The sequence below is a fragment of the Quercus robur genome, chromosome 9, assembly GCF_932294415.1.
Source record: "Quercus robur chromosome 9, dhQueRobu3.1, whole genome shotgun sequence".
NCBI classification, from domain to species: domain Eukaryota; kingdom Viridiplantae; phylum Streptophyta; class Magnoliopsida; order Fagales; family Fagaceae; genus Quercus; species Quercus robur.
The window spans coordinates 56,251,719-56,323,807 of record NC_065542.1 but is presented as its reverse complement, the minus strand read 5'-3'; the positions used below and the strand labels follow the sequence as shown (position 1 = coordinate 56,323,807).

Below are 72,089 nucleotides of genomic sequence, written 5' to 3'. Positions count from 1 at the left end.
AACCTTACCGTCCTTCGAAAGTACCTAAAAATTACTTATCATTTAAGTCCTACCACTTACTCCAATTATTCTCTCCCTATGATATACGGTATACTACATATATAAATATATATATATATATATATATATATATATACTTTGTAGCTAAAGGTTGCATGGGAATCCACTTATTGGATGAGTTAATCGAATATTCATTCTTCTGCAGTTCATGACATTCATGTACAAATTGGAACCAATTCTTTTATGGGTTTTATTTTATTTTATTTTATTAATTAATGAATAAAGAAAATAAGTGCATAGGACTTACAAGAAGATTAGTACGATCAATTACTTATCTTATTAACTATGAATTGGAGCTTAGATTGATTTGGTCCATATTAAAAATCAGGAGAATAAAAAATGGTCAAAAAGGTTCGGTTAAAACTAGTCAAATTGGAAATTCTTAGCTTTGACAAGCTTGATCTGTTTTGATTTCTTTTGTAATTATTAAGGATTTTTTACTTAAAAATATAAGTAAAGTCATTTGTTAAATCCTCTATCTCACACATTCATCTTCGAAATTCTAGATGAAGAATGATTCCTACCATATCATTCTCTTTTATTTCTTTAAAGTTGGACTTGCAATAACATCTGGATGGATTTATAATTTGTTTTATTTATTTATTTAGTTCTTAATTGAAGTCACACATTAAAATTTATTTAGATCTCTTATTCAATCATCAGATACTTTACCGGTTGAACTAATTAAAATCCACATTAATTAAGGCAACTAAGAGTTGCTAATTCACAAATAGATGTTCTCTACCAACAAAAGAAGAAATTATCAGAATTTCTCTATATTTTTAGAAAATACCATGATATATAATTCGTGATCAAAAGATTAGCCCAACAAATGAAACGTGTTGATATCTTCTCTTCTTTTTCTTCTTTGTCTTTTTGTGAATTTTACCTTATGCTGTACGTGTGATTTTTTTTTTTTTTTTTTTGGGATGTTGATGTTGATGTTATTGATATTATGATATATTTCTTCTGGCCAAAATTGATAGGTCCATTAAAAGAAAGAGACAGGTGAGCAAACGAGGCATTTAATCAAAGTGGGAATAATGTGGTTGTATGAATCAGAATGTCGGGGCTCTCTCCTTCGTTAATTCCTTTTATTGTTTTAGGTTCTTATCTTTTTAATTTTTTCTTCTTCTTATTGGCGGCGGGTCAAATGATGGTTGGCAAATTCAAAGAATAAATGTGTGTAAATTGAGTTTGGTTTTAATTATACCCATGTATATGTTATAAAGTAGTAGTAGTTATTACAATTTAAGGAGTAAAAAGTAAGCTTTTATAACCCTCTTTTTTAGATCAGAATCAATAAACTCTCTTCAAAATATCTGAAAACATCTCAAAATAAGATAGAATTGCTATATAAATTTATTCTAATTATATTTACATTAAATAATCGATTATTAATTAAATCATTTATAGTATTATTGTTTCTCCAACCTTGTTTAGACTAGGAACAATAAATTTAGAGCCACAATAATTTTCAAACAATATTGCACAATTGTTGAAATGACAAGTTATTAGTGATTGATGATAAAGTGGTGTAAGTTGTAAGCTCATATTAAAATCAATAGATAAAAAATCTATCAATTCAAAATTTCAAACTATTATAGAAAATGTTGTGTGAAAATAATGTGTTTGTGGCATTACTCAAAAAAATGAATGATGATAGTCACAAAACATTACTGCCTTTTTTTTTTATATGGGAATATTTCAAAATTCACTCATAAATCAAATGTGTTCTACTTCTACATCAAAAATAATTCAGAAGAAATAATATTAGAAGATTCCTCTACATAGGTAATGTAATCCGGGATATTTCTAGCAAATTGAGCCAACTTATAGTCTGGCTTATTTCACTCTCTCCTATCATGGTACTCGGTGTTTTAAAAACTCAACTTTTTCAAGAAAAATATTTAATTTACTGCCTTTTACTTTAAGAAGTATAAGTTTTCAAATACATCATTATGAATTTAAGCTTTAGTAGTAAAAAATAGTATTGAATTTTTTAAATAAAGTAAATGGTAAGTTAGAAAATTTATTTAATTACTTTTTTTTTTATTTTAAAGAATGGGTATATTTTAAAACATTCTAAAATAAAGTAAAGAAGCAACAATTAGAGAGACCGGATTGGGAATAACATGGGCTTGGTTTCGAGTTGAAAATGAGAGATGTCCCTCGTGAGAAGTGGAAACTGTGGGAAGTGACAGCACGTGTATATATACAAATTCCCATTTCAACTTCTCTGATGAAGAAACTAGAAAGCCGTGAAGTACCTGTATGTATGTATGTGTATTACTATGATTTATGAATATTGTGTTGTGTTGTGTTGTGTTGAGTTGTCCTTACTCTTTTCTTTTTGCTGTAAAATAATAATAATAACAGTACGCCACGCCCACGCGAGGAAGAAGGAAGTCGGTAGCTATAAGCCTATAATCAATCTTATCTCATCTCAAGATCCTTTCTTTATGGGGTTTCAACTTCACTTCTAGTTCCAGGTTTTTCACTTCTTCTTCTCTTTTTTACTTCCTTTCCTTATTAACTAAGCTAACCTCTTCAACCATGTTCTCTAATTTGTCATTTCTGATAAATACATATTATTATATTGCATTTTGCTTACAGGGTCTTTGTTGTTTCCTGCTTAATTTGCTTGTTGGTGGGTATTGAGGTTCTACTTCTCCAAATGTGTTGTTATGATCAATTACTTCTTGTTTTTATTCTCTGGAAATCCTTGGGGTTTTGAGATTTTCAACAAACAATGGATTTTCGAATCCAACCAGTTCATTCATGGACTTTTGGTGGCCTTATAGCAGCCTTTCTTCACCTTTCTCTGGCTTATTTCCTGCTGTGTGTATCAGTTTATGTGTTTTTCACCTCCAAATTTTTGAGCCTTTTTGGACTGTATTTGCCATGTCCTTGTAATGGGGTTTTTGGTTATAAAAATAGCAATTTGTGCTGGCACACTTTGCTCTTTCATTGGCCAACAGCGATTATCTGTTCTGTTTTGAACTCTACATTGAGCAAGTTACCTTTCGATTTTAAGAATCAAGGATGCAGTTTAGATAGGAAGTTGGTCATAAAGGGAAGTTGTGAAAATGGGGTTCTTGAATTAGAGGGTGAAGCGTCTTGCAGTTCGTCATTTCATAGTCCACTATTGCAAAACTGTGTCGCCAAGGGGAAGAGGGTTTTGGATCTGAAGAAAATGCATGGAACTCGGCGACGAAGGAAAGCCGCTCTTGGCAACAGAAAATTCTCTTCTATTTTGCCTAATGATGATTCGCGGTCAGTTATTGCTGCAAACTTTCCATATGATGGCAGTGAAATGAGAGGCAAAGACAGTGAAAGCTTAGGTTGTGAACCTGTGAGAGAAGATGATTTTCCAGGTGAGTGAAATGATTTAAACTTGTCACTTGTCAGTCTTTAATGTGATATGACTATTTAATGCAATACTAAACAAGGATATTGACTACTATAAGAGTTTCGGACTTCAATTTAAATCTATTTGGACAAGAAACAATATTTTAAGTTCTGTTCATCTATCGATCTTTTTGTACAAAAGGTCAAAAAACTTCAAAATGTTGAAAATTGAATTTTGATTACATTTGAAGCTCTAACTTTAATTAGGCTAGACATATTAAATATTGTAGCATGCTTGCTGATGTTTTATGCCACTTAGGTGAAATAATTGGACCTATTAGCATGGAAGTGGGGGAAAGAAACCAGCATAGTTTTGAATTGAGTGGATCATGTGATGAGGGCACATCATCTTCAGTTGCAACATACATAACTAATGCTCCAGACAATATGGAAATTGTTAGAAATGAAGCGTATAATATCAGAATGTTGGAACTAGCTCTTGAAGAAGAGAAAGCTACTCATGCTGCTCTTATCCTAGAACTGGAAAAAGAAAGAGCAGCTGCTGCAAGTGCTGCCGATGAAGCGATGTCCATGATATCACGTTTGCACCAGGATAAGGCATCAGTAGAAATGGAATTGAGGCAGTACCAAAGGATGATAGAAGAAAAGTGTGATTATGACGAAGAAGAGATGAATATTTTGAAAGAGATCCTTGTTAGGAGGGAGATAGAGAATTATTTTTTGGAGAAGAAAATTGAAGAGTACAGGCATATGAGTCTTTTAGAAAATGAGATGCCAACAGGTGATATAAATGATGAGATGGATAATTGGGGACAAAGACCTTCATCGTCCCTTGATTTTACTGACAATAAACAACCAATGCTGCAGACTGAGAATAATATGTTGATTGGTAAGAAAGTGGGAAACAGAGCAAATTGGTCTTCAAATTATGAGGCTCCTTTAGTTGAGAAACAAAGTCAAATTCAAGGATATAGCCTTCTTGAGAAAAATGTCTTTTTCGCAGGTAAAGAAAACGAAAATATGGATAATAGCATAGAATGCCAAGAAATGACAAGTGAGGTAACCCAAATTTGCAATGGCATTGACACAAATTTTTCTTTTGATGGTGAGGAGCTCAGGAAATATCAGAATGATAAGGATCAAGCAGGCAGCAATCACCATTGTTCTATGCCCAATACAGAACCGGTTGTTTATGATGTTCATGTCGTTGATGATAAAAATGAAACTTTGAAAGATCAAAGTGGGTCATCAATTAGAAATGTTGTTGATGAACCCAAAGATTGTGCTGTGCCACTGGGACCATCTGGGGACTGGACGAGGGAGACATTAAGTGATCATCCAATCATAAGCAGGACAGTAACTGAGCCTAACATTCATAAAGGTAGTTTTGATATGAGTGATAAGTTTTCAGTGTTGAGTCACTCGCAATGCAAAAGCTTGCTTTCTGACGAGAAGTCGAAACTTGACATTGGGATTGAACGGCTCACAGAAAGGCTACGAGTACTCCAAGAGGAAAAAGAGGAGTTGACTTTCTATTTAGAGAATGGGGATGGGGAAAAGGACAATTGAAACTTCTGAAGGAGATATCAAGCCTGCTTTGAGAAATTCAAACGGTTTAGAGATCCCATGCAGCAGGCTTCCTTTTCCCATTCATCCTCTAAGGTGGGTTGTTTACCATTAATTGCATTTTTATGACATGTAGGATAAATGTTTATATTCTAGTGTGTGTTAGATTTCTCTGGTCCTTGTCATCTGCTCTTACAGTTATTGTCCTCTGATTTTGTCTCTTTTTAACACTGAAAATGATTGGGTTGGTTGTATCTTATATAGGAATAATGCAGACATGAGTATTGTTGTTTGATACAGCATTATAAAGTTTAGAAGAATATTCACATGGAGTTTGAACAAAATCATATGAGTAGGTGCACATAAGAATTATGAAGTTTCCCCAACATAGAATTGTCCAGGTTATATAGTTCATAATCACAGTTCCAGAATAGCTATTACAATACATTGCAATTAACACTTACTCGTCTGTGGGTGCTACTTACCATGATAGTAATTGTCTTCCTTTTAGTTTCCAAACAGTAAGCCGAACCCAAAATTTTGGGATTTGATTTAGGGCTTAGCTTTTATACTTTCACTATTTGTGCCACAATGATTACCTGATTACCACTTGGTCCAAGCCACCAAATGGCATAAAAATGTCAAATGTATTTGAAATTTCTGTTCTTTCTGTTGTTGATGAGTTGATTTAGGGCCTAATGCTCATTCACTGAGAAGTTTGGCCTTTCTGCATGTTAGCATTTGTTAACTGGTGTCTGTTCTTGCCATTGTAAGTAGATTTCTTCAGGGCTTAGTTCTCGGCATTGAGGCATCTAGCCTTCTCCTGTATTCTTCATCTATCCTTTTTTGTTGGTCTTCTATTCCATTTTGGGATGACCCTAAATATGTTTGTTTTTTAAAAGTCAATGCATACAATAATTGAACGTTCCTAATTTTATGTATGTAAAAATAGTTTTTCGTATTTTCCTATATTTGGTGATATTAGGAAAAGATGGGTCCAAGGAAAACTATATCTTGACTTCCTTTATTTAGTTTGACGTGAGATAGAGTTGTTTTTTACAAAAATTTTCTAGAAAAATCTCTCATCTAGCTATATAAAGGAAGTTAAAAGATAGTTTTCCAACTCATTTTAAGGTTGCTACCAAACATAGGAAAATGATATAGTTTTCTAAAAAATACTTTATAGAAAATTATTTATTTTCTAGAAAATGTTAATGTCCAAGAACACACTTCATTAATTAACTTTACTAGCAGATATCCCATGCAACGCGCGTGTTCATTATTAGTTATTTTATAATACTTATATGTATCATAATGTTTGGGAAATTAATTTCGATTATGTATTATATGTCACTAAAATAATGAAGCAAAAATTTGTAATCCAGTATGTTCATAAGTAATCATAATTAATTAGGCCCTAAAAATGTCACCACATGCCTATTGATTTTTACTTTATTTTATCTGGCATACATGTATATTTCGTTCTTACGTTTGACCTTTTCAATATGAAACCTCTTATTATTTCTTTATATTTTTCTTAGGAGTATTTCAAAATAAAAGTGAAGTTTTAAAGGCTGAAAATCAAAGATTTAAGGTTTATAATCTTTCATTTGTAAAATTAAATATACTTTGTCAAGAGACTTAAAAATATAACAACAATTGAATAGAGAAAAAAATAAAAATATGCTATTTCATATCTTAAGTTTAATTTCACATACATTTGAGTACCTCATTCAGTTACAAAGATTAAACACTTCCCAAAAATATACTAAATAAACACAAATAACACAGATAAAGACTCTATGTCTTTTCCAAACATACCTTTTAGAAACCCTAAATGTTGCTAAAGCATTGTATCAAGCTTTGACAATGTTGTTGAAAAGTTTAGATCATATGCACCTAAAACCAAAGCTAATCTCATACTCTTCTTAACACTGATTTCTTATTCTACGTATTTGGCTCTCTCTCCCTCTCTCTCTCTCCCTACTTTTCTTTTGGCCCTTTGATATTTTGTGAAATTGGAATATATAAAATAACATGAAAAACTAACATTGAATGGTTAAAACTTTACATTTCTGAAATTTATAAAATTAAAAGTGAGAGTTCAAGAAATTGGAAAAGGGAGTGGAACCAGAATTGTTTAATCTTCTGCATTTATAGCTTAAATTGATCATTGATAAAAATATGGAGATGAAAGGATAAATGAAAAACTACTCATCCAAACACATGGCAGAACTCTCCAACATGAGGTCTTTGCTTATATATACATACATATATATATATATATAGTAGCCTCTTTTTTTGGTCTAGTGTCATAGTTTCCCTTTTTTTTAAAAAAAAATGGATAAGTTTGTTTCAAAGACATGGCTTAGTAGAAAAGTATCCTATTTTATAGGCATTTTAAGTGGAGTTGGAGATATATTTTTACCGGGTTGTCCTCAAGTTTTCTCCCTGTTAAACTAAGGTTTAGCGGTATTTTTTAACCACATAAAAGTCCAGTCCAAATGGGGAATCCTTTATAAATAGTATAGATTTATTAATTTGAGTTTAAAATTTGAAACTAAAGAGGGTAAATTTGGAAACATAATACTTTTTTATTTGAAAGATATGCATTATATGATGTTTTAAATTCTCTAAACATGACCAACAAAGAGTGACAGTAAATAATTGTAAGGTGATTTACTAAGCATTTCTTGGCCTTCATGCTTGTCCCATATAATTTGTTTTAACAACTCTGGTAAACTATCAGGCTTAACTTATCACATGATTTTGACGTTAAACTTAGTCTACTGCAGGATTATTTAATTGATGTGGTTGGTTAGTATCTGGAAAAACTACTAACGATCATAAGACTTGTATTATCAATATAGGTTGAGTATCTAAGCAGTTCAGTTTAACATCAGCATTCTCAAAACAAGTTTTTGTAATTGTATACCATGTGCTTGTAGTCAAAATGATATTTTACTTGTTGCGTAAATAAACTTATATATGTATCATGCATGACAAAGTTTTAAAACAGTTTTCTTCTAATAATTATGTAGCTGATATTGTGTCCTTGAGCATAATATAAGTACTGGTGGCATGGGTTGTGAATCTTTTTGTGATAAATACAAGTTGGTGGGTGAAGGACGCAACGTCATTTTTATTCTCTTGGAAATATGTTAAAATGTGAAGGATATTATATATTTTAGTGAAGTAGTCCTTGTTGAAAGATGGTAAAAATTAAAGTCTTATTTATTGCATTGTATTGTAATATCCCCTGAATATGTCAATATGTCATTATTCTTGAGGGGAAATTACTCAAATTAGTAGTGTAGTCAAAAGGATAATATGGTAAGCAGGGAAGGGTGAAGTATATATATGTAAGAATTAATTCTGGAATGAACCTGCTGCTGCTGCTTATATTAAGTAAAGCATTACATATGCAGCCTTTCTTTACAAATACAGTACCTCTCTTCTTCACATTACATTTAATTAGTCCTAAATGTTCTTGTTGGGTGTTACCATATTAATTATTGTTTATTTTCAGGTGATTTTCAAGAAAAGATGCTCCCCAAGTTTGTCCTGGGAAGCTCATGTACAATACTTACCTTACCAGCAGAGACGTATCTATTTTCAGGTGATTTTTTTTTTTTTAATTTTTTTGGTTGGCCCCCCTCGTTTGAAGTCCTATCTCCATCCCTGGTTACCAGCTATGAGCTATGTACAGAATCTCCTTGTGCTTTAGGGCAGGCGTATCCTCAGAAAATTTTAGATGGAACTGTAGAGTCTTTTGGAATGCAATGGTCTTTTGCGTGTTGTAAGTGTAAATAAACTTTTGAGTCTATAATAATAATATAAGCAAAATAAGTTTGAAGCTGTATTTTATTTTAAAGTGCTACATCCATCCCACCTTTTCTTGCCTTGCCTTTGGCAAAGAAGGGGAGAAAAATGATTAATAATTTGGTATCAATCATTTTTATGGCCAAAAGGCAAGGCAGGCAGGCACTGGGTGTAATTATAATGTTCAGAATTTTTCATGTAAAGAAAGATATTTAAAAAGAAAATTGTGACTTTTTTAAGTTTATGTGGACTTGGCTGCTCCCCAATGAAATAGCTTATATATGGCTTCTGTTTATACCATTTCTACATAATAGAAAGACAGAAGAAAGAAAAGAATTGGATAAAAAGCAAATGAATGACCAAAAGGCAAAGTTAGAGATTAGGAATGACCACTCTACTCTAGTCTATCACTACTTTTGGTTTTAGGCCGGGAAGGAAAGAGAGAAAGGAAATGGCTAAAAGATAGTATTTTCCTTTGAGAAATTCTTTTAACACAATATATATTGTTAAATCCACACCAAAAAAAAAAAAAAAAAAAAAAAAATGTAAACTATACTTATAAATGAAATGAAGAGCACCTGAGTAAAATCCTCAATATATAAGGATCTTTTAATAAACAAAAATAATGATGTTATAAACAAAAATTTCATAACATTGGATGACCCTAATCTAATCTAATCTAATAATGCCAACAACAACCTAATCAAAGGACAAACCAGTCTCGTCTTTAATTAAAGTCCCTACCATGTGATGTTAATCATACCCTTTTCTCAACTAACTACTCTTCATTGATCCAAAAACTAACTACTCTTCATACCAACCATAAAAACTCTTCAACATTTTTAATTTTCCATGTAATGTTCTTCCACCTACATATTTACATCATTTTCTCACAATACATAGTAGCATGAGGTCCACTCTGACTCCACACCCTTTTCTCTTTTTCTTTTTTCTTTTTTGAGAAGAAAGGTCCACATATTTGAGAGAGAAATGATAAATATATGAATTTTTTTTTTTTTGAGTAAACATATGAAATTATTATTCGATTTACAAAGACTCAAAATATTTAAAATTAAATTAAACCTACGATTTCCATCCCAATAAAATCAATAATATATATTTGGGATATTGTTTTTTAGACTCAAAAAAATTATGGGCCTTGTCCTTGTCTTTCAATAAGATTATGGACTTCCCATCAAAAAAAAAAAGATTGTGGACCTTCACTCATATTTTGACTCTGACATACTCTTTTTTTTCTTTTAGAATTACTTGTGAACTTTTTCTCTTTTTCTTCTCTTGGGTCCGTTTGGTTGTGAATTTTTTTTTTTTTTTTTTTTTTTTTTTCAATTGCTTGTGCAACTTTTGGTTTTTGTTGAAAATCTCTTACTTTTCACATACTTCATTAGGGGTGGCTTCATTAAGGGACTTGTCCCCTTTGTGCTAAAGTCCCTCTCGTCTCGTCTTAATAAAAATTATCCCCCCCCAAAAAAAAAAAAAAAAGACTCTCATTGTAAAACACTAAGAAGAAAGACAGATAAACTCATATTATTGATATATGGTATAATATTATTCAGCATCAGAGATAATATATGTGATAGTGAATGACCACTAGAATGAAAGAAATTCATATATAATATTATTCTCGTAAATGTTTTGTCATAAATCAAAAATATTATTCTCAACTCCATTTGATCCTTTCGATCAACGTCAGATTCAAATGCATTGTTTCTCTGCAACCTATTTGGTATACGTATAACACCTTGTAAATTAGACAGATGCTTAAGAAACTGAAAAGGCGTTTTGCTTGGCAAATCCATATTACTCCCGAACTCTAAATTCCTTTGAGTCTGATGTTTGGCAATTTAGATGCGTGAGAATGTAACTATATTCCCATGTTTGGTTTGTTTAAAATTTAATAAAATTCTTGGAAATATGAAATGCTTATATTTGGTTTTTTCCTAAGCATCTTATAAGAAAATTTTATTTTTCCCAAAATATCCTCTGGTTTGTAAACATAGAATCCTTTTTTTTTTTTTTAATCTTCCTTGAAATAAATGATGAGAAACAAAATATAAACTACTAGTATAAATCATGGAAAATTCAATAAAAATATAGTATAACATTTTCGAATGTATAATACAAAAATAATTCTTTAAATTGTCAATTTATAATTATCATTTTTTAAGTTTTATTTCTATTGGTTAAAAGGTGAGTAGGAATGGGTAAAATTGTCAATTTATAAAAAAATGTATATTTTTTTTCTAGACATGAGAATGCAAATATCCATTTGTTTTGAAAGAAATCCACATTCTTACAAGAAGAGGATTGAGCGATAATCCAGATATTCAGAAGTATCTAATTCTCTTGTGTGATTTGTAACCAAATATAAGAATGTTAGGGAATCTTTCAACAAAGATCCTAAATTTTTTTCGAAAATTACAAAACATTACTCCATGCTAAATGCCTTTGAGTTGTTGAAATTTTTGTTCAAGTTCTTTCTTCGGTTTTTGCCTCCAATCTAGCCTCTAGTTGATTCACTCTTTCGTCAAATCTCACTCCTAATTTGGCCTCTAGTTGCTAAAACTTTGTCTCCATGGGTAATTTATGATTACAACTATTTATGTGGGAGCAAATGATCCAAGCACACCTTTGGGTCTTGGGCCTTGTCTGAGGATGATAAGAGATCCATAGACACATAGGTAAGAAGTCCGAGGATAAAAGGGGAACTAGTCCATGGACCAAGGATCCTGAGGAGCAAAGGTACCTCGAGAATACTTTAAGTAATCGACTGTACCGTAAAATAGAGCTTCAAGGGAGGCAACAAAGCTATGTAGGCAACAGAAAGAAGAAATATCTGAGAAGGAGATTGCCACCTCTACATTTAATGCACTATACCAACTAAACTGACTGCATTTATGAAGAAATGACATCTGAATAGTGTTTTCACAGCTCATAGCCCCTCCTACCACCTCCAGAAGGGTCTTGATGGGACAAGCATCCAAAGGGTGTCCTAGAAACTGTACAAATGAAAGGATGAGATGTAATGAAAGGAACTATATAAGGAAATGATCCCCATAGGAAAGAGGGATGAAAATCTGAAAGAAAAAAGGGAGAGAGAAAAGCAATACATGAATTCATTGTAAAGGGAATATTCCTAATCAATATATGAACAACTTGTCCTCGGACTTGCCCGAGGAAGGATTTTACATTGAATTTATGTCTCTTGCTCTAGTAACCAAAGTCCAGTCATTCTTAAGTCTTAATTTATTTAGCTTTGTAGTTTGCTCACAAGATCCATTCTCTTACAAATCTATTGTTTTGGGCTTATTGGGCTGATCACACTGTTCTAAATAGGCTAAGCTTCTCACTTTTAATTAAGTTCTTACAATTAATTTATTACCAATTGATATGAGACCGTAGTCTTTCTTTTTTATTTTTTTATTAGAAGACTGAAGAGTGATACCGTTGTGACTAATCTAAGCAAATGATATTCAAAAATAAATTTTGAGATTAAAGATTAAAGGTGACAACTTCAAAGGAGTTAATCTGATATAAACAATATAGTTATTAAATCCTGATGAGAGTTTAATTTGATGTAGACGTTAGGTCATTATATTACTGGTTCAACTAGAAAATCATTGGTTGAATGATATAGTCAATTAAAATAAATATTAAAAACATATTAAAACTTGATAAATTAATTTTAAAAATGCAAAATAATTTTATACAACATATTCACCATAAAATATTTCAACATATAATAATAACATACCTAATACAATATAATAACATACTCTTTTGTTGAGAATCATATAATAACATACTTAAACAATCTTAATTGTTAATTAAGCTCTCTTTATGCAAGATAAACTTTTAAAAAAATTGTGAATGTTATTTCTTTTGTCAAAAGCCTTATAAATCAATTGGAATTTCTCAAAATTTATAATAAAAACATCCAAGATTCAAATCTTCATTTTCTCTCAACTATCGAATTATTAAAAAGATATGTTATTTCTTTCTACAACATTTTTAGTTATCAAAATTTTAAATTACAATACAAGAATGTATGGAGTCAATTTTCAAATAAAAACATACATCATAACTATGTTATAAAGAAGATTGGGTTTGGTGTAAAAAGAAAATAATCAAAAGATATAATCATAAAAGAAATATACAAGAAATACAATACAAATATAAATAGAAATAATTCATTTAATGAGAAATTATATCATGAAAAAAGATGGAAAAAATAATAAGAAAATAATTTTAAAATGTTAAGTTGTGTTTTTCTGTAGTGTTTTAATTGACTTTATTCCATGTCAATTTTGTTGTAATTCATGCTTCTATTTTCTTGTATTTTGTGGGGTTTAATGTATATGGATTAGGTCTAGAGTTAGTGAAGAATTGCACATCTAGTGGAAGTTAGGAGTTAAGACTGACTCTTGAGTAGCTCGGGATTGCAATACTGGCGAGATGACATGTGAGGAGCATGTGAAAAAGTTAAAAAGTCAATCACAATTGGGTTGTCTCGCAAGTAGGCCTAACTATGAGTTACACTGACGGCTCATTTTTTAGATACAGCATCCTCGTTTTTTACTACACTATATATAATCCCATTTCCCACGAAATTGTAAGGTGGGTTTCTAAAAGAAAACCCTAGAAACACCATTAGAGAGCTAGTGAATTTGAGCCTACAAATTACTACTCAATTCCCTTAGATTTTCTCTACTCTCTTCCCTCTCCCATTGTCTTACCTTGAAAGGAAATTAACCCAAACACAACAATATAATAACATACTCTTTTGTTGAGAATCATATAATAACATACTTAATACAATCTTCAGCCATCAAACCGTCGACACCAATCTTCAATGCGGCATCTCCGACCATCGAACCGCTGGCACCAATCGTTGGTGAGGTTGCTACTTGCTACCATCAATTGACGGAGAGGAGTCACCGATAACCAAACCGCCTGCACCAGTAGTTGGAGCAAACTCTCCGAACACTGGACTGCCAGCACTGGTCGTTGGAGCAAAGTTTCCAACCACCAAACTGCGGACACCAGTCATCAAAGCGGTGTCTTCAACCACTAGATTGGTGACCTTGCGATTAGATGGGAGAGGGGAAGTCACTATATGTTTTTGGAAAATATTTTACCAAATTTTCAAAGATAAAACATTTTACAATTTTTTTATAAAGGATTTTATTGTAAACGGAAAATATTTTACAAATTTGACTATATTTTACCTGCAAACAAACACCTGAAAATGGAAAAACCATTTTTCCAAAAAAAAAAAAAATTCAAAACAAACGGGACGTTAGTTTCAATAACTATGGTAATAAGCCTCTAAGCCTATATTAGTCGGGATTGGTTGGCCAATTCGACCGCTGAACCAAGGACCCAATTCTTCTATCAATCTAGATATATAATTAAATTTTTTATATAACTCCTTCAAATCTGATGAAACTCCACATATTCTTGTAGCCCGTTTAACTTGTCTAGTTTTATATAGAATTGTTTGGATTTTCCATGTACTGCAAATCATTTTTTTTATGGCTTAAGGTCTAATATCGTAGCTTTTATATATATATATATATATATATAAAAGCTACATTAGATATATTCAAAATAATACAGTTGAATTACATATTTTTATAATTCTTAACACACATGCCAAATTTTATGTTAATTGAATATTATTTACCATTTAATTAATAAAATATTGTTAAAAGTATGTGGTTTAATGATTAGATTTACCATATATCAATAGTTTAAACTTTTTGGACAATCGCTAATTTAACATGCCAAATTTCGTGTTAATTGGATATTATTTACCATTTAATCAATAAAATATTGTTAGAAGTATGTGGTTATAAAGGATTAGATTTACCATATATCAATAGTTTAAACTTTTTAGACAATCGCTAATTTAACATAGTATCAAAATAAGAGATCCTAAGTTCGTTCGTTGTTTTCTCCACTTTACCTCTAATTTGAAATCTCATGTGTCGGGTCTTACCTGTTAAAATTTCAATAGGTAAGACCCAACACATGAGATTTTGAGAAGAAATGTGAGAAGTATATGGTTAAATGATTAAAATTTATAATATTCCAATAACTTGGATTTTGAGATTTGGATTGTGGAGTGTAGACATGCGTGGAGGAAAAGTTGTTAACAATTAAGAGACTTAACAAGGAAGTTTTCAAGACCGACTTGAAGAGCATATGGAGGTGTGGTGGCAAGAGAATCCCTTTCTTTTTAAGTTCAAAGACTAGCTTAATTAAGAAAAGGTTTTGCTTAACAGACCATAGACTTTTGACAGAAACCTGATTTTATTGAAGGATTTAGATGGAGATCCATGAACACAGCTCGGTTCTAAATTTAAATGTATGACTTAAAGTTGAATTGCATGAATGTTTCCATTGGAGCCAATATGAGTAAGCAAATGTCTTTAAAGGAGAAGTGGGGTGGGGAAGATTTTTACTTGTAAGAATTGAACCAAGATTATTTTACGTTATCCAATTGTCTGAGTGTATTTTAATTTTAACTTATTCGATGTAATTACAAATAGATCGATGCCTTATGTCAAATTTCGATTTGATTGATTATGAACTTGAACAGATTATTTAACTTTGTATTTAAGTGAATATGATTTAGTATTGGTTTAAGAGGACTTCAAAATCCAATGGAGAAGATGCTAGTAACAAAGAACTATAAAAAGCAAGTAAATTAGAACTCTTTATATGTATATTTGTTTGATGAATGAAGATCTGTGTGTGTATATATATATATATATATATATATATATAGACACATGATAGAATAATATATGGCGTCCATCAGGGACAGAGTCAGGACTTGGAGTTAGTGGGACGGTTTTGTGCAACAACTTCGACTTTTGACTCTATTACTTTATCACTAAGGATTTTTGTTTAAAACTTTTTAAATGGCAAAGTTGTTTATTTTGAGTAAAATAGATTGATTGAGCTTTAATTTTTTTAGCTTTATTATTTGTAATTTTTGTTGTTGGGCTAATTTTTATGGACTTGTATATTTTGTTTTAGATTTAATCTATTAATTTTTATGGCCTTTAAAAGGTGGAAAATGCTAAAACTACAAAAAATTTACAAATTGCTAATATGGTGAGTGATTATTGATAAGTAAAAAGTGATACAAGTGTGCGAATTAATAAGAATTTACTACCTCAATAATTTGTAAAAATGTTGTAAAAAAGTGTGTGACTATAACATTACTCTTAAAAAAATTGATGGCATTGTTAAAGGGGGCAAAATGTAATTTTATTGAATAAAATATGCTAAAATTAATACCTATTAATATATTAATATTAAAAAAAAAAAAAAAAAAACAAACAAACAAACAAATTTAAGGGGCATTGCCCACCTTAGTGAATATAGAGATCCGTCCCTGACGTCCATTCTACATAGGCCGGCTCCTTATTATTGAAGTTAGGATGGTCACTCTACCCTGACCTGAAAAGAAATATTATAATTAAATTTTAGAAATTTATGACTTTTTTACCTTAAAAAAAAAAAAATTGTGACCACTCTAAAATTTTTTAGGCCCAACATAATTAAACTTTAGACAAAGTTTGGTAACAACTTTGTTGTAAACTAATGTTACAACTTCACTTAATATTTTTTTTATTAGATGTAAATTTTAACAAATCTACCCTTAGATTACATTTTCTTTTTGTGTCCTCCATACTTATAAAATTTCAATAAGATAAAAAAAAAAAAAATCAATAATTTATGTCATCAATCAAATATTTAAATTTGAGTTTTTAATTGTAGTCTAAAATTATACATAAAAAATAATTTTATGAATCGAATACTAAATAACATTTGATTGACATATAATTTGACATGTGTTTTTAAAAACAAAAAGAACATGTAATTCAACAGTTAAATTTTAAAAATATATAAACATTTTAGTTTTTTTAGTAAGAGTTTACATCTAAATTTGTAGTCAAACAATTTTAAAATAAGATCGTAAAAGAAAATTGTAAAACTTTATATATTTGTGTGTATGTTTTTTGTTTTTTTTTTTTATCAAAAATATAAAGTTATTTTTTTATTATATTTTGTATAATTTAAGTTTCATAACAAGCACACAGAAAAAAATTTCTAAATCATGTAAAGATATTAATTTGCTTTATGGTGACGTGTGAATGATTGGATCATTTTTTATATAAAAATGTAGGATGGAAAGGACTAAAATGTGGAATCGCAATAGGGCATTATCGATCCCGTTCCCACCAGCATGTGACATGGGAGTGAGACAGTGGTGCGACCTGATCACGTGCGTGCATGAGATGACAAACGCTGTCTGTCCCATCACCGGACCAGACCGGACCCCACAGGTGAGGTTAGGTCCCACTGTAAAATGTCAACGCCTTCTAGATCGTATAGTTAATTGTTATACTCACTTATTAAATCACAATAATACATTACTACTTTAATTTCGCAACTTATTAATTTCTTCAATGAATACCGTATTGGCTACCTCGTTAAACTTAATCGTTTATATGCCATAACTTAATTGGGATGGGATACTTCAATTGTTCTGCTTACTAAACTCTTCAATCTCATAAATCCTTGCTTGCAACGTTTCATTGGATCAAGACATTAAAATAGTAGTGGATTCAAGATGACCCAATAATCAATTTTTATTATTTTCTTGCCTACAGACTAGAGAGAGATTAACATTTAAATATCATATTTGACTAAGTTATCATAATGAATTTAGACTATTTTAAATTTCATTCAACTCATTTAATTTTTTTTATATTAAATATACAAACTTATATATTTTATACTCCCTCCGTCCCACTTTGTTTGTCATGTTTGAAAAGTCAAACATTTTAAGGGAACATCATTTATTGTCTTGTCTACTTTATAAAAATGTATAAGTTTACAAAACTACCCTTAAATAAATTTATCAGCTTTTTTTAAAAGGAATTATTCTTAATGAGGCTTGGGGGTATAATATGAACATTAGTAAACTAATAACTTTTATTTTTAGAAACAGGACAATATTTTGGGACATCCCAAAATGGAATAGAGGACAAACAAAGTGGGACGGAGGGAGTACAAGTTTTGTTTTTTGAAATATTTTTTAAATCTTTTAATTGAAATATGAATCGTTGAAGAATATGTGTCATTTATAATTGAGCATAAGACTTTGAGATTATTTTCAACACCAAATTCATCTTCTCTAATATTCATTGTCGACAACAACCTAACTAAAAAACAAAATTGAAATTTTCTTCTTTACGTGTTACTTTTTTTTTCTTTGTCCTTATCTAATCCAAGATAACACCAAATTTATCTGTAGATGCCATTGTATATAGACTTAATTTGCAACCAACATATATAAACCTCCATATCAAAAACAAAAAACATATATAAACCTCTATAATAAATGAAAAAAAAATAGAATAAAGTGGCATGGTTTTTAGGAAATCCATGAGCTCTTGTTATGTTAAAAAGATTTATCATTTATCTCATTTCTTTATATAGGGTGCTACACAATATGAGATAGATGCATTGATTATCAATTAAATCCAACAAAATTTCATAAAAGATCTCATAATTAAGTCATGACATATGTTTTAACAAATCCTATCCTATTTTTTAAAAGGAAAATTTTTTTTTTGATCTTTCTAGTTTTTTAGAGTAACTGTAGAGCACCCTCTAAAACTTGGATCCAGATTTGGTACAATAGGCATCAAACAATAGTGAATCTATAGGTGATATTAAAAATTAAAAGTTCAATTTTAGTCCAAGCCTTTAGATCAACTTTTCAATTTTTTACATTTTTTTTAAACTTTTACCAAACTTTTATATCTCACAACTACAATGTGATTGCACTATGCAATTGCAAGAGATCTAAATCCTTTGAACTTTTTATATTATATACAAAGCTTAAAAAACTAGTAATCAACGTCTCAAATGTGACAAATAAGTAATAACACCTTGTTTTAGGGGTACCATATAAAAATTATATAAAATTTTATTCAAATAAATTTGAGAAAATTTTTTTTTCCTCTCTAACATTTTTATAATGATTTAATTCACATATTTTTTGTTAACATGATTCTACACACACACAAAAGAAGTGAATTTCAATGGGTTTCACACAAAACATTTAGTTTAATTTTAGTCTCAGTTTCTTTTTAAAAAGTTTAGCAAATTAAGTTTTTTTTTTAAATTTAAATTTTAGTTTTTTTTGTCACATTTATCATAAAAATTACCCAAAAATTATTATATATTTTTTGATAAATACTATGCAAATATTAAAAAAAGATTAGATTCTTACGATTTCACATTCATGATAAACTCTATTATTAATTTAATTAATAAAACTCATCATAAATAATTAATAAGACATACCATGAATATGAGAGGAGATAACTTGTATTGTGTAAAAGTATATTTAATAATAAGTACTCAAACAATTGGTGGCCTAATGGAAAATGACTCGAGTTTCTATGTACATCACATGAAAAATGCCGATCAGCACTTTGTGAGTGTCCTATCTATTTGTGCCCTGAGACAAGTTTAGTATTGTTATGATAACGTCCAGACAATGTAGCCACATAAGTCCCCAACTACCAAAAGAAAAAATTATAATAATAAGTGACATGAAGGGCATGATAGCCAAAACCGAGACGAAGACAACAGATAAAAGTCTCCTCTTCTGTTCGTAAGGGAGCCAAAATTCAATACGCGACTAAGGAGTGGAGGTGACCAATTTCCCAAAATGTAGTAACATCACCTACCTCCACGTGGCAAACAACTAGTGGACCGTGAAGTGCTCGCGTACGTGTACTCCTCCATCCATCTCCATTCATTTCCCAGCTTTCTTCCCGTTCCGTCAACTAACGCCAACCCAACAAAAAATACAGAAAATCATTTGAAAAATTAAATAATAATAATAAAAAGGTAATTATACTTTTTCCAACACCACAGGTTCTATTCGGACAAAAAAGTGCTTTTTTTTAAGATCAAATTGAAGCCTATTTTGTCACTTTTAGTTAATTTTTTTAGGTAAGATGTTTACATATGTGGAATAGGATTTAAACATTATTCAATATCATTTTTATTTTTTTTGAGAAACCAATATCATTAATATTACTATATGTTTCAAAAATCTAATCGTTAGATTGCATATTTTTTTACACTCTTTATACACATATCAAATTTTGTACTAATTGGATATTATTTATTAAATAATCTATAAGATTATATTTTATGTATAATTTTAAACTACAAAAACTTACAATTTAAACAATTTATTAATAACATAGTTATTGATATTTAATTTTCTAGAAAATTTATAAACATGAAGGATATAAAGAAGAAAATGTAATCTAATTATGAATTTGTCAAAACTCGCCTTCAATAAAAAGATATTGAATAAAGTTGTAACCTTAGGCTACAACCAATTTTGTAGCTAAACTTTGTTCTACAATTTATTCTTTAAAAAAATTTAAAAATATATTAAATTTTAAATTTAAAAAAGAAGAAGAAAATGAAAAACAACTTAAATGTTAAAATGTAAGAAACTCAGAGGAAGGCATGGTGACAACTTATACATATGTGTGTGTTTCTTTGGCTAAACTTTCACAGGTGAAATATTGGATAATGCTATTCAGTCACAAGATTGACAACACGTGATGAGAGAGTCAAAAAGGGTAATAATAATCATAAAGTTGATAATTCTCACTAAGAATTTAATCGTTGGGTCATGATAATTTTATGCAAAAGAAATGTTATGTTTACAACATTTTCACAATAAATCATAGGTGGCAGGTTGTTATTGTTGGGAAAAAAAAGTAATCTCAGTGGTAAGTTCAAATTTGAATCAATAACAACTAACCATCTATGATTTGTTGTAAAAATATTGTGAATGTAACACTTCTTTTTTATACAAACCATCAACCATGTTGAGAAACATACGTGCAATGACACAAAAGATGAAATATTATCCCAATATCCTTCGTTGTTAGTGAAGAATGACAGTCATACTAAAAATTTTCATAAAATTGAGATTATTTTATTATAATCACCAGATTTGCTGAGATCTCATTACATCTAGCAGAGATCTCGTCGAATCTGGGATTTAGTTGACAATCTTACTAACTAGTTGACAATCTTACAATCTTCGTTGGTTGACAATGGGTGAAAGGGTTCTCTGTACAAAGAAATCTGGTTGAGTGATGAGTTTGCACTAAACCCAACTTCACCATGGGCACCATTAACCTCCAATTTATGGGCATCCCTCCCCCAATGATTTTTTTCTCACACCATCGCTGGTCATAAGTTGCTGACAAAATTTGCCAAATAGTAGTTTTTTAGAAAAAATTTTGGTATATAGCATGCAGATGAAACATTTTAGTAAGTTGAACTGTTTTTGGAACTCGAATTTAACAAACTCGATTTCCAATCTATTTCCTCTTAAATGAATTCTGACATGGACAAAAAAAAAAAAAAAAAAACGTGGAACTCGAGTCTAGGAAACTCGAGTTCCATTTGTACAGAAATCGAGTTTTCTAAACTCGAGTTCCTTGTGAAAAATCTTGAAACTCGAGTTTCAGAAACTCGACTTCCACTTTTTTTTTTTTTAAAAAAAGTCTAACTTACTAAAATGTTTCATCCACATACTTTTTTACTAATATTTTTCCAAAAAGATGCTGTTCTACAAATTTTGCCTAAGTTGCCCAAAAAAAAAAAATCTTACTTTGTTAATTCACGATAAATAGAAGAAATACAATGTAATTTTTTTTTCTTTTTAGTTAATTCACGATAGAACCCTTTTATTTTTAGTTTAGTTCTACTTTATTTTAACATTTTAATTGGCTAGAAAGTTAGGAGGTGGAATAATATTGTAGGTTGTACTTGTAGGTCATTATAAAATAAGTTTAAAACGATAAGGTTAAAACTAGAATGTTGTCACTTTACAAAATAAAATCAACAAAATCCCAACTTAGCAATAGTTTAGAGAATTATATTGTTTGAATTTCAAAAAATTTATCCCCTTTTTCGGTTTCTATGAGTAAAGTAGAGTAACTAGAGTTGCAGTTGAACTAAGAATGAAATTTGAAAAGTTTGGATTGGGAACGTACATGAATTTGTAAGCATATGTTGGAATGTGAGTTTAGCTTATAAACTATGAACTTTATTATCTTCTCCTAAGATTAAAAAAAAAAAAAAAATATATATATATATATATAAAAATAAACTGCACCATTCTTCTTTAAAATTTCAAGAAATGACATTCTCTTAAATTATAAACGATATAAAACTCATTCCTTGAAGTTTGTATCTATGCCTATGTCTAAGTCAGTGAGTCTAACTTTTTTAACAAAATGTTTCCTTAAAAAAAAAGGTTTACTCAAACTATGAATAAAAAGATAGTTTTTTTGGTGGAGATTTGTACAAATGCATTATGCATAGGATATATATATATACATATATATTAATTATAGAATATTTTGTTAAAAAAGAACAATGCGACAGAGTATCAACTTACTCTATTACATTTATGAAACCGAAGTCAGAGTATCATTCATTTTAATAATTAGTTTAATTTAAATATAGAAAGAAAGAAAAAAAAAAAAACTTATGACTTATGATTTTTAATTAAGTATTATATGAATTTTTCTAATATATACCCTTAATAAACCAGTTTTAAAAATAGTTTATCAAGAACTGAAAAAATTTTAATAATTTTTTCAATTTTTAAGATCACATATTAACCAGACTCATGTTATAAAATATGGACATTATCGATTGAGCAAGACGTACAGTGTTGTGAATGTGACGGTGACGATGACCACGACCACCAGACCCATTATCACGTGCATGAGAAACACCTCCTGTCCTCTGATCTGACCTGACTTGACAGTTATACCTTATACTCTCACTTCCTTATTACGTGCTCTCTCTCTCTCTCTCTCTCTGTATTTTCCATTTTATATATATATATATATATATATTTTTTTTTTTTATGATGAAGACCGACAACCTCGTTATAACTTATTAAACGTCAGCGGCCTCTTCTAACAAATCCATATTATATTAGACTAAGTTCAATGATTCAAATATCTGTTTCTCAAAAAAAAAAAAAAAAATCAAATCAAATCAAATCAAATATATTAAAATGACTATGACCCAATTTGTATATATTTTATCTCTGTATATTAATTTTTATATATCTTTCATACTATACTGGTTCAAAGTCAATAGCTTTGTAACTAAATTGACATCTTTTCATTCTCAAAACAAAAATTGACATTTCTTCATGTACAAAGTACGTAAAGGTTTAAGGCAGAAAGAGTTCAAGCTACAAAATGAGAATATTAATTATATTCTTTAAAAAAAATATTCAATGATTCCAAAATTATGTCTGTTTCGGCCGCCAAAAAAAAAATTTTATATGTCTGCTCTTTTTCCAAGGAAAAAATGAAGAAACAATATGAAATTAGACTATGTCAAATTTGGCTCAAATAATTTATAAATTATAAATTTTGATCTCAGTCCAGGCAGGACATGGTCTGAGAGAAATTCTACAAGCACTGTGACTGTGTGTTTAATAAATAACATATTTGTGATTAATGGCTTAAGCATCATAGTAACTTTGATCGGTACCACGTTGATGCCAACGATCTCAGTTCCTTGTGATCTTTTTGCAAGATCTTTTGTTGGTCTTCTAAAACTTGAGAAGAGCGTGTAACCACTAATTTTGAGCATCATCAATATTATAAAAGTTTTTATTGATAATCTAATTTTTAACCCCAAAAAAAAGATGTTGATGTTTATTTTTAATTATTTTTTTCTCCTGAAATTTGTTTTTGTTATTTTTTAACAAGGACAAAGTTTAGCTACAAAATTGGTTGTAACTTAAGACTACAAACTCACTCAATAAAATAAATACTACAACATATTTTGAAAATCTAACCGTTGAATTGCATGTTCTTTACACCCTTAATACACATGTTAAATTTTGTGTCAATCGGATATCATTTACTATATGATCTATAAGCTTATATTTTGTACATAATTTTAAATTACAAAAACTTGCAATTTAAAAAATTTATTGATGACATAACTATTGATCTTTAATTTTCTTGAAATTTTGCAAGTATGGAGAATATAAGAAGAAAATGTAATCCAATGGTGGATTTGTTAAAATTCACATCCAATAAAAAGATATTAAGTAAGTTTGTAGCCTAAGGCTACAACTAATTTTGTAACTAAACTTTGTCCTTTTAACAATAGCCAACTACAATTCTACAAACAAGACTACAATGCTCTTCTTCTCTTTGCGTTGACTTTTTTTAATGAATACAAATTTTTTGTATTACATTTTGTGTTCTATTTTATATTCCACCAATCATAACTTGTCATAAGTTTTTTTTTTTTTTTTTCATTTTAAACTTTGGCTATTTTATAAGGAAAGTTAAACAAATACATGGCAAGTTGTGACTGATAGAACATAAAGTGGGACAAAAAAATAATAATACAAAGGATTTGTATTCTATTCAAATAACACCAGATTTGCAACCAAGTAATATAGACATGTATAATAAATCAAAAAATGCTAAAGGTGGCGTCGTCTTTTAGGAAATCCATGAGCTCACTTTTATGTCCTAAAGATTTACCATCTAGTCATTTCTTTTTATGGATTTTGTTAACGGATGCTCTAAAGGAATTTATTTAAAAAATACTTTTAAAAAATTTTTATAGGAAAGGAAAAAAACAATTAATTTTTTTACAGTTTTTTTAAAAATTTTATATTTCTCATAAAAGTAGTGTCAAATTTTTTTTTTTTTAAATAGTTCATTAACAAATGACTTAAGGGCACTCTTAACTAGGCCCTTTCTTTATATAAGGTGCCACACAATCTAATAGATATATTAATTATTAATAATTTCCAAAAAAGTTTCGTAAAAGATCTCATGAGTCAAATATTAAAAAAAAAAAATTAAACTTATCTTGCATTTGTTGATGATTTTTTTTCCCCAAAATCTAATCTTTCTAACTTTTTAGAATCATTATTTATTGCAAACTGATGGGACTGACAAAATTGACTACAGACGAGCTCAGCAAGACAGATGAGACCATTCCCTAAGTCGAGCCTAACAAAAGCCCACGTCACTAATGAAGGCAGCCGGATCATTCAATGCCGCCAATAATGCCCCGGACGGTTACAAAACCAACTGTACAAACCGTTGAGAGCATATTAAAGCCCTATTACTAGGCAGGAGGCGTTACCAAAGAAGGCATTAATATCACAATATCAATCACAACGGCTAGAATCTAATGCAACATATATAAAGCCCTCACATTGCCAACACAAGGTACAAAAAAAAACACTCTGAAAGACACTAATTGTTATACTGCTATTCTGTTTCATTTTAGAAAGCACTTTCCTGTTTTGACTTTGACATCGAAGACGTTGTGGCAGGCACCACACTAGTGACCACATTGGAAGGAGCAGTCTTTTCATTCACGCAGGTATCCAGACAAGAGCTTGGATCCATCTGGACGTATTCAACTTGACTGATGAAGTCACGCTTCATCAATTTAGCGCCGTCTGTGGGGAAACAACATTTTCGTACTCAAGGTCGAGAGCGTAGTTTCATATCAACTTTCACATTCAGATGGAATCCAACCAAGACTCTACAGCTCTAGCTCAGCAAGTTCAGGCTCTTGCGGCCACTATTGAGGAACTCACCAGACAAAATCAAGAGAAGAAGCTACGATTTCAGCAAGAGGAAAACCGGTCTACAGCCAATCAAGAGGACAAACGAGATAGCTTCAGAAAGAGTGACCATCGAGGGCTGACTACCCCGGATGAACCCCACTCAGACCTTCTCCAGGAAATGAGAAGAGAGATGGAAGAGCTGAGGAAGGCCATTAAAGGGCAGACAAATCGAAGTGTGGATAGGATGGTCAGGACAACAGATTCGTCGTTCACCACGGCAGTCTTGGAGTGCCCTGTGCTGTCTAAATTCTGATTACCTCAACTTGAGCCGTTTGACGGGCTAAAGGACCCTCTGGACCACCTCAACACTTTCAAGATGACTTTGGGCCTCCAATAGCCTCCTGATGAGATACTATGTCGTTCCTTCCCCACAACTCTCAAGGGAGCTACAAGGGAATGGTTCACAAAGTTACCAAAATCGTCTGTTGAAAGTTTTGAGCAATTAAGCGATGCTTTTTTGTGCCACTTCATCAGAGAACAACTACCAAAGAGACCACCTGACCATTTACTCACTATTAGACAAGGGGAAAAAGAAACCCCGAGGTCGTACGTGAAACAATTTACCCGAGAGACTCTAGAGGTAGATGAAGCTGGTGACATGGTGCAGCTAACGAGCTTTAAAGCGGGGTTGAAGTCTAGAGATTTTGTGGTTTCACTCGCAAAGAATCCACCTAAGACAATGGCGAAGATGCTCTTGAAGACAAAAAAGTATATGAGCGTTGAAGATGCTTTAGCCGCCATAAAGGATGTAGAAAAGTCGAGAGATAAGGGAAGAAAGGAGGATGATCACAAAGGACAGAAAAGTGAGCGACCAAACCGATGAATCAACAACGAGGGTAAAAGGAAAGACGAGAAAACCCCCAAAACGGTAAAATTCACTCTTCTAGTTATGCCTATTGATAAAATTTTGGCACAGATTAAGGATGATCACTACCTCAAGTGGCCAAGGCCGTTGCATTCATCCCCCAACGTCCGTGACAAAAACAAGTATTGCCAGTTCAACAAAGATCATGGCCATTACACAGAAGATTGCCAGGACCTAAAAGAATAGATAGAGGAGTTGATACGGAAAGGAAAATTGTAGAAGTATGTGAAGAAGGGGGAGCCAAGCAGGTTCAGAGACAGCAATAAAAGCCAGCATGAGTCCTCGTCCAGGGACGAAGATCACCCATTCCAGCCCCCACATAATGTGATTGGGGAAATAACGACGATCGCAGGATGGCCATTCACGAGGGGGTCATTTAGATCCCTTAAGAAAGCATGCTAGAGACAAGTGAACAACGTCCACATGGTACCCCCGTTCAAGCAGAGACAAACGAACTAAGATATGTCCTTCAACGAGGAAGACGCAAGGGGGGTGAAGCAGTCTCATAAAGACCCCTTGGTCATAACACTCATGATTGAAGGGTTCAATACCAAGAGGATCCTCGTGGACAATGACAGCTCCACAGACATTATCTACGTACCTGCTTTTCAGCAGCTGAAGCTAGATCCTGGAAGAATGCACCCATTTGACTCCCCCCTCGTCGGTTTCAGTGGAGACAGGGTATACCCCAAAGGCATAGTGACATTGATGGTGACAGCGAGGGCCTACCTGAAGCAGTTGACCTGTCAATTAGACTTCTTGGTGATGGATTGACCCTCATCATACAATGTAATCATTGGGAGGCCCACACTCAACAAATGGAAATCAACCACGTCCACCTATTGCCTGAAGGTGAAGTTTCCAACAAAGAACAGTGTAGGCGAGGTAAGAGGAGATCAAGTTCTGGCAAGAGAATGCTACCAGGCCGTATTGGTTGCTAAGGAGAACCATACGTGGACGATCGAGGAAAATGAAGAAGATAAAGTAGAAGCCCTGGAAGAAGTGGAATTGGTAGAAGGAACGACAACCAAGACAATAAGGATAGGAACGACAATGAGTCCTGAGATGAGGTCAATGCTTATTCAGTTCCTTAAGGAAAACCTTGACGTCTTTGCATGGAGCCATGAGGAAATGCCTGGCATATTGCCAAAGGTCATCAAGCACAAGTTAAATGTGAATCCCGAAAAGAAGCCCGTCCAGTAGAAATAACGGGTCTTTGCCTTAGAATGGAACCAGGCCATTACAGACGAGGTTAACAAATTACTAGCAGCAGGCTTCATACGCGAAATGTATTATCCGGAATGGCTCGCGAATGTTGTCTTAGTGAAGAAGGCAAACGGGAAATGAAGAATGTTCTTGGACTTCACGGACTTGAATAAAGCCTGCTCAAAGGACAGTTTCCCCTTACTGAGAATAGACTAGTTAGTAGACTCTACGGCCGGGCATAAACTACTGACGTTCATGGACGCTTTCTCGGGGTACAACTAAATAAAGATGGCTGAAGAAGACCAGGAGAAAACTGCTTTCATCACAAGTCAAGGGCTCTACTGTTATAAGGTAATGCCCTTCGGATTAAAAAATGCAGGGGCAACTTACCAGAGGCTGGTGAATAAAATGTTCAGTGAACAAATTGGAAGAAACATAGAAGTATATGTGGATGACATGCTCGTCAAGAGCAGGGAAGAACTAACACATCTAGATGATCTAAAAGAGACATTCGCCACACTAAGACAATACCAGATGAAGCTGAACCCTAGTACGTGTGCTTTTAGTGTAGCCTCGGGAAAGTTTTTGGGATTCATAGTGTCCCAGAGAGGAATAGAGCGAACCTGGAGAAGGTACAAGCCATCCTCAACATAACGTCACCCAAGACCGTCAAAGAAGTCCAGAAGCTCACAGGAAGGATCGCAGCACTCAATAGGTTCATCTCTAAAGCGACAGACAAATGCCTGTCCTTTAAAACGTTGAAACAGGCTTTTTCCTGGACTGACAAATGCGAGGTAGCGTTTTAGGAACTCAAACGTTATCTGAGCAATCCAGCCCTCTTGAGTCCGTCCAAGCAAAGAGAAGACTTATATTTGTATCTGGCAGTATCAGCTACGGCCGTGAGTGCAGCCCTAATCTGAGAAGAAGACAAGAAGCAGCTCCCCGTTTACTACGTTAGTTAAGCTTTCCAAGGGGCTGAGGCAAGTACCTAAGGATTGAAAAGATCGCGTTCGCATTAATAGTAGCCTTGCGCAAATTGCGACTGTACTTCCAGGCGAACCCCATCCTAGAAATGACGGATCAACCTATCAAAAAATCCATGAACAAACCCAAGGCGGCAAGGAGAACGGTTCAATGGGCGATTAAACTCAGCCAGTTCGACATCGAGTACCACCCCAGAACAGCCATCAAAGCACAAGCCCTGGTGGACTTCATTGCCAAGTTCACCCTCCTAGAGGATGACAACCCCAACAATGAGACAGAATGGAGGACGATCCAGACTGATAGTTCGTCAACTTAAAAGAGAGGGGGAGTAGGGATCATCATAGTCACCCCCGATGGAGAAATGCTCAGGTATGAAGTCCGACTGAAGTTCCCAGCCACCAATAACGAGGCCGAATATGAAGGAATACTGATGGGCCTAAGACTCGAGAAGGCATTCGAGGCTAAGAACCTGCTCGTCCAGAGCGATTCGAAATTAGTAATAGGGCAGATCAAAGAAGAGTATGAAGCAAAGGAAAAAAGAATGCAGAAATACCTCAAGCTGACAAAACATCTAGCCCAGGAGTTTGATAAATTGGAATTCGTGTAGGTCCCAAGAGACCAAAACATGGCAGCAGATGAGATTGCAAAGATGGCCTCGTTAGAAGAAGGCTCAACGAGCATGGAGTTAGACATAGAGTTCCAAAAGCGCCCCAGCATCGAAGAAGTCCCAACATTTGCAATCCAGAGCACAAACAGCTGGATGACACCAATCGTGTCTTTCCTCCAAGAGGGTTGCCTCCCTCATGACGTCGAGGAGGCCAAGAAGATCAAGAAGAGGACAGCCAGATTTACAATCCTAAATGACGTCTTATACAAGAGAGGCTTCTCCATGCCTTACTTGAAGTGTGTCGACGATGAGGAAGCCAAGTACATCTTAGAAGAGATCCACGAAGGAGTTTGCGGGGACCATGCTGGCCCTATATCCCTAGTAAGCAAGGTCATTCGAACAGGTTATTACTAGCCTACTATGCAAGTGGATGCAGTATAGTTCATCAAGAAGTGTGATAAATGCCAAAGGTTCGGGAATGTCCAGCGACTTCCAGCAGAGAAACTAACGACGATAGCATCTCTGTGGCCATTTGCACAATGGGGAATCGACATCGTCGGTCCGCTGCCCCAAGGTAAAGGTCAGGTAAAATTCCTATTAGTTGCTATTGATTACTTCACAAAGTGGGTTGAAGTAGAGGCATTAGCAACCATCATTGAAGCAAGAATTTGGAGCTTCGTGTGAAAGAGTATCATCTGCAGGTTTGGGATTCCAAAGACGATCATATCAGACAACGGGCGGCAGTTCGACAACTAAGGCTTTAAAGACTTTTGTTCAAGTCTAGGCATCAAGAACCAGTTCTCATCCCCAGGGCATCCATAAGCGAATGGACAGACGAAGGTGACGAATCGGACACTGCTCAAGATTATCAAAACTAAGCTGGACAACACAAAGGGTGCCTAGCCAAAAGAATTGCCCAACATCTTGTGGGCCTACAGAACCACGGTAAGAACCCTAACTAGAGAAACCCCCTTCAGACTCACCTATGGCACTGAAGCAGTAATCTCGGTCGAGGTGGAGTAGCCAGTATCAAGCAAGAGGTTCTGCACAAAGAAGACAACGACAACGACGATCAGCTATGAATCAACCTGGATTGTCTAGATGAAGTAAGAGACAAAGCTTCCAGCAGAATGATGAAATACCAGAAGAAGATGGCTGAATACTACAATAAGAGGGTAAAACTCAGACGACTTGACATAGGCGACCTCGTCCCGTGCAAGGTCACCACAGCAACTAGGGAATCTGCCCAAGGAAAGCTTGGCCCCACATAGGAAGGACCCTACCGAGTTGTCCACTACTCCAGGCAAGGCAGCTATCACCTGGAAACCCTAGACGGACAGAAGCTCCTGCAAGTAGGTCTAATCAACTGTAAAATAAAAAAATAGCTAAGTAACAAGATTCTGCTTTGACGAATGTAAGTTACTGACGAAGTCACAAACATGACAAGATCCCTTAAATGAGTGTAAGTCACACAATAAAAATGGCTAAGTAACAAGATTCTGCCTCGACGGATGTAAGTTACTGACGAATCCACAAACATGACAAGATCCCTTAAATGGGTGTGAGTCACACAATGGAAATGGCTAAGTGACAAGATTCCGCCTCGACGGATGTAAGTTACTGGCAAAGCCACAAACATGACAAGATCCCCTTAAATGGGTGTAAGTCACACAATAAAATGGTAAAGTAACAAGATTCCGCCTTGACGGATGTAAGTTACTGATGAAGCCATATGCCCGGCAAAGTCCCTAAGAGGAAAAAAAAAAAAAAGGAGAGAGGACAAGAACCTTGCAACAAATCAAAACAAAGCTTAGGCTGAATCTGAGCTCCCAACAAGTTCACCAAGACCCTCGACGAGATCCCTTGAAGAGGTGTGAGTTGCAGGAAATCAACTAAGCAGCAGAACCTGCATAGACGAGAAGAAAATCGATGACGAAGAAAAAGGAAAGTTACAACTAAAAATTTTGCTAAAGTACAAAGCATGGATGGATGTAAGACATCACAAGCATATGACGAGCCAGTAAGTGAGCAACCACAAATGTAAGTAAGTACACAGCCATAAATTTAATTAAAGCCCAAAAATAACGGGCATTTACCATTGTTTTCACATCTAAAGGCCCATAAACACTGGGCTAAAAATATTATTCTCAAGATAGATTAAAAGGAAATTGTTCTAAAATTAAATTTACAAAAAGCCCAAAACATAACGGGCACCCAAATAAACAAAAGAGAAGAGAAAATTTTCTTAAGTATTAGGTTCAGGGGTCAGCAATAACGTCATCACCAGTAGGGGCGTCATCAGCAGGAGCTTTCTCGGGGGCGTCATCCTCAGGAGCCGAAGATTGGGCAGCCTCATCAATCGCCATCTCCTGGTCTACGACTTCAAGATCCAGACTCTGCAGATTGACTCCAGTGGGATGCTTGACGAGGTACCTCCCCAGAAGCTCAAAACCCTTAAAGTACCAACTAAAGAGCACAGTGTTATACTCGTCAGTTTGCTAGAAAGCCTCCACAGACCTGGCAGCAATAGTCTTGAGCTTCTCTTTGGCTGCCAGAAGTTGATCGTCCTTCTCTAGAGTTAACTAACGCTCAGCTCGGAGATTGTCAGTCAAGGTCCTAGCATTTTCCTTTAAGGTGTTGGCCTCGTGCATGGAGTCGATGAGCTTTTTCTTCAATGTAGAATTCTCCTCTTCCAAAGCCTCCATCCTAGATGTTAGAGACGCCACATTGGCCTCCTGAGTGAGGTACTCAGAAGCAATATGGAGACTCTCCCCCAACACCTAAAAAGAAAATTGAAGCCGTCAGTACAAAGAGAAAGAAAAAGAAACTAAAAGATGCACGAGCAGTTTACCTGGACGAGCTTGTGGACCTGCTGATTCACGACCACGTTGAATGGCACACCAGTAAAAGCCTTCAGGTCCTCAACAATCACGACCCCGTGTGCCCTGTCCACCACCAGCTCTTTGTCATCCTAGACGGTAGACGAGCGAGAATCGACTTTTTCTTCTCCTTGCCCGATATGCGCAACCTTTTTGATGATGGAGTGGGGATCTCTTCAACTGAAATGGCTGGAGAGGCCGTCCTCACGGTCTCAACACTAGAGACGATGGGAGTAGCAGAAGCAATTGAAGTAACGGACGGACCTTTCCCCGTTACGTGCACTACCTTCTTCCCAATGCTGGATAGCGGCTTGTCCTTCTTGGACCTCATCTTCACATACATATCCTTGTTAAACTTGGTCGTCATTTATACAAAGAGAAACACTTTTTAAAAAAAAAAAAAAAAAAAAAAAAAAGTGTTTATAAGAGAATCAATATTGACGAGCTCAATACTGACGAACTCAATACTTACTCTTTTTTTCTTCAATGTTAAAACCACATAGAACGTAGGGAGACGGATCGGGACCAAGGTTATAGAAGGCAAGGGTCCGTGGATCTACCAGGTTGTCCCAACTTTTGATCGTCAGGGCGTATTCTATCGCCTTCTCAACACACTCCCTATGCCTGCTTTTGAGCTTAGACCGTCTCTTAACTGCACAAAATAAGAAGCAAAGGAGTCAGTGACGGTACAGTAAATGCAACAAAGCTAGAAACGACAGGAAGAAATACTGATGCACCTAAGGTCGGGGTTCCCCACCGACGAAGCAACCTTGGGATATCACCCCAATCCCTACTGGAGGGAGTCTCAAAATCATCCTTGGACACAAAGAAAAATCTTGATTTCCAATACCTGAAGGACGACAGTAAACCCTTAACAATCCTTGTTTTCCTCTCCCAAGGCACTAACTCATAATATCCATACTCTTTAGACCCTTTCAAACGATATAGATAGATGAGTTCACCCACCTTAATCATGTCCCCATTAGCAGCCAACCATATTTCCATACAATTAACCACTATCCTCAATGAGTTGGGCATAAATTGCCCGGGAGCAATGCCAAAATGCTCTAAAAGCTTCATTATGAAGAAGTGGACGGGGAATTTAAGGCCACAAGTGAAGGCAGCCTCATAGAAGCATACCTCACCAGGGAAGAAGTGGCAAGCCCTATCCTCGTCATTGGGCCGACGAACACGAACCCTCTCCGGAAATTGAAATCTATCTCTAAATCTACCCACGGTGTCAGCATCCAACCCACACACCTCCTCGAGGGCGTAAAAAGCCCTAACCTCTCGAGGGGTAGAGATGGCAATATCTCCCTCCACCGGGTCATCGCTAGACGATAACCCAGTATCAAGCTCACTGGATCTAACCTCAGACATCGTCCCCTGCTCTCTCACCAGACCCTCAAACCAATCAATAAATTGACAAAGCAAAGGACACAACTCAACCAATGCAACGCCCAAACTGTTACCCTTAAAAACAAAGTCCTCAAGGTTTGGGAAAACGCCTAAACCCCCCCCCCCCCCCCCAAAGGCACAAAAAGGAAAGAAACTGAAGGGCAAGCTATCCTAACCTCAGAACTACTAACCATGGACACCCAGGAAAAATGCAGAAGAAGGAGGTAAATACTAAAATCCCAAAAGCCAGAAAACAAAGACAACTATAGCAAAGGAAAGAAAAAGGAAAAATTAGGAATTTATAATAGATTATGAAAAAGAAAAAAAGAAAAAAAAGAAAAAAAAAAAAAAAGGGAAATAGAGGAAGAGGAAAAAGAGAAACATGCCTCGAAAAGGTGCAGCGTAATCGAAAAAAGGAAGTCGCCAAAGCAAGGTCGGAACAGTCGCAAGAACAAACGGAGAAAAAGAAACTCAGAGCAATGATTAAGGAAATTGGGAAAAGTGAAGGGGGAAACAAAAGGAAAAGAAAGTTTAAAAACTAAAGCCCAAACAACTGGAAAACAGCGAGAAACCCAAGGGTCATGCAAATAACCCCACCGATCAGCACGCACCACGTGGCCATGACGCGTGTGGCGCCACCACTACGCATTTAATACGACGCGAAATCCCAAGAGTCACTTACAATCCAAAGACCTTTTATCTTCTATGGTTGTCATGACATGTCACGACGACCATAGAATCTGAGGGCAGCTGATGAGACTAACGAAATTGACTACAGACAGGCTCAGCAAGACAAAAGAGACCATTCCCTGAGCCGAGCCTAACAAATGCCCACGTCACTGACGAAGGCAGCCGGATCATTCAATGCTGCCAATAATGCCCCGGATGGTTACAAAACCAACTGTATAAACCGTTGAGAGCATATCAAAGCCCCATTACTAGGCAGGAGGCGTTACTAAGGAAGGCATTAACATCACAATATCAATCACAACGGCTAGAATCCAAGGCAACATATATAAAGCCCTCACATTGCCAACACAAGGTACAAAAAAAAACTTTGAAAGACATTGATTGTTATACTGCTATTCTGTTTCATTTTACAAAACACTTTCGTGTTCTGACTTTGGCATCAGAGACGTTGTGGCAGGCACCACACCGGTGACCACATTGGAAGGAGCAATCTTTTCATTCACGCAGGTATCCAGACAAGAGCTTGGATCCATCTGGACGCATTCAACTCGATTGACGAAGTCACACTTCATCGCAAACCATCCCAAAAAACTTTACACGTCTATTTATCTATCTATAATATATATTATAAAAGCTGGATTCCACAAACTGGTGGATACACAAAAATGGTGACACATGTTTCATTCACAATGCAAAAAATAATGACACATCTCAAATGCCATGTGGTAGACAACTATTAGTACATGTCACTTCTCAAACAATATATGGCAAAAAACTATTGGCATGTGTCAATCATTTTGCAATGTGTCACCAATAATTAAAAAAAAAAAAAAAAAAAACCTTAAATTTGCATTATCAATTCCATCATTTTAATAATTATCCACTATAAACTTCTTAAATTGCACCATAAATATTTCCATTTTTATTCCAAAATAAAAGATTCCTTACTATCAGTCAAAAAAAAAAAAAAGTTTCCTTAGTAACCTAAAAGCCATGAGTTGTAAAAATGAATATTTAAATTACATATGATTTGTTGTAAAAAAAAAAAAAAAAAAAGTGGTGAAGAAAACTAAATAAATAAATCTCATTTATGAAGACAATTAACTCCCCATTAACACTGTGGGGCCAGAGAATTTGTAACCCTGACCCACTTTACATTAGGGCCCAAGGCCCGAGCCGAGAGGGGATATAGCCGAGGATATACAATGAAAGTCCAAATAGTCTTGAGACATAGCCTAGGATGATTCTGTCCTTAGCATCCCCAAGGCACTCCTAAAAGAAGGGACAAGAACGGTATAGGAACAGTTTTGGGAAAAACCGAACACATCCACGTTGATGGAGAAAGGACCCCTAGGCAATATGGCGACAAAGGACAAAGGAAAGGCTGCCATTACTGCAATTAAATACTTTGCGCTAGACAGAGCAATGCTTTTCAACTTTTACAACCACCCCCAACCACTTTGGGTATGGGTTGATGGGACAAGTATCAGCCTTGGAAAGCTGAATCTACACGTGGACGTTGGAGGAAGAGTAAAGACTAATATAAAAAGAGAAGTAAGCAATCCAAAAAAGAGGGGGGGGGGGAATAAAGGCCAAGAATCAGAGCCTCCCAGGCCATGCCGAGAAGAAAGACTTCTCGAGTAAACATGGTTCATCTCCTTACAAGTACTATGACCACCCACCGTCCGGTGACCAAGACCTAGCCTTCCAAGCCCACACTCTACAAATTATATTGTTTGGGCCCTTAAACCCAATATCATTTTGGGGTCGTTACAAATTGAGTTCTTACAAACACTTTTGGTAGATCAATGACCATCTTTCTTAAAATGATCTAGCTTACCTCTAATACTTTTTTAATTAAATTTTTTTTTTTTTGTTTTAATGAGAGACTATTATATCACCCACTAATTAAATAAAAATGTGGATATTAAAACTCACTACCATTTGCCATTGTATATTTAAAACAAAAGGACATATCTAGTTAAAAAGTATTAGAGGTAAGTCAAACCCTTCTTAAAGTATGTAACAATAAAATATATCATCTTTTATAAATTTAATTTTTAATGTAATGACTTTTAAGCCAATTTAAATCATGCAAAGCACGGCCTATCATTAGTTACTTAAAAAACTTGAAGTCAACATCCTAATTATAAAAAAATGTGACAAATAACACCTCATTTTAGAGCTGTTACATTAAAAAATATAAATTTTTCTTCAAATCAATTCGAGAAAAAAAAAAAAAATCATGATTGAACTATTAAAATATCTTCAGGAGAAAACTTCATACACATATATATATATATATATATATTTAAATTAAGTTAGAGTAAAATTTTTATTTTGTATTAAAAACAAAATATCTTATTGGTTTAAAAAATATTTTAAGAAATTTTTTATGAAAAAAAAAATTAATTATTTTGATAGTATTTTATATTTTTCATAAAAGTAGTGTGAAAAATTTTCTAAAATAACTTATTAAAATTTGACTTTTTTTTTTTTTTTTAAGACAATGCAAATGTTCATTCATTTATATTTAAACGGTCATGATACTAGGCTTCTAGGACACAGGGTGGAATATCCTTCATCCAATACAACTCATCAGTAACATTTCTAGCATATTGTGCTAAAATATGTGCTATTCTATTTCCCCCTCTTCTAATACAGCAAATAGAAACCAAGCGCAACCCACGGTGTTTGGAAGAGTTATCTGGTCTTGCGCTTTCCTATACTCGTCTAAGTACTCCACTGCCCTCTGGTTTAGCAACTTTGCATCCCTTATTTGGCTTCCATGATCAATTCTCTGATTCCAAATTTTAGATTTAAATTTTCTAAAATAATTTATTAAAAATTGACTTAAGAAAACCCATTACCCCATATTTTATTAACATGATTTTTTAAATACATATATAAAAAAGTGAATTTAAACAAAAACTGTAAACAAAAGGACAAATAAGAAGACAATTGAGAAGTCTCTTGTAACGGGAACCAAATTCAAAACGCATGTGGAGCCCAGATTCGGACACTACAGAGGTTACCAAAGGCACTGTAAGCGGACGAGGCAACGCCGACGCCAAATAAAGCTATACATCATATATATCCCATTAACTTTTTACATCCATTTTTTCAAAATAAAGTTCAAGCCAATTTTTTAGTGGTAAGTAGTCTCATCATACACTCTTTACGTGGAATGATATTTTTTCTTCTTTTTAGCGGTCTTATTTTGTAGAAAAAAAATCTGTGTTTTTATTTTATATATATAATTTTTATTTTGAGAATTTAATTTATAAGTAGATAAAGAAATTTAAAAATTAACAGGAGAGTAGCCCTATTTTTAAGCAATGTTTTAGTGGAAATTAAAGTTGTATTTTTACGGGATTATCTTTTAGTTTTTTCTCTACTTAAACATAGGGATACAAGAGCATTTTTGAATAATAAAAAAAAAAAAATCTCAAACAGGAAAATCCTCTTCAATAGTAGTATAGATAAAGGGTTTTATTAATCCTATGCTTATTTTAAGAAAATTTTTTATAGAAAAATGAAAAAGTTATTTAACTTTTTTTTTTTTTGATAGTTTTTTCAATTCCATATAAAATATTTTCAAAAATAGATGATTAATATATTCCCTAAAGACATACATTAACCGAACCCATAAGTAAAAGAATTGTTTTGGAACCATAATTGTTTTTTTTTTTTTTTTTTTTTGCCATAACTTCGATCACAATTTTTCTTTACAAAATTTAGTTGCAAATTTAGTTGTAATCTAAAATTATAATTCTCATTAAAAAAATTAACATAATTACATACTTTGAAATTCTCACAGTTGGATTAAATGTTTTTTTTTAATGTTTTTAAAAACACATATCAAGTTTCATGTCAATAGAATATTATTTATACTTCAATTTATAAACTTATTTTTTAATCATAATTTTAAACTACAAATACTTAAAATTTAAACATTTGATTTAGAAGATCTTTGGGCTTCTATAAATTTTACAAGAATACAAAATATAAGAAGAAAATGTAATTTAATTGTGAATTTGTCAAAATTCATATCCATTAAAAAATATTGAATGAAATTGTAGCCTTAGGCTACAACCTAGTTTATTACCAAACTTTGAACAATTTTTTTTTTTTTTTTTCTAAAAGTGTTACGTGTACAATATTTTCACAACAAATCATATATAGTAAATTGTTACTGGTTCCAATTTTAACCCACCACTTAAATTATTTTTTAACCCATCAATAACAACCAGTAACAAAATGCTAGTTAGTATTTGTTTTGAAAGAGTTGTGAAAATATTGTAGACATATGATTTATTTTTTACCACAACTTTGATGTGGTAGACTATAAATAGTTGTCTATCACTTTCACATAAATTCACAATTTTTTTCAATCACTTATATATGGGTTGCCACATCACAGTTGTAGTAACAAAATTTATGGTCTTAGATTTCCTCTAAGTAAAAAAGTAATATCGGTAGTGGATCCAAATAAAAACTATTAATAGTTTGTTATCTACGACTTTGTTGTAAAATTATTGTGCATTTAAAAATTTGACATAACTGATAGACTTACTATTTTTTCTCCATCATTTATAGACTACCGTGTCACAATTGTGATAAAAAAGGGTTGTGATCTAAATTTTTTTTTAAGTAATAAATGATATAAATAATGAAATAGGTAAAAACTAGTAAGAGCATTCACATCCCAAAATTCTATCCCATCTTATTTTACCATTTCAAAAAGCTACTTTATTAATTATACCATATCATTTTACAATACTATCAGCATTCCAACTTTTATTTTACAATACAACACATTAAAATAATATTTCTATACAATAAAATAAATATATCCCAAAACCCAAATAAAAACAAAAAACCAAAACCCAAAAACCCGCAGTGAGAAGAATTGATAAACTAAGTAAATAAAATATTAATTTTTTTTTATAGAATTAAGCTACAGTGCAAATCTTTTTACAATAGTTGGTTTTTACAAGTCCAGATGTGTGGGAGGTTTTGAACTTTTATGCTAAATTTTTCTTAAATATGACATATGTCATTCCCAATGTAAATGCCCTAATAAACAAATATCTTGCCGACTTTACCCCCAAAAAAAAAAAAAACAAAAAACCTAATAGTTTGCAGCTAAATTTGATGTGAAATGGTTGTTTACGTAGGTAGTACTATTCCTACGCCCTTTAATATCTTTCCAAAAAAATAAGAGAAAGGGTGGCAACGTCACCCATCTCCACGTGGCAAACAACTAGTGGTCCGTGACAAAAACTCGGTCCCAGCTATTGCGCTCCGTACGCGTACGCTAACTCCGTCTTCATTCCGCGCTTTCTTCCCGTTCCGTCGACGAGTGGCAGTCCAAAAAAAAAACACAGAAATGATTGAAAAAGAAAACAGGTAACTAGACTTTTTCCACACGTGGGTTTAATTGGGACAAAAAGGAGCATTTTTTTTTTTTTTTTCTAAAGTGAGGTCTATTTTGTGACGTTTGCTTATTTTTGTTGTTAAAATATATACATCGGAATAGGATTGTATGTCTTGTATTTTTTTTTTTTTTTTTACTTTGTTAAAAGAATTAAGAATTTCATGAAATTGTTATAAGTAAAATGATAAAATTTACATAGCATAAAATTATGATGTTAAAAGTTTCAAGGATAAATTATATGTTTGAATCTTAAACTTTATAGTTATTTTCAAGCTAAAATGCAAAGTATACCCTTTAAGCTTGATCAAAATTCATTCAAGTTTTTTTTTTTTTTTTAAAAAAACTTTACTTTGTTTAATTGAGTCTTTTAAAGTTTCAAAATTATTCAATTAAGGTATTTTATCCCATTTTGTAAAAATAATTGCTATTAAGTATATTTTTTGAAAAAAAGTTACATAATTAATTTTAAAGATTTTTTCATGTGAAAAAAAATATATTTTTAAGGGAATTTTCTAAACAAAATTTGACAGAATATTGTAATTGAATAAATTCGAAACTTACAAATTTCAATTAAACGAAAGTAAAATTAGAGGATTGAAATTAAAAAAAACAACCAAACTTAGTGTGCTATCCGTATCTAAATATTTCAACTTAGTGTTATTTATAAATTCATACATTATTTCTTTCACTTCCTTGCTTTTCATTAATTATAACTATATTATTTTGAGTTAGTACAGATAAATTAATATCTAGTTGATAAGGTTTTGAAAATAAGTATTAATGTGTAATAATAGCATTACTTCCACACTACTTTTACATATTTCAATTACATGTATATTGTAGCCCATTTTTAACCCAAAAAAAAAATTAAATAATTAAAAAGTCATTTTATCTATTTTACATTAGCTCTACATCTCATTCTTAATTTAGCAATAGAGAAGAGAGAGAAAACAAAAAAAAATTGTACAAGTTGGACACTGTAACAAGATACAAATTGTCTAGGCAAAAATCTACACCGAATGTAGGCTTGTTTTTATGTTTTTTTCTTGGTCTAGTTTAGTTTGCAATTTTGATGGGATATGCCTCCACTCCACGAAAATGCCATTTTAGCTGATGCCAAAAATACACCGGCACCTTTAATTTAACCCCATATATTTCACACCAAAGATAATAAAAGGAATAATATTTTTTAAAAAGAAAAAAAAAAGTAAAAAAAAAAAAAAAAAAACAGAGGAAGAAACAAAAAGTTGCAGGAGCGAAACAGCCCGGCGCTATGTAAATAAAAACTAAACAAAACAAAACAAAAAAAAATCTGAAGCGGCCGTTGCACGCTACGTCTCCTTTGTTACGCTTTTGACAACGACATCCCTTTCTTTCTCTCTCTCTCTGCGCTACGTTCCTCTGCTCAGCTCTCATATTTCTACCTGAAAGTTAAAAAACAAAAAAAAATTTCAACAGAGAGAAAACTAAAATTCCTTCGTATTCTCAAAGCAACTTTTATTCTCTCTCTCTCTCTCTGTCTTTCTCTTGCAGTCATTTACTATTCTTGAGAGCTACACCTACACCAAATATCATTTCATTTTTTTGTGAATTCGGTGCGTTTTCTTTTCTTATTATTCCCACTATTCTCTGATTCTCGTTTTTGTTTTTTTTGGATTTGATCGTCAATGTCAGATTTCAGCAGATCTAGAGGCTAATTATGAGGATCTTATTTGTTTTTGTTTTAATGCAGACCTTTGATCCCAAATTGAATTCCGATTCTCACAATGCCAGGTGCAATTTTTATTTATTTATTTATTTTTTTGGTTGCAAAATTTGATTTGGATTTTGATTTGTTTGGAAAATTTTGTAGAGGAAGTGGCGGCGTCGATTGAAGAAGTGGAAAGGAAGGGGAAGAGTTGCTGTGAGGCTGAAACGACAGCGTCTGAGGACGAGAGGCGAAAGGTTCGAGTCAGATCTCTGAAGAAGAGGACGAAGAGGAAGGTTATAATGAATGGCGGTGGTGGTAGTGGTAGTTGTTCCGGTTCTAGGCTTTCGATCTCCCTCTCTCAATCTCTTAGAAAGCGCGGAAACAAGGTCGCCGATTGCCGATTCGCTTCGATTTCGATCAACGACGTTCGTGATTCCAAGGAGGAAGAAGCTGTCAACGCGTTTCGACAGACATTGCTCGCCAAAGATCTCCTCCCACCTTCCCATGATGATTATCACACTTTGCTTAGGTACAACTCTCTCTCTCTCTCTCTCTAACCATTGTTTTTTTGCTCCAGTATTTACTATTATTAGCTCAATAAATCCGATTGCGTTTGGATTAGTTTTTTTTTCTTCTTTTGTTGTTTGCTGAAAAGGTCAAAATTACAGTTGTATTATGCAGAAAGTGAGATTTTAAAAGCTAGTATATTAGCTAATAACAACAGGACTCAATAGCCAAGCCTTTTAGCCTAAAATTTTGGGGTCGGCTATGGGTCCTCCTCCTCCCTCAATAGTTGTACTGTATACTACTTCGCTTGCGTTGGAATATTAGCTATTTGCTGCAATGCTTATGGGTGCATTAGATGGGATACGAGACCACCGACATTTGGACATGTTGTATCACTGTCATGTACAGTGCTCCTGATCCAAGTCAAACGCCAAGCTTGCTTATTTTGCAAATTTCCTCAAATTTGGCAAAATTATAGTGTTATAGCTAGAAAAATGTTAAGTGTTTAAATAGTTATTATACATAAGCTAATAAGCTAATTAAAAAGAAAAGAAAGAAAAGAAAAGAAAAAAAAACTAATCCAAACGCAATTGCATAGCATTACTTGAAAAAGTTAATGCCTGAAATTTAACCTTTCATAAAAAAATTATGTATACAGGTATACACTAAATGTTTATTTGTTTGGCTGACTTGATATCTCAATACACTTATCATTCTGGAGTATTACTTCAAGCTCCTAATTAAAAAAAATTGATCATTTTATTTTGAGAATTGAGAAATTTGGGATTTGATAACCAAGTCATGGAGCATTAGGAAAAATTTAGAATTTTTCCATGAATTGAATGGATAATGTGCAACTTTTTAAATCATAGGTAGGCAAGGTGCAAATGTGCTACACCACCCGTGGGGGGGGGGGGGTGGTAATCTATAATTATATCTGTTATTTATCATTATTTTAGAAGTAATCATGAGTTATTAGTAATACCATGTAATTTAATTTCCTGAATAAGTGTTTTTTTAATGCATGTTATGTTTTGTTTTCCTGTTTATTCTACTTAATGATATCTTGCTGCAGGTTTCTAAAGGCAAGGAAGTTTGACATGGATAAAACTCTCTATATGTGGGCTGAAATGCTTAACTGGAGGAAAGAATTTGGAGTAGATTCTATTCTAAAGGTAATATGTCATCAGGGTTTCTCCTAAATATGAATTTGATAAGAAGAATGGTCTAACATATAGAAGCTAAAGAATCTTGGCCAATGTTAGGATTCAGAATGGGCAGTCAAGGCATGTTGTTTTGGTTGGGATTAAACCTTTGTAGTATTATTGTTGAAATTTTTTCCTGAACTACCTGTTGTATTAGTAGTAATTTATAATAATGTTTCCAATTCTTACAGATTCTGCATTGTAATGACTTATGTCTAGGATTTTGTATATGATGAATATGAAGAAGTTCGGCGTTGGTATCCGCATGGTTACCATGGTGTAGACAAAGCGGGGCGACCTGTTTATATTGAAAGACTTGGTAAAATTGAACTTAGCAAGCTGATGAATGTCACTTCGGTGGACCGGTTTTTAAAGTATCATGTTCAGGGGTTTGAGAAGGTCTTCAGTGAGAAGTTCCCAGCATGTTCCATTGCAGCCAAGAGACACATAGATTCTACAACTACAGTACTGGACGTGCAAGGGCTGGTAATTTGAGCTTACTATTGTATCTATTTCACCTCTGCATATGTTTGTACAATATCATTGCTTCTCATTGCTCCGTTTCTTTTTATTTTTTACAGAATTGGGTTAGCTTTGGCAAGGTTGCCCATGATCTTGTTATGCACATGCAGAAAATTGATGGCGATAACTATCCTGAGGTGATTTAATAGCATATGAAACTAAAGAAATATAGTATGTGAATTCTTGGATTATGAATCTGCAAATCATTTCTGATATTAGCATTTTTTCTCCAGACATTACATCAGATGTTCATTGTTAATGCTGGTAGTGGGTTCAAACTACTATGGAATACAGCAAAAAGCTTTCTAGACCCAAGGACCACTTCAAAGATACATGTACAAGTTCTTTTGTTATATTCGTGTTTTTTTACTTTTGGAGACTATATGAACTCATCACTAGTTGTTCTTTCACTAATTCCACAGGTTTTAGGCAGCAGATTCCATAGTAAGTTGTTGGAGGTTATAGACTCAAGGTTTGGGATTCCTTCTTGACTTTTACCATTTACCATAGTATTTTTGGTATTTAATTACAAGCATACTGTTGTTATTACTCATTACAAAAATTATTTGAACATTTATCTGCTAAAACAGCCAACTACCAGATTTTCTTGGTGGAACTTGCTCATGCCCAAATGATGGTGGGTGTCTTAGATCTGACAAGGGGCCTTGGAATGATCGAGAAATAGTGAAAGTAAGTTCCTAGTCAGTTGACAACACTGTTCATTACTAATATTAATATCTGAGGAGATGTCAATGTCAAACCAATGCCATATCTAAAATCTTGAATCATCCTTTGTCACTTCTATTTACAGCTGGTACATGCTGGAGAAGCAATGTATCTAAGAAGAGTTAAAAGTTCCTCTGATCATGATGATTTTTCCTCCAAGGTGACTTAAGTTTTCACACTGTCTTCTATCATCTTCCTAGTCATATATTGTTTTCTCACATTATTATTTATTTTTAAAGGTTTCACATGGTGAAATATCTGCTGCTGGGTCAAAATTACTCATGACAACGAGTGCTTCTGGCGTCAGGCAGAGAATGCCAGTTGGTCATGAAATGAGTGTACTTGAAGTTAGTTTTCTTTGTCCTTCCTGGTTACTGTATTAGCCTTTGTTTTACTGAACTGATCTTAATAGTGCGTAACTAATAGTAATTCCTTACTCAGCCTTTTGGCTAAGATCAAGTGTAATGGTGCTTAACTAATAGTCTCTATTTATTATCTCCCAATGAAGATATTTTGATGTAGGACAAATTCAATAAGATTAGAAAATAAAAATAAACCTAGGAATCATCACCTAGAGTTGCTCGGAATCAGCACCAAGCAAGATAGAAAACCTAGGAATTAGTCCGTAAGGTTGGCTAGAATCAGCACCAGGCTAAAGAGAAGTTCTCAATTTAGTATTACTCATCAAATTCAACATGTCCAACAATCTTTCCCTGGAGAATTTAAATAGAGCTTTCAGGATTACAAAAACGAAGGAAAGAAATAATATAATAAATTACATAAAATTTAGGAATAAAATAAAGATAAAAATTCTAGCCAAATGAAATCTATTTAGCTCTAATTCTGGCAGCATTCGTTGCATCATTCTACATGGTTGGAGAAAACATGACCTTGAGTTTTGAAGTGTTAAAGGATAATGACTTTTGTACTTGATACTTTCTTCAACTCTTGAAGCATCTTTGGTTACCCTAAGAAGAAAGAATCTTTTTGCTCCACCATTTCATTAAGTGTCTGTTTGGGAACAGTTTATTTAGCTGAAACTGAAAACTTTTTGCTGAAAGTAATGTAGATAAAACTAAAAGGTAACTGAAATAGTATAGTGAGACCTATGAATAGTACTAAAAAGTGCAATGAGACTCATGAATAGTAGCAAAAATAAGTTAAATAGTAAAAAAATCTGGCTTTTTAAGCCAATGCCAAATGCATGCTAAATTTATCTGGAATGATAAAATCAATGGCTGGAATCAGCGTTATATATGATTCATTTAGTCCATAGGAAGCACCATCATATGAGGCCTTTTCACTTTACCTCTATGTTTTTTACAACGTGGTGGTATAATTTCTGTGAGGATATGTGTTCTTATGTGTGTCCACTTGATGACACTGTATTTGAACTAGCTCTTTTAAATAGAGTTATTCTTTATTTTATTTTATTTAAAATGTAAATCTTGGACTTTGATTGTACCTATGCATAGATATGAAGTCATTTCTGTAACCCTTGCTCTGTACCTATTTTATGTATCAGGAAAGGAACAGTGACCATGCATCTAGCTGCAACCTGATTGAACCAGTTGGTAGAGCTGTAAGGCTTGAAGATGCTTGTTTAACAAGTAGGTTATCACGCAGAACTTCTAATCATTAAAATTTGTGTTGGTTTTGAATATTGGTTTACAGCAAGTTACTTTCATGATTTACTTGTACGGTAGTTTGACATTGGTTAAAATCTACTTGTTAAGTAGTTATTGAACTGTTTCCTACTTTCTGCGTTCTTTAATAAGTCCAATATTAAAGCAGTAGTAAGGAAAATGTGTTGGGCAGCCTAAGTCCTGTTGTCCAGGCTCAATTAGGACATTCAGGGCTGAAGGGCCAGGCTGTCAGCTGAAGTTCTCCTTTAATTAGGAGAAGAAAGAATTCATTTGGCACCTCTTGGTGTTTCCAGTAGATATATCTAGGGTTCAAATCCCCCCTCTCCCATTGTAACTATCAAATTATGAAGAAAAAAAAGACTTAATTGCAATTGCACCATTTAAGTTTGAGTTTAATTTGATTTTGCCTCCTTATGTTTAAAATTTTGGATTTTAGACCCTAACGTTATATAGTGCTTTAAATTTAGTCCTTCTGTTCATATTGATATGGCGGTTGTTAAGTCAGATGTGCTAGTTGGTCCAATCAATTCATGTCATGTCAATTAAACATAATACATGGGGGCTTCCAATTTGAATTTTCTATAATGAAAAACTTTCTTAAGTAATTATGTAAAATATGCTTAGTTTTGTCAAAGGTCCCAATCAGATGGACTTGAAAACAAATGCCTATGAAGTCAGTGTCTCATTGTTGCGTAAGTTGATTTATCTGTGGGGAGGTGAACTTGTCATTTTGTTTTTCACTTTCTCAGTGCAAAAGCTCCATAAAGATCTTGTGACTTCTTATGAAAGAAAAAGAAAAAAAAAATTTCGCTACTTAGATATTTGCTAATGCAACATTCTTTTACATCCTCCTGGCTTGGTGCTTGTGACAGGTGATTCAACCAACAATTGTCAACCAAGAAGGCCGTTGAAGTTCATTCCCTACGTAACAAATTTAGTGGTTCACATCATACTAAAAATATTAGGATGTATATATCTAGTACTACCTTGGTTGGGGAGATTTTTTGCAGTGCAGCGTGCAGAAAATCATTTAGGTAACAATAGCAAACCCCAAAACAATAGAAAGCCCCAGCTTGTTGATTTAAGACCACAAGAGCAGCACATTTCACGGTCAATCAAAGAGGACCCACTTTGGAAGAGGTTGCAGCAATTAGAAACCACAGTAAATGATCTGGTTAGCAAACCTACAAAAATTCCTCAAGAAAAGGATGATATGCTTCGGGAATCTCTGAGTCGTATCAAATCCATAGAATATGACTTACAGAAGACAAAGAAAGTAAATTATCCTTCTCTCCCAAACATGAATTGTTCTGAAAAATATAGTTCTGTTCAAAATTATCCTTCTCTCCCAAACATGAATTGTTCTGAAAAATATAGTTCCTGTTCAACTAAGTTTCTTGTTTTTATTGTATTTGTCATCTTCATTTGTAGGCACTACTTGCAACTGCATCAAAGCAAGTGGAGCTTGCTGACTCACTGGAAAATTTAAAGGAGAACAGCTTAACAGTAAGTTCACATTTTCCTTGGAAAAATAAAATTGAGAACATTTATATTCAAATTTGCAAGTTAAAAGAAGTTTATGCAAGTAAGGAGCTTATGGAAGTTGAGCCAAAAGCTTCCTGAAGGGTAGATTTGTTTACTTGGCTCATAACTGGAGAATGATAATTTATTGTTGGCTTCGTAAAACCTGAGAGGCACCTCAGGCCAGACTTGAGTTTGGGATGTCCTTGAACTGTTAATGTAAAAGATTAGGCAATATTAAACAAAGATGAACAATTAGAGTCCCCTACTAGGAGTGTTCATCAAACCCTGCCCCTTTTTTTCCTCCCTTTGGACAGCTTACACTTAATTCTTATGGCTTTTGGCTATGGAGAGGATATTAATATTGAAATGATGATCTCCAAGGCTATGCAGCATTGTAGCAATCTTCACAAGGTAGATGGTTATACTATCTACCAGCTAAAGAATTTTGTTTTGTCCCATCAGTTTTCCAAAGATAACATGAAAGTTTGTGCATCTTTTACTTGGTTGTAGAAATTTGATTGTGGCCTACGGATATAAAGATAAATCTGACTATTTTTGGTACAAGCAACTTCAATTATTCAAGAGAAACCTTAAATCTATATCTTATTATAATTGATAAGCTTTGGGAGGCTGGATTCATCAATACTTTCCTACCTTGTGTTTGCTTAAGATATAAAAGCATTTTACTGAATATGATTTCTTTTATCTTAGGTCCTAGTTTTGATTCTAGTTTTGGACTATTTTTGAAAATTAACATTAGTTTAATATTTATCAGTTTGTTAAATTTTATTATGTTGATAGACCTGTGTAATTTACTGTATGTTGTTCTTTTTTACTAATGTGTGATTGATTAAGTGGTTGAATGCTTGTTCGAATCATTAAATAGCATCCACATGCTGATGAGATTTATTTTTTGCCAATAGCAGGGGGCAAATTCTTGTTGGCCAAGAAATTATAAATGTTATGCCCCAGGAAGATGAATAAATTATTTTGAGAGGGCTTTTCATGATGTCTTTTGACTCTGAAAAATGCAATAACTTCCTCATGCAAGGTGAATAAGCAGATTTGGAAGGTTGTCATTTTTAGGTGACTATCTCTTCTACAATTTTTGATGTGAGATCATCCTCTGTCTCTCGCTCTCTGCCTCTCATTAATGAATCTCATTTGCATTTTTCTCAGGTTCTTTGAGTTGCCAGTTACCGGTTTATCCACCAAACAGAGGAAACCACAGGGTTATTTGAGCCCATTCTTTTAGATAAGCATATGCAAATATGTCTCTGATCGTGTACATAGTACTATATATCTATTTTGTTACTCTCTTTTTGGACTGGTATACTGTATGATACTTGACCTCACTTTTATACCATACCAACTGCAAATTTACAGAAGCAGAGGCTGTGTGCTGCAACAATTTTCACCGGAAACCTTACTGTTGCATTATTTTAAATTATTTTTTATTTTTTACTTTTAAAAATCTGACTCATCTTGGAATTTCTTATTTGATTTATTTGTACAGTGAGGTGCCATTGGAAGTTAGACTAATAATGTTCTACAACACTCTAAAGGATGTGTTGATTGCAGAAAAAGAAAGATGTTTAGGAAATGTGTCATCATAGATGTTCTTTGCGTTGATGGATGACTCATTCTATTTTTATTCTCTGAAATTGCAATGATAAATTAGGAGACATTCACCCCTCTTAACAAGTACAAAAATCCTCCCAACCCTCCCCTATTTTTGGTTCTAATCTAAAAAGAGACCGGATTATTCTTTTATCCTGAAGGAATCAATCTCTCTCTCTCTCTCTCTCGTTTGGTAGATAAGCAACTATTTTTTTCATCCGTTTGGTAATGACTTCTGCAATATATTGAATTCGGATAACCTCCTTTTTAACTCTTTTTAAGAACCAATTATCGCATATAACCACACAGTTCAGAGCATTTCTTTCTATTATGCGTATAATATTTATTCTCGTGAGAGACCGAACATTGCCATGAGGCTTTTTAACTAAATGTCAATGTGTTTCTATTTATGGTCTGGAGTAATAATGGAATAAATATTGAGCTTAAAGCCTCTTTTTCCCCCCTCTTTATTGATTTTTGTATTGTAGCCTGCAAATTGAACCTAAAAAGGTATTGTGCCTAGGAAGCCCAACGCTAATAATCAATATCAATCCATCACCAATCAAAAAATATATATACATTTCCAAAAATAGATACCCTAATGGCACACATTAACCGGACCCATATATAAAAGCAGAGATGGCGTGTGGATTGCTTGAAGAATACCAGCGGCTCATGGACACACAGGGACAAAACTAGTCTTCTACGTTGTTTTCACTGTGCTTGCATGTGTATGTTCCTACAATATACTGTAGCCAATCCATTTTTGGGCACCTCCCTGGGCCCACTTTTTGTATGGATTTGATTGCCATATATTAATGAAATTTTATTGGATCTAAAAAAAAAAAAAAAAAAAGTAGAGACTTCACGTGAGAGAGTATAAGGTTTTACCATGCGGCGCTCTCTTTGACAAGGAATTTGTTCACGTAAATTCTTTACTCAAGTGTCATATAAAAGATAAAGACTAATTAAAATTCAAATAATAATTCCCATGAAAAAAATATTCAAAAGGTAAGAAATTTATTTTTTTACACACCGTTTGTTTCGCTGGAAAACCTTCTGTAAAGATAGTTTTCCACATTTTTCAGTATTTGGTAGCACAACAAAAATTTGGTTAATGGAAAACTATCTTTAGTCAACGGAAAACTTTAATAAAAAATAAAGCTTATTTTCTATAGGTTGTTTTCCAATTCTTTTTTTTTTTTGGAAAACAATCTCTCTCTCACACGTTACATCTCCTATAAATATTATTTTCGTCTATAGCCGTGAGAAACATAATTTTTGACACCTTCTCTCTCTCATGGTAAGTTTTCTCACTTTTTCTCTCTTCCCTTTTCTTTTTCTCTCCTCACACCCCCACTGTCACTAACTCTGGTCTCTTCTCTTCCCATAGATCTCTCTCTTTAACTGTTTCTCTTCTCTCTTTTCTCCATGTTTCTCTTCCCTTCTGTAACACAATTCTCTGATTAGATTTTTTTCCTTCTTTGATCGGTCAATAGCTCCGACTTGCAAAGGAGAACAAATTTACAGCGATAATTATTTCATTCCTCTTTACCAAAATTCCAATTCTTTGCTTTGAATTTCAAACTCGATTTTCTTTTTTCTCTAAGAAATTTTCGGTTTGATGGATTCTAGGCAAAATTTACTTCTTTTTTGTACATAAAGTGCAAAAAAATAAAATAAAAAAAGAAGAAGAAGAAAGAAGGAATGAAGTAAAAGATGAAAATTTTAAACATAGTATCTATATTGCTCTAAATTGCTTTTACATGGGACAATCTTTACCATAGACTAATAATATTGTTATATAATGAATGATAATTGTTTAGGAGAATTGCATTTGTTGGCAAATTTTTTTGTTGTTGGCAGATACAATGCAATGATGATAAATTATCAGTACATTATGTAAATACATAATTTAGAGTAATATTGAAGACTTGTGGTTGACCATAGTAGACAAATGGTTGATATGTGTGTCTGTGTGTACATACGTTATTGTCTATATATATGAGCAAGATGAGTGGTAAAGATCATGAAAATTTGAAAACTAATTAATTTTGACTGTATTTATTGTCAAAATTTTAGATTAATTAGTGTGTAAACCAAATTCATTCTTGGTTTTTTATTTATAATGATTACATTAGTTAGTTTACATAATATACATGTTTTAAATTATACAAGAAATATTTTAAAAGAATTGCATATCAAACACCAGAAAACATTCTCAAGCTTCTTTTCAAGGTTGTTACCAAACACTGGAAAATAAGACAATTTTCTAGAAAATGCTCTTTCGAAAACGTTAATGTTGAAACAAACAGAGCATTAAAGTCATTGCATCAAGACATTTTTCAAATGCCACATTATAGATAAGGACTAATTAAAATTTAAAAGATAAGGACTCTTTATTTTCTTGAGTTTATTGTTTCAAGACTTTCCTCTCTCTTATAAAGCACAAAACTTTTTGTGTTTTCACTCACCCCTTTTCACCTCTTGCACTTCTACTACTTTATATACACCTACCTATAGTCTTTCATCTTCATGCCATAGGTTAGGTGCTTTTTGATTTTGTTTTAGCCCTCACAATTTCTTGGTTTCTTTGTCATTTTTTTTACTACTATTTAGTGTGGTATTGGTATGAGCCTCAACCATAAAAGTAAGAAACGATGATTATTATGGAGTTTTCTTTGTTGTGAATCAGGGTTATCTCAACTTTAGTTGCAACCCTAAGTTTAGTTGCAGCTATTCAGGAATAGTGTGAAACAGTGTACAAATCACAATCAGATTGTTAGTTCTCTCCATCAAAGCTACAATTAGGTAGTTTTTCACATAATTTTTATATTCTTTCTCATGTATCTTTCACGTATAATACTTATCCACCTATATTTTTTTGATTACGTTTGTTAGTGTTGTAAATTATAATTGTTGTGGTTTGTTAAGATTAGTTTCAAATGATTTAAATTGTTGTTATGGCTTTGATGTATGATTGTAAGTTAATTAGCGTGCTCTACTTCTCTATATAAAGACAAAGCTCACGTGTAAAATTAATAATACAAGATTTGTTCTCCCATTTTTAACTTATACTTTTCTTGAATTTTAGAATTCTCTTTGTTTTTTGTTTTTTTTAAGAATATAAAAAACCATATTAGAGGTGATTAAATATTGACAAATGGAAGTGTATTTAGCCAATTTTTCTTTATTTGATTACGTTCTCTATATGTTGGTATACAAATAATTTTGTTTCATTTAGATTATGAACAAAGTGTTTGAGACTGGGGTCTTGGGATTTGGTGGTGAGAATGAAGTGGTTGAGGAAGTGTTTAGTTTTAGAAATAAAGTCTACCTTTTATCTAGATGTTATTTTATTATTTTAAGTATTAAATTTATAATATGGTGTAAACTCCTAGAAATTTCTAATAACTATGTAATTACAATATATATATATATATATATTAGCAAAGAAAATCCACTCCATAGTCCGAAACTACTTCTAGGATAAGAAAAATTAAAATTATAAAATATGAATTAAGAAAATTAAGTTTCAAAGCATTCAACAATATTATGGGAAACATCATTAATACTATATAACAAAATGATTATTATATATGGGTCTTAAAAAAAAAAAAAAAAAACAATTATTTTCAAATGAAATTACCAAGTATCCGCGCATCGCGCCGGAAATTATCTAGTGTTGTATAATTGGAGATGCGGATTTAAAGAAATTAAAGGTGGGTGAAATTTTCCAACGTGGCACTAGAATTAGATACAATCAAAAGAAACCTGCAAAATCAAGCAGAGTGGCATTGGAGAAATTTTGTATAACCTAACTTTAATTCTAAATGGAGTGTATCTTATCATCAATGGTGAACCTAAAGGGATATTTTGCTCTATGCATAGCAGTAGCAATGAGCAGCACGAGGAATTGATTTATCTTAAAGCAAGATAGAGCCCCATGGCCAAGCAATTATTTAACATACATGACTATGAACATTGAATGGAGGTTCAGTGCATCCAGTTAATTAGTTGACGGAAGGCTCAAATCAAATTTTTAGGAAGCAAGGATAGAAGAATTCAGTAACATTTGGCTTTTCTATCAACTATAACTCCAATTTGAGAGAATGTAATGTGGTAAAGTCATATGATGTCATTCACCTTTAGTTGCAGAGTCAGCAATCACAAGTTTTTCCAATCGTGCAAGCTCATTAAGCATGACAAGTGCTGCAGAGTCAAATGAGCTCTTCTTATCAGCTCTCGGATCTCCTGTGCACATGATAATCCCAGAGTTTGGTATGTGGATGCTAATTTTGGAAACAAAAATATTAAAACCTGTTCTTCTTTCAGGGCCTTCACCAATTTCAATTGGAGTTCTGTAGGAAGGAAAGGAGATAATAATTAGGCCAAAACCAAAAGAATCAACGATGCTGGAGTAATATATAGCTCATGATAAAGTTATAATAGCTATAACTATTTATCAATGATAGTCTTTAGACTACTTAAAACTTTTTATTGGATTAATATTTTGAAAATCTCATTGTTAGATTACATACTCTCTTTCTTGATAATATACATGCCAACTTTGTTAATTAGATTCTATTTATTATCCAATTTATTCACTCGTTTGTATAATTTAAAAGTAAATAAAAATTTGAAATTTAAACATTTTATAGCTAAGAAGGTATTGATATTTGATCAACTTGACATTTTGCAAATATGGATGGTATAAGGAAGCAATGCAATCTAATCGTGTATTTGTCCCCTCCCCCCCCCCCCCCAAAAAAAAAAAAAACTCTTTCAATAGGAAGTTATTAAGTCATGTAGCATTGAAAACAGTTGCACCTCGTAAGTATAACTTGAACAAAATCATAATATGCATATATGAAGCTAACCTTGATTTGTGTTCTGTTGGTGTGAATGTAGGCATTGGCCATTGCAGTCGTTTGCATATGTCAAAAAGAGTGGTTCTGGGTCCTCCTCTTTTGAAGTTGATTGACTTAATAACTGCAAAAGGAACCCATTACAAAATTAGCCTGAAATTTTTTTCCACATTTTTTGAAGGGTAAGCTGGAATAAGGCAGGAAGACCACCAGGTCTTATTAATTTTAAGAATTAAAGAGAGAGATAACTGCAACGATCATGGCTTAGCTAATATTCTAGTGAAGAAATAAAGGATAAAATATACTCTAATCTCATAAATGGTCCTTTTAGATCACTATCTTCTGTGATCTTGTGGATCACTGACTTTTAAGTATCAAAATGAGAAAAAGAAGAAAAAAATGGCGCAGACCTGGGGTGGCAATATTGGGACTGCGGGTTTTCTTGGAACAGTCATGGCCTAGAGAAGCATCTGTAGTTGACTCTGCAGGCAATTGGGTTTCAGCTGTTTTTTGCTTTATTTGGATTATTGACTCTGAAGAACCTTCATCGGATATTTTTCTGCAGCTATTAATATCGATGTCTTGGGATGATGAATTATTAGTATGACCAGGACAACCCGTTCTCCTCTTGAAATCACACTGGGAGTCAAAAATTCCTTTGTTCTGTTGCATAAAGTATTACAGCTATAGTAAATATTGGTGATGACAAGTTAGACATTAATCTGATACATGCAGCATGTGGTCAGCAATCTGAGATATGTGACATTTACTCTTTTTTACCAAAGCGTCTGGCAAACATCTATCTAGAAATTAAAGTTATTTGTTTGGAGGTCTGGACTCTGCATTTAGAACAGAAATTTTATCTATGAAGGTTTCATATTATATAATATAAACCCTTAAATGGATATTCTTGATAAAGGGGGGGGGGGGGGGGGGGGGGGGTGGAATTAAGTATTTCATTCTTTGCACAGGGTCTAGAAGTTCCTTTTAAAATAACTTTGAAATTGATCTAACAAAAGATCAAGTGCGCTAAAAAGTCACATTTTTGGAAAAAGAATACACACATATATGTATAAAAGCAGGTATTCAAATACTAGCATCCAGGCATAGAGCACCAACAAACCTCAAGTTTCTTCAATACACTCTTAGCTGCTTGTCCTCTTGCAGCTTTTCTGTTCCTATGATATCCCTCCCCAATTAATAGCTCATCTTCAAGTTGTAACCTAATCTCAACATGCACAATTTCTCCCTCATTAAATATTTCCTTTTTAAAGTACCCAAGAGAGTCACATAATTCGTTCAGTTTACGCAAGGGATGCAGTACTAGATTATCTGGGGTCACAATTGGAGATAATAATGGCTTAAATATTCTCCACACATCTTCAAGATGAAGCTTGGTATCAATAAGCATAGCCCCTGCAATACTTTCCACCATGTCTCCAAGAGCCTGTAGCAGAATAAGAATGGTCACTTTAAACTCTTAATTGCAAAAATAAAGATGCATTTCACAAAGCGGCAATCCATGAAGAAGTATATTAGCCAAATAGCCTATGCAACTACTGGTGGTAAACCATTGGTCTCAAAAGCTTTAGCTGTCAAATATTGGGCTGACAGTGAATATCAAGCTCACATATACTGGCTCTAGCAACTACAATTTGTAAGAAATAAATTTTTAAGTATATGACGCATATGGCATGTGTTAAATTTTTATACTTTTTAGACAAGTAGTGCAGTTCATTAAAAAGAAAGCAAAAATAGGCAGTATAAGAACTTACCTTCGGACATTTTGGTTCTTCGAGTGTCCTAGTGGTTTCAGTAGATTCAGTTAATGACCTCACATAATCTGCTATTTGACTAAGAAGTAACCCAGAGCAATGTCGAAGGTGTGGTTGAATGTTTCTTCTAACTGCGGCTTGAGCAAAGTTTTCATTGCTAACTGCAGCTCCACGCAAGTCAGTCAACTTACCTGGATCAATATCTGTGTGGCTTTGATAGAGATGCCAGGTAATTAGCAGATCCAATACTGAGTCCCCCAGAAATTCCAGCCTCTGTTAAAATTTCACGATATTATAAAAGATATTTCTTACGGAATTTCATAGAGACAGAAAATCCTGCATCTACATCATCTTGTTTTCACTTTTTCATGTCCCACAGAGAGAGAGAGCATGCAAGCTTTCACATTAATTCTAAAGTACAGTTGAATGTATGTGTATATACCCTAACAGAGATTTGTTTGACAGAGGTATACATATTATCAGCTAAAAACTCTCTGAAACATTTGTGCATCAGACATCTATAGAGTTGTTTTAAACCTATTAGATGTCCTTTTACTTGCTCTAGATTAAAAGAGACAGAAAGAGAGCAAACTCAATCAAATACAAAGTCTTGCAGAGACTTCATTGCTACCTGGTAACAGTAGCCAACTCCTGCTTCTTGCTCAGATGCATGTGTTATGGCCTCCTGTAACAGACCCTTGGTGGAAAATATATACCCAAGCTTTGACTCTAGAGTTTCAATCTCATTAGTTTTTGGGATGTAAGACTGTAGAGATGCTCTTGTAATGGCTTCAAGTACTGATGTAGGCTCAAGTTCAGCATCAATTCCAAGCCACTTAATCATGTGAAGTGCAGCAACCAATCCAGCACCAACATAGTATGCTCCGATGAGTGCCTCAACACAATCAGCTACTGTTTTTGAAGTCATCCATCTGTGACCTCTATCACAGCAAACTCCAACTTTAACTTTCATGTCTACAGTTTGGAATTGGGCATCCAAGGGCACTTCTAAGGCATCCACACCACATTCACAAGGAACAGGATGTATAGAGCGGTGTCCTGGAGCAACCCAACGACGTGGATCAAATGCACTATCTCGTATATAACCCTAACAAATAAGAAATAATCTCATTTCAAATGCTCAGGAAATTATGTTGAATATAAGTAAACAATCTAAAGTGAATTTATATATAGGATAAAAGGATGTTTGTGTGAGACAACTAGGTATTTTGAAATCAGAAAACCATTGAGCCTGATAAATTATCACTCCCCTTCACGTGCACATGGGATTTTTTACTTTTAAAGTGGGAGTTAGAAGAATGGAGACATGCTTTGAACTCGGAATCACCTACTCTGATACTATGATAAATGACTACTTATCCCTAAAGTTTAAGCTCTTAGAAAATTGTGATTTAATCATTTAACCATTATTCTAATGGAGCCCTATGTAGAATCCAATATATAGTGAAAGAAGGGTGCAAAGCAGGATATGAACATAATATTTGGAAATGGAGGATACTAAAAGAATAGGTACGCTTGGTAATATATACATGTTAGATATTCCAAAATTCCAAACATGTTTATAAAACAACAATATCATTTACCCAAAGCAAGAAATTCAAATACAAACATGATGCTGATTAGCAGAAAAAATAAAAATGCCATTTCAAAAGGTTTTAGAACAGGAAAGGTACTGTACCACCATGCACCCAATGATATCGCTTATAGATGTGTGTGCATGTGTGTTTAGAGCGTGTCTCAATATCATTGGAAAAAATCCATAAAAGATAGAATGTCTAAAAAGAGAGTTTAAAAATGTCTGAAATAGGTATGTTAGATGGCAACAAAGTTATTGGACATATTATCAAACGTTTGAGGGAGAAAATCCTTCAAATTGGTCAAGACAGGGGTCAAGAACCCCATTTATAAGACGTTGTCAACCTTCAGAAGGCTGAAACTGGAAGTTCCAAAATTTGTGGGAGAAAATCCTTCAAATTACATATACAAGGGTAATCAATATTTCAACTACCACAACACTTCTTCTCACCAAAATATTCTAATGGATTCTTTTTACACGGAGAAAGAAGCCTCGGTATGGTTTCAACAATTATGAGACAAATATGACTTCATAGAGAGTGGACAGGACTGTCAAGTGAACGGAATATCAATCCAAGCATAAAAGACAGAGTTGGTTGATAAAAAATAAGTTGAAGATTTTTAGGTGCAGAAATTTCAATCCAAGGGTCATTCCAAGCATTCAACCCAAGTTTCTAAGTTTGTCTACACCACGAACCAAAGACATGGACCACAGTATTTTTGGTTTGTTTCAATTAAACTTCCAGAGTCATATTGTTGACAGAAATGCAGAGAGACTCCTACGATAGGGTTCATAGCTTATGAAAATTTAGCAGGAAAACATGAGCATAGGTAACAGAAGATAGTAGGACAACTAAACAAGTATAGTAAGAAAGCACAAGAATGCATTGGTAATATGCTCCTTTTTCTTTTATTAATTGTTAGTTCCAAAAGTGAACAAAGAAAATTGGTAACAATACTGTGAATATTTACAAGATATAGCATCCAGTTTGAAGGGTAGTTGATGACAAATTTCCATGTCACACTAGTCCCAAATTTATCCCCTTCGTTCCCCTGCCTGGGGACAGCTACCTTCTCATTCTCTCATCAAGAGCTATTTTTAAAATTTCATTAACAAAAATATGTTTCAAGCGTATCACTTCTATATGTGTGGAGGGAAAAAAGAAAAACTAACAGTATACAATTAAATATAAATTGATAGAGTGCATATAGTTTTGACTGAAGAAAGGAGAGGGGTTTTTAGATTATAGGATGCACCTCAGAGTAAATATATATTTTATTTTAAAAAGTTGGACATGACAATTGCTGATTAATTAAAGGAATCTAAGCAAAAGATTCGTATAATGCCAGGTACCTGTAATTTGTGATCTGTTCCTAATTTATGTAGGTTTGAATTGCAAATAGCCCATGAGCGGCGAGCAGTTAATTGTCCTTCATGTTTTTCTGGATATTTAAGAAATAGGTGGCAACTCACAGCATACTTTAGAACCGAATCCCCAAGCAATTCCAGACGCTCCATTGAAAAACTTTCACAACATCTTAGTGTTGTCAGTGCTTCCAGAATCTAATCACAAAAATGTTAATTAGATCATCATAACACTGAATGATTCATTAGAAATTAGATGAGTCAAGTCAATATGTCAATCCAACAATAGGACAAACCAATGAGCTTGAAATTTGGAAGTCACTAGAGGGACAACTGATCTCTCCTCTAAGCTGGCTGGCTAACATCAGAGATTCCAGACGGTGCATCAACGCTGGTAGCAGGTAAAATGATCTTAAAACGTCCACTGAAACATTGATGTAGACTAAAATCTCAGGTGGCACAAAAACATGAATTTGTGTCTTTTCATTAACTAGGCCATCACAAGAAGAAGTACCTGTGCAGTGAAAGGAAAATATTATATAAAGTGTGACTATAGTGTAAAATCAGATTTTTATAAAAAAAAAAAAAAAAAGATAGTGTAAACAAAGTTGTGTAATCATTACACAACTTAATTTTCTATTACAGTTAGATGCCAAGAATATAAACTAATCGGCACCTTCTTTCATGTGTGAGTCTATTTACATGAGCCTTAATTAGCCTTGTGAACTATTCTGGTGTAGTGGTGCCTAAGACTAAGTCCCCTCGTTTTACTCTTACAAAGGATGCATCAGCCAGATTTTGATTCTATTAATAGTTTACCTTTGCCAACATCTGAAAACTAACTCCCCCTTCCCCCCCCCCCCCCCCCCCAACCCTTCCAAAAAAAAAAAAGCCATCTGAGAGAAGTGGGAATTTTTTGTTGCGAGAAAAAAAAGCCAGAGAGCTGTGGCTATGAAGAGTCAGCAACAGGGCTGCAATATGGATGCTGATAATATGAGATTAGATCATGACTGTGGTGGAGAATGTGTGTGAAATATTTTCATTCAGATTCAAAAAGTTTCAAGAATGACATAAGGTAAGGCCTTTCTAGTATGTATGGGATAACTAAAAGGAAGTCTCCCTCTATATAGATCAAGGCCAACTTATGCTCATGAATCGTAACCATAATCTCAAAACTAAGAAATATTACAAGGAGAACTAGTGCAAAAGTTTCATGAAAAGATTATAGACCTGATTGAAACTAAAGATAATGTGTAGATTGCAAAATATACAAGAAAAATGATTACAACAGATTTCAATAATGCAAATAAACAAACCTCACCATTAAAATTCTTGAGAAGGTTGTGTGGGTTATGACTTTGCTTCAACCGTAACAAAGGCTGTTCCGGGTACATAAGCACAATTCCATACCTGATCAGGGTTCATATTATATGCAAACATAAAATATCCAGGGAAATACATAGGCCAATAAATGCAAAACAAAAGACAGGATGATAAATCACCTACTTCTTGTGGAAGTAGTCGATAAAAGTATTATAATCTCCATTAGGCATCTGTTCAAAAGAAGTCTCAGCAGATGTATCACCCACAAAATGACTATTAGCCGATGAATTACTTACAACTTCAATGATGGAGTAGATTCTTCCGGTGTGAATAGCCAACACTACCATATCTTTAAGATCGTTTACATTGACTGAACAATTAGCAAAGTTGATTATGTTGGCATCCTTGCATTTTGTTTGAGATAAATTAATCCTACACGGTGATGAATTTTCTCTATTACCATTACAATGCTGAGAACCCAGAAAGGAGTTTTTCTTCAAAAATTCTACTACAGAAGCAGCAGAATTGATTCCCGTCCAATTGATTCTCAAATTTTCATGAATTGAAGTGTTCAATGTCTCGAGTGGCAGAAGCAAATACATGCACGATGGGCTCCACGGTAGAGTTGTTTCATGCTGAAGTAGAAATTCTCTCTTTGTTCCAGCTGATTCAGATCCAACAAACAATCTCCCATACAAACCATTAAAGAAAAATTCCTGAAAGCACTTTGCTTTCATCATCTGGTGAAAAAAACAGACAACAAATGCATTCACACAAGCATCATATGTAGCAATTTAACCCCCTCTCCTTCCACTCTCCACCCCCACCACCCCCCCCCCCCCCCCAAAAACACAAAAAAAGACCACAAATGCATTCACACAAGCTTTATTTGTACCTGTTCTGCATCCAAATGCACTTGCCCGCAAGAAGACACACTAGACTTAACCATCCTTGAGACCAAGTAAAGATCCAATTTCACATTTCCCACATCATCATCAAGCCTTGAATCGATTAGAAGAACAAATCCAGAATAAATCTCATCAATAATAGTACAGGAGAAGTCAAATTTATAGGCCTGAAATAAGATGCCATCAAGTTTTTTGCCCCAAGTTCCAGATAATGCACGGATGCTAGTTAATCCATGCAATTCCTTCCTTTTAGTTGTTCCTTCAAACACCACAAAGGAAAAAGGAAAAAAAAAAAAAAAAAAAAAAAAAAGGAAATACAAAATGCCTCAGCACTTACAGATGAAAAAAATATCAGGATGAGAACAGACAAAAAAAAAAATCCACATTTTATATATATGAAATAACTAAAGTATCAAGCACCATGCAATGCTAACTTCAGCAGTTAATTAAAAGGAGACACAAAGAAACATAATCAATAGTTTCCTCTAATGAAGGACACGGTAATGTTACTAAAGCACATAATATGTAATGCATGAGCAGAAACTTTTATATATGATTATCATTTATCAGTTTTCTGGACAAGTATATCATAGGATTGCAAGCAATAGCATTTTCCATGGATATTTTCATTATTGCTATAGATATTCTGGTCTTCTGAACTGTGTTAGATTAAAATTCAAGATATTTGCTGCTATAAATATTACTTAGGGATTGAAAACTATATGCTTGTAATGCAAATCATACCAAACAAATAGTATGTTCATAAAAATGTATACCGGCACCCGAAGCTGATTCCTTGCAATTTATATTGAGATCATTTGCTGAAGGCTCTTCTATGGAAGGTTGAAGGTGATCATTCAAAGCACCCATTTGATGCAGCTTCTTGCATGCTTCCAAGCATGCGAGTTGCTTGGATATTTGAGAATTACTGCTCAAGGGACCAACTATAGTTTGAAAGGCCGCATTAGGAGGTAAAATTAATTTACACTCATAAAACCCATTGGAAATTGAGAACTGAAAATTTGGCTTTGGAGTGTAGTACCTATTTATATAGAAACCAATTAATATGAAAGAAGTCACTTAATGTTTCAGGAAATGGTTAGTAAACACATATTTTATATGACTACTGTTGAATAACTGTCAAGGATCACATAAGCATACCTATCACCAGGGAGCTTTGCACAATATCGATGTATGAGACTGACACTAGAATCTGAACTAACTGATGCTCCAGTTGCATTGACAAAATATGCATTTGTTTCCCCAATTCTACAAGGTTTCAAAGTGCATGAATCAGGGTCTCTATTTAATGCTGTGTTTTTCATCGAATACTCGCTTTTTATGATGTCAAATAGTTGATTCCTTTGTTTCATGTTTCCCCTGTAAACCAATGTAAAATTGAACTATATAGTATACAGTAGAAAACACAGACATACATTAAGAATGCTGAAGACAAAATCTTCAACATTTACAAGAAATACACACACAAACAAGAAAGAGAAGGCTTCACCTCTCAAGCATCATAACAAATAAAGAATCATTTTGTCGAGCTCGTCCACGAGACTGAACATAACTGCGGACTGTCTTGGGCATATCAAAACGTATCACACAGGAGCAGTCTGGTACATGAATCCCCTCCTCAACTACATCAGTAGTTAACAATAGATTGGCCTATATGGAAGGGTTACTTCTTGATTATTTAGGGTTACAAATACCAAAGCTCTCCAATAAGTCAGTTTCCATGATGTGAAAAGTCAGATACCTTTCCAGAGCGAAATGATTCCAAAATTTCCTTTTGCATTTTTGGTGCCAATGAATCATTTGATGTATTACTTCCAGTTAAATATGAAACAGTGAAATGAGACAAACAGGTAACTTTCTTCATAAATCTTTCAATAACTTTAGCTGTAACAATTCTATCAACAAAGATAAGGCATGGTACATGGCTAGCTCCTCTGCAACAGCACACAAAGGTAAATTGACTTTGTAATGTTTTGAATACTATTACTATTAGAGTGGTAAAGTTGTTCTATTACTTCTTATCCCCCCTCACACACCCCCTCCCCCCCTCCCAAAAAAAAAAAGTTGTTATATTACCCAAATGATAGGAAAATTTGAAGCAGTTCATGCAATTTTGGAGATATGTAGCCAAAATGAACTGCCTTAGTATGGTCAAGTCCTACATCCAAAAAATTTTCATCACCTGAGAAGTCAAAAAAGAAATAATATTTGTAATTAAAACTTCAAGCAAAACTAAATCAAATGGCTATAGATAGTGCATCAGGCAAATAACATCATATAGCAGCATTGATGCTCACCAGCATGACACTATCAGGTAAGAACAAAACTAACAATAGATAAATTCCAAAAAATAAAAGAATTATCAATAAAAACATCTGTTCTTACATTAAAAAATTAAAGGGCCTGAGCAGGTGATTTTGTAGCAATATAACATTAGTGCATATGTTGCTTCTCCAATTCCACAATGACAGTGACAATGAATACACATACTTAAAATTTTGTAAGTGCATACTCTTCAGAGCACACTCAAAAAACAATGTCAACAAGAAAAAAATGTTTTTTTATGAAAATATGCGTTTACCAATGTAATGATAGATATCATCGAAATGCTTTAACATGGCTGGCAGAGGTCTATGTGACACTGTAATTGATAATGCAGATGCCACATCAATGAAAGTAGTAAGATTGTGTATGTTAAGAAGTAATAAGTATGCAGAAAATACGACACTCTGAGATCAAGGCTCATCCCCATGCTGGTCATACATATATTAAATATATGGTGTGTATGTACGTGCTTATGTGTTGCTCTCACTAGATTTAGAATTTTAGAGCACAAACTATTGAAAAGCTTTGGCCAAATTCATACAGGACAAACTAAAACGATGCACAATAAACTAGAAGAACAGAAAAATAAAGATAAGGGGACCTAGGAAAGTAGAGCTAATGTGTTACAATCCAAGTGTCCCATATGTCTTAAGTGCAAGCTTAACCATGTGTTTATAAGCTCTTGGACACTTTCCCCTTGCAAACCGGTTTTCAAGGGTGAGTTCTACCCATAGGTTTGTATCATAATGCCACAATCATGAGTAAGGTCAATGACATAGGCATTTGGGCCGACCCATTTCAATATCTAGAACAATCCGGCACTACGAGCTTGCAATTTCTTAAACACTCCCAGAGGTTGGTCTAATACGAATCATACATATCCTACTTGAAACTCCAAAGGTAAACTTCACTTTGGTGTCTACAAAATGCCACAAGGTCTTCCAAAAATAAGTTAGGAGGTGAACATCCCTATCAGACATTGTTGTCTTGGGTAGACCATATATTTTGACAATCTCATCAAAGTAGAGCTTAGATACCAAATTTGATGCAAGACAAACTATAACGATTCCCTATAAAGTAGAAGAATAGGAAAATGAAGATAGAGGACCTAGGAGTTAGCATCTACCTGCTTAGAGTTAGCACCAAGCAAGGGCAAACCTATAAGAGTCAGCACCTATGGTTGGTTGGAGTTGATAACATACCACTGAAAATAATAATAAAAGAAAGTTTATTATCAATCAGACTGTGTCTTAGAAAACTGAACTTAGGTTTTCTTAAATAAGTTTCCAAAACCATACTTTGCTTGCAAGAAAGAAATTAAACTCCTAAACTAGCGAGGAAAAGCAAATAACAAGATACTTAAAAGAAATCATAATTATTATATGATTGGGCTTAGTAAGTATTAGACCCAATTATTAGTAGGCTCCATCCATAAGGCCAAAGGTTGGGCAGTCTTCTTTTTACACTTATGCCCATAGGTCTATATAATTGGAGGTCTAATCTTGTGTTTACACCACAAATATTGGAATCTATCCACCATCCAGTGCTATCTAAATGACGTGTCCATGAGAGTTTTAGATTCGCATGTTACTGAAATACTAAACAATATGATGGAATAAATGGAAAATCTTCCACTTCAAGATCATGTAGGGAATCTTGAATTTTATGGTTAAGAATCTTATGGAAACATCTCAAATCACCATTCCACTCTTGTGTATGCACCTTAATTGGGCAAAGAGATGAGGAAGAACAAATTCGGTTTGCAATTGTGAAATTATAAGAATGTTAGTAACAGAAAAAAATTACAAGAATGTTAATAACAGATGTGGATAAAAGGATTTTGGGGAATTTGGGCTATTGAAAGGGAAGTCCAGATTTTTAGACCTTAAAACAAAGAATGTGTGGTTTGGAAGCACCCGAAGTTTAGTTTCAATCATTAGGAAAACCATTACAAACAAGATTGGAATATGGATTGGAAGAAAAAGAAGTACCAAAACAGGAAAAGAAGTGTGACAGTAGGCTCACTTCTACTAAAACAACAAAATAAAGTTTCTCAACACTGAACTTGCAACCATTTGCAGAAGAAACTAGAAAGATGATTGAAGAATACATAAACATCATTATTACCTAAGTTCAATGTCCCACTGTTGAAGAATACTTTATGAATGGAATGATATCCCATTGTGAAGAGAGCAAGGATTCAGTGATATTGTGACAAGATTCGAAGCTGAAAGTAGAAACTTAAAACTTTTGTCCCCCCTTTTTATTGGTGTGCCCAAGTAGAGAAAAATTAGACAAGTTTTAGAACAATGTAAGAGAGGTATTTGTATGTTAAACACAAAAAAAATATATAAAACAAAGCACGGATAAAGATGGTTTGATTCCAATCTGAACTCATCTAATATCTCGTCTGGATTAAAAAGAATATAGACTACTACTATATAATTCATTAATGGTGTTCAGTGGCAGGAACTACCATTAGCAATAAGGAAGGTTATCATAAAAACAGCAAAGAAAGTACTTTCTAAGTATTTCTAGGTTAAATAATTATAAATTTCCCATTTTTCCTAATGAAATGGAAAATTTTAAAATGAAAAATTGTTAAATGATTCCCCCAACGTAGAAATGAATTATTGCTAAACATCAAGAAATCAACAATAACTGGTGGCTGATAGAGAGAATGAAAATTACTGACAAAGAATGGCAACACCTAAATAAAAATTAATTAAGGAAAAAAGCAAATGAAACAGACAAGACATGTCAACAACCATAATTACAGAAAAAGGAAACAAAAGCAGCTTCTTGTGGATTATGAAATGCATCACTAATATATATATATATATATATCAAGTTAGAACACAACAATAAAGAAAAAAGAAAAAGATCAAATTGTTGGTACTGTAAAAAATGGACTATAATAGAAAGCGATTGTATAATAGCATACCAAGTGGAAAAAGCTCCCCAATTATGCATTGGACTTCCTCAAGAAAATTTTTACACTCTAGGGAAATTTCTCTATAAATCTCAAAATCTTCTTGGGCGGTAGGGGCATTCTCTAGGCAGACTTTAACAGCCTACAATGAAAGAAACATTATATAGAAGTATCAAATCAGAGCCGAAAGGAAAGACCACAAGATAATGAAAACCGAAGCAGTGCAAGGGAGCTTTCACCTGTAACCATAATATAGTTATTTAACAGTAAATGCTTTATCTGGGAGAATTAGAATAGACAAGTTCTTCAAACAAGGATGGACTAAAGCAGCTTATCAAAAAAAAAAAAGGATGGACTAAAGCATGATGGGAGGAAACTAACACAGTCTGTTTAGTTAGTAAGAAATTATGACCTATAATAATTAAAAAAACCAACCAAAAATTTATTCTCATGAATTTTATTCAAGACAACTTGTTTACCAAAGTTAATTTTACAGTAATTGATGTGTTTCTTTGCGTATCTAAACAGTAATTCATAAGGCTGATAATTTTTGTGACTAACACAAGTTGGATATCTTAAAGTAAATATGAGGGTCTCTATGGAGAGCACATTCTGAGAGTAAAATTATACCTCATAAGCACATATTGGACCTAGATCATCAAGGCAGTACAAAATCTTTGCAAGATCATTGGACAACCTCTTTCGCAGCGTCTTGAGTTTTTCATCAATGTCTTTGTAGTGACTATGCTGTGACCCGGGTAACTTTAACAATAAAGCATCAAACTGTTCATGAAATAAATTTTGTTTTAGTTCTCTCACTTTAGCACACAAAGTTAAAAGCAGCAAAGAATGATGTGTTTGAGTGTAAACAAGCATGCATGCTTGTGTGTCTGTGTATGTTTTTGTACATATATACATGCATGTACGTATAACATGATCGTGGAATACCTTAGACCATGTGGCTTCCAACTTTGCTTTCAAATTCAAGCTGGGAAACCATGCTTGGTCATAAAATATACAAGTTTCTTTTGCAGAGGGAACATATACTTCCATCTCTTTTCGGTCATCAGTAGTATATATCTGCAGCAGCATATTATATATATTTATGTGTGAATGATGGAGATTAGTGCCATGATCAATGTAGAGTGTTACAATCATTAAAATCTTTATGTACCTGGGAATCCAGGATGCTCTCAAGTTCTGACAATTGACACTCACAATCAATGGTGGATGAGACACCTGATGCACAGGGTTGCATATACTTATATTAAAATATGTGATATACCATTAGGCCTGGATAACACAAACTTGGTAATGAATATGCAAAGAACGACCCACAAAAAATAAGGTCAAATTATGTCTCACAAAGCATGACAAGAAGGAGCAAAATTTGTAAACAATATTGAACTTTAGATGGAAAAGAGTTTACTACTAAGAATCATTCTCTTTAGGATCCCAAGATTATTCAGATGATGAGCAAACTATGAGAAGACTTGCCTATCACTGGAAAACTATACACATCAGGTATATCCAGTAGTACATCCAACAATACCCATGGTTTTTTAATCTAATAATTTAAACTGTCAGATGTGTCTATCAACTTATAAATGTACTTACTGATATGAAACCATTATAACATAAACGTTGGTATTGACTTAATGATAATATGCGTATAAAAAGTAATTATGGGTTTCCACCAGACTTTGGATTAAATTTGCAAGGGGGATTACTGTATATTTCCACTAAAAAATTGTAGCTTAAAGTTCAATAGATCTAAAACAGAAGCATTGTGCAATCAACTAAAATCCTTAGCAGATTAAATGGACCTTTACATTCTAGAGAGCTAGTTAGAATTTTAGAAAGAGCAGGTTGCGGAGGTTAAATAAGGAGTGTGATTAAGTGAATTTTAGTAATTGTCAATACTATGTAATAGGTAAAAAAATGTGGGTGAAGGTCTGTCATAATAAGAGGGCATAGCACTTGATTAGTAACTACTGCTAGAGTATCTTAAGGAATGGCAGAATGAGGATTATTGTTATCAAGCCATATGCTACCAGGGGCATGAACTGATTATCTCAACAAGTGCCAAGCAATCTTCCTCTATATTTGCATCACTGATGAAGGCTAAATACAATGTAGGCAGACTAATACTCAACATTTAACAAGAAATTCAGAATTGTTAAGCGCATCTTACAAACTTTTCAACTTCAGATTCAAAGCTTCAAACCTCAACAATTGAAAAATGAGAGAAAAATTGCCAAGAAATATCAATGGAAGCAATAGAAATTAAGGATCTAAAAAACATGTAGAGAGCATCAAACCCAAAAATCGCTTACAATGACATATTGAGCATGCAGAAACAGCAATATCATACCTTTTCTAATTACAGGTGATGCTGTCATTCCAAAAATCTTTGGCTTCTCACTAGATTTGTGATAAAATTCCTTCAACATAACAAGATAGTAATCATTCAGGCGCTAGCTGATCACATACATAAATACTTACATACATACATACATATTAATAGGGCTATGTTCAAGTTCCTCCTCTCAACAACTTTATATTAGATTAATTGTCAATTATTGCACCTTTGGATCACATGTTCTTTCTATGCGTATCATGTGTAACAAATATCATATCAATTAAAGTCATGCATTTAGTTTATTTTAAAATAATAACCAGCACCTAAATTTGGAACAATTTATAGATGAGATGGTTTTTAATTTCAAATCACTTGATATTTAAAGAGGATGACAAGTATGACAAAAAATAAAGTCAACCCAACAGTAGCTTTAAAGAAATACTTAACCAATAAAAATGTTGAGTGGTCTAACATAAACCAAAACTTACACCATATATAAACTGAACCAAACGCATATGTGTACTTGTGTAAAGAAAATGAAAGTGAAAGTGATGTATGATGAATTACAACAAAGACAATGGAAGAGTTCCTGGAGACAAAAAGTTATCAACCTTCATTATTTTTGTATAAGGATGGTTTCCAGTAGCATGATGGCATTCGTCAAAAATCAGCAAGCGTACTTTTTCTAGACTGACAAATGCCTTTCTCAAGGCATCCAAGAGAATCTGGGGGGTCATAACCAATACCTATATGATAAGAAGAAAAGATATAAATCAATTATAAACTTGAGAATACTCAGTTCTATCTGGGATTCCAGGAAATGATATTTATACATGAAGAATGATTCAAGAAAGATTTCTTGAAAATAGCATTACAAGTGAATCGAGAAATATTCATACATTATTGTGAGGAAACATAAGAATACTGATTTAGAATCTCAACATTTTGAATTTATCTACAAGTGGAGCATGACAAGTGATAAATGCTCATAAAATATCTTCAAATAGCTTGTTATTCTAAATTTATCAGCAATTTTTACTGTTTTCACCTAACAGCATCTCATATTGATTTGTTAGTACATAACCAAAAAACTTAGATGTGGAAAGGAAAATAACCATGTACTTTTGAAATACGAAATAAGTTCTTCAAAGTTGACACTCTGCTCATTGCCCTTCTTGATTTAATCTTTGAGTCAATCAATACAACATCTTCAAGACCTTTTCCAGAAGACCAAGATTTCGAACTATTGAAAACTTGCTAGATAACCATGGTTTGTTTCTTCTCGGCTATTCATTCAAATGTTGGCTTGATTAGCCAGTGCAAGTTTCCCATTTAAGATTTTGATTTTTTTTTTTTTTTTTTTTTAACAAGGATGCATTGCAGTAAGTTGGCTCTCAAAACCAAAATTATGAAACACCATAGAGCCAAAACTTTTGGATCCCAACATCACACACAGAATTGGAGATTCAGTTAGATAACCATAGATAGATTATGTATACATGCACCAATAATTCTTCTTCTTCTTCTTCTTCTTCTTCTGCTTTTGATTATCAAAAATAATAATTCTTCTTTGGCAACACATACAATGGCAGTAGAGTAGAGGGATCATTGACATTATTATCATTATTTTGATGGTGTAAGAATCAAACTTACATCATGCTCATTAATTTCCTTTTCCCAGCGCATTAAGTTCCATTCATCAACCCCCTTGTCTCCATAGTACTCTTCCACCTCAAAATCCGTATAATTCTTAATTACACCAAATTGCTGCATCCACAAAGCCCGCTTGTTTCAGCATGAAAATGAATCAATTAGCCATAAATTATATTATTTCATTTTTGCAACAAAGATATATTTTTCATTAATTACTTACTTTATTACCTGAAGTTTCAAAGAAATCATTAGGGATAAAATATTGAGAGAAGGATGAGTGGGGAACAATAATATTTGAAATCAAGGGAAATGCCAAAAAGGAAACAAAATGAAAGGAGGCAAAACCAAAATAACTTGCCTGATGAACAAGATGAACAGTGGGAGCCAAGAAAATGATCTTATTATGGTCAGTGCAAAAGTTGATATCTTGACCACTGTGTTTGATGAGCATGACAGCTATTATAGTCTTCCCAGCACCCGTCTTCAACACTGCTATTGTGTTCCGCCTCTTTGCAACTTCAAACACTTCTTCTTGATACCTGTCCACATGAAAATACACGTGCACATATGTGCATATGAAGTTATGAAAATACTAGTAAAATTCACCACACCTCACCAAAATATATTTGGATGAAAAAAATTTAAAAAAAAAATAAAGAAAAGAAACGAAAAAACCTTCTGGGGAAGAAGTGCCTGGAATTGTGGGAAGTTGGTGATTCTTGAGGAGAATGATCAAGAAGAGCATTGAGAAGACTTGTTTCAGTGTTGGAAGCCATGCCACTGAAACTTCTTTTTTTAAGAGAAGTATGAAAATCTTGCATTGTAGAATGCATATTTATGTTGTATAACATATGGGGTTTGACACACAATGTCAAAAATAGTTAAGTATTTAAAGAGTTCTGAACTGAGTATCAGAACTATTAATGGTCCATGATTCTCTGTCTCTCTGAATTCTTTTCTCTCTCTCCCTCTCATTATTTATTGAATGAATGAATTCATGCAAGGGAGAGCAAAACACAACAAACGTGATATCAATCATAACAATTAACAAATACTCATAAAAACGTGAAGGGGATGATGATTAATTAACACAGTATTACTATTATGCATGACGTTAACTTTTATTTGGTTTTGATGGGAAGAGTAAAACGCCAAAAGCATGAAAGAACAAATAAAACAAAAAACAAATAGTAGGATTGTTTTGGTAATTTCTTAACTTTTTTTTTTTTTTTTTTTTTTTTAAAGTTCTTTGTATAGAGAATTTGAAAGGGTTGAATGTTTTTATACATTTTGGAGAAAATTACAAAAAATGAAAACAAAAACAAAGTTGATACTTTCTTTTTTATTCTTTATTTGTCGGTTTTCAGACGGGAACATCGGAGTCTGAATTTTTTTTTTTTTTTGTTGATGTTTCGGAGTCTGAATTTGTAACAAAAGAAAAGGAAGAAAGACAAATTTATTTTTTGAAGTACAACAGAAAAAGCAGCAATGTATTTTTTTTTTTTTTTTTGATAAGAAAGCAGCAATGTATTTGTACGTACTACTGTGCAACTAAAAGGGCGTACTTTACACTTTACAGGTTTGACTGCTTGAGAAACCTTATAAAAAAAAAAAAACAAAGGGTTGAATTGCAATAAGACCCACAGGGTTTGGTTTAATTTCAATGAAACCCTTAGTACTTTTTTTCCATCAAGAACAATATTTCAAATACAACAATTTTAACAGTTGAGTTTGCAAATTTATGTTAGTTCTTATTTAGTTCATCATTGATATTACTTTATTCTCTACTAATAATAAGTTAATAACTTATCATCTAGAAAATTTTGAAATCATTTGTGA

At 33.4% G+C, this 72,089-nt stretch overlaps 3 protein-coding genes across 11 annotated transcripts; 2 read left to right on the top strand and 1 right to left on the bottom strand.

Annotated features, from left to right (window-relative positions):
- Window positions 1-2,178: 2,178 nt before the first annotated feature.
- LOC126699209 (probable myosin-binding protein 6) lies at window positions 2,179-8,860 on the top strand. 3 transcript variants are annotated; one of them, XM_050396893.1, is made up of 5 exons: window positions 2,179-2,332; window positions 2,440-2,552; window positions 2,677-3,437; window positions 3,731-5,094; window positions 8,528-8,860. In XM_050396893.1, exons 3-4 carry the CDS (start codon window positions 2,813-2,815, stop codon window positions 4,999-5,001), a joined length of 1,896 nt encoding a protein of 631 aa, XP_050252850.1. In that variant the 5' UTR covers window positions 2,179-2,332; window positions 2,440-2,552; window positions 2,677-2,812; the 3' UTR covers window positions 5,002-5,094; window positions 8,528-8,860. The 3 variants fall into 3 exon arrangements, with proteins under 3 accessions (XP_050252850.1, XP_050252848.1, XP_050252849.1); XM_050396891.1 differs by having other exon boundaries at window positions 2,179-2,336; XM_050396892.1 differs by having other exon boundaries at window positions 2,186-2,340.
- Window positions 8,861-41,014: 32,154 nt separating this feature from the next.
- On the top strand, window positions 41,015-48,925 carry LOC126699207 (phosphatidylinositol/phosphatidylcholine transfer protein SFH9). 7 transcript variants are annotated; one of them, XM_050396884.1, is made up of 16 exons: window positions 41,017-41,276; window positions 41,414-41,454; window positions 41,534-41,900; window positions 42,954-43,053; window positions 43,303-43,569; window positions 43,665-43,742; window positions 43,839-43,940; window positions 44,028-44,077; window positions 44,196-44,295; window positions 44,417-44,491; window positions 44,571-44,678; window positions 45,857-45,941; window positions 46,850-47,253; window positions 47,409-47,483; window positions 48,425-48,552; window positions 48,681-48,925. In XM_050396884.1, the coding sequence occupies exons 2-15, from the start codon at window positions 41,448-41,450 to the stop codon at window positions 48,479-48,481; spliced, it is 1,875 nt and encodes a 624-aa protein (XP_050252841.1). In that variant the 5' UTR covers window positions 41,017-41,276; window positions 41,414-41,447; the 3' UTR covers window positions 48,482-48,552; window positions 48,681-48,925. The 7 variants fall into 7 exon arrangements, with proteins under 7 accessions (XP_050252846.1, XP_050252844.1, XP_050252845.1 ...); XM_050396886.1 differs by having other exon boundaries at window positions 41,018-41,276; window positions 48,428-48,552; XM_050396885.1 differs by having other exon boundaries at window positions 41,018-41,276; window positions 48,428-48,587.
- A 4,185-nt stretch (window positions 48,926-53,110) lies between these two features.
- On the bottom strand, window positions 53,111-70,499 carry LOC126701243 (endoribonuclease Dicer homolog 3a-like). The gene is made up of 24 exons (XM_050399346.1): window positions 70,479-70,499; window positions 70,251-70,364; window positions 69,278-69,343; window positions 68,610-68,679; window positions 67,410-67,474; window positions 67,184-67,315; window positions 66,866-66,997; window positions 66,248-66,377; window positions 63,055-63,160; window positions 62,720-62,912; window positions 62,468-62,628; window positions 62,119-62,337; window positions 61,734-61,999; window positions 60,945-61,216; window positions 60,233-60,789; window positions 60,048-60,136; window positions 59,023-59,240; window positions 58,715-58,924; window positions 56,396-56,872; window positions 55,765-56,037; window positions 55,113-55,436; window positions 54,400-54,652; window positions 54,002-54,113; window positions 53,111-53,482 (listed from the first exon to the last, which is right to left on the bottom strand). Exons 1-24 carry the CDS (start codon window positions 70,497-70,499, stop codon window positions 53,260-53,262), a joined length of 4,683 nt encoding a protein of 1,560 aa, XP_050255303.1. The 3' UTR covers window positions 53,111-53,259.
- Window positions 70,500-72,089: the final 1,590 nt, after the last annotated feature.

Excerpts from the sequence above, each read along its gene's own strand:
- LOC126699209 (XM_050396893.1), top strand. The coding sequence starts at position 2,813 with ATGGATTTTCGAATCCAACCAGTTCATTCATGGACTTTTGGTGGCCTT. Across the intron at positions 3,438-3,730 it reads GAGAGAAGATGATTTTCCAG|GTGAAATAATTGGACCTATT; the intron begins GTGAGTGAAATG and ends TATGCCACTTAG.
- LOC126699207 (XM_050396884.1), top strand. Across the intron at positions 45,942-46,849 it reads TGAAGATGCTTGTTTAACAA|GTGATTCAACCAACAATTGT; the intron begins GTAGGTTATCAC and ends TGCTTGTGACAG. Across the intron at positions 47,254-47,408 it reads ACTTACAGAAGACAAAGAAA|GCACTACTTGCAACTGCATC; the intron begins GTAAATTATCCT and ends CTTCATTTGTAG.
- LOC126701243 (XM_050399346.1), bottom strand. The coding sequence starts at position 70,499 with ATGATTTCTTTGAAACTTCAG. Across the intron at positions 69,344-70,250 it reads AGGAAATTAATGAGCATGAT|GTATTGGTTATGACCCCCCA; the intron begins GTAAGTTTGATT and ends CTTATCATATAG. Across the intron at positions 60,137-60,232 it reads ATCGACTACTTCCACAAGAA|GTATGGAATTGTGCTTATGT; the intron begins GTAGGTGATTTA and ends AACCCTGATCAG.